Source organism: Panthera leo, chromosome D4 (assembly GCF_018350215.1).
Source record: "Panthera leo isolate Ple1 chromosome D4, P.leo_Ple1_pat1.1, whole genome shotgun sequence".
NCBI classification, from domain to species: Eukaryota; Metazoa; Chordata; class Mammalia; order Carnivora; family Felidae; genus Panthera; species Panthera leo.
In genome coordinates this window covers 67,185,104-67,257,192 of record NC_056691.1, presented here as the reverse complement: position 1 = coordinate 67,257,192, position 72,089 = coordinate 67,185,104, and the positions used below count along the sequence as shown (strand labels likewise).

The window sequence follows — 72,089 nt, the reverse complement described above, 5'->3', positions numbered from 1 at the left end:
CGTAAGAAAACAGCAATTAAATCCTAAGAAGTTCCATGGGGCGCCTGGGTGGCGCAGTCGGTTAAGCGTCCGACTTCAGCCAGGTCACGATCTCGCGGTCCGTGAGTTCGAGCCCCGCGTCAGGCTCTGGGCTGATGGCTCGGAGCCTGGAGCCTGTTTCAGATTCTGTGTCTCCCTCTCTCTCTGCCCCTCCCCCGTTCATGCTCTGTCTCTCTCTGTCCCAAAAATAAATAAAAAACGTTGAAAAAAATTTAAAAAAAAAATCCTAAGAAGTTCCTGTATTCAAACCCAGACATCCCTGTCTCCAGTACCTGCACTTTTCCCAATAGAATGTGTGGCCCAACAATAGCCAAAGCAGATGCAAAGGCAAGCATCTCTCCTTGAATAACAGTTCCTAGGGGCCTCTTGCTGATGGGCGGCTGCACCCACAGCACCAACCCCCAAATACTCCGAAACCAGATTCATAGGAGCTTGAAGTTGTTTTCTATGTCAGTGTACAAAGTGATGGGAATGGAAACCGCACTGAAACGATTTTGTCTTAAGATGACAGAAGCAGAGAGTGAGCTATGCACATCCTCCAGGTGTGGGCTATGATTCTCCAGCGACACATGGGACATAGCACCTACAATCTCTGGGTGCTCTTAACACCTTTGGGGACCAGTTCCTTACTCTCCTTCCCTGGAGAGTGTGCTCAGTTCTCCTTCTGTCTAAGTCTGAGGACTATAATTTCTAAGGATAAGTCTTCTTTTAGTGTCTTACTTTGTCCTAGGCAAGTGGCTCAGATTCTGGCAGTGAAGCAGAGTAGCGAAGCTGCTGATGGGGATCCTGAGGGATCAGAGGGAAAAAGGCTTGTAAGAGGCTACATCAGATGGCTTCATTCCAAATTCCTTAACTGCCCTATTTTCCTGTTTCCCTGTCTATGAAATAGGATCTATTTTACCTTAGCTGGAAGCAGTGCTAAGTACATCAATCAGAGTGGAGCCTAGTAAGTACTAAAGGAAGAAATTCTTTTTATCCAAACTTGGTTGTTTTATATTCTTTGTGTCAGAGGCACTGATTGCCCAAGACACTCACATCACTCTGAAAGGGAGTCATGCAAACTGCAGCTGGAACTCCCAACTCAGACAGTTCTGCAAGCTGGCACCAAATGCCCCTCTTGCACAACCACTAGTGTCAGTAAAAGCTTTATTAAAGAAAAAAATAGGTGTGTATTAGTTTCCTAGGGCTGCCATAACAAAATACCACAAACTGAGTGACTTAAAACAACAGAAATTTATTGTCTCAGCAGTCTGGAGGCTAGAAGTTTTAAAATCAAGGTGTCAGCAGGGGAATCCTTTATTGCATCTGGTGGTTTGCTGGCCGTCTTTGGTATTTGCTGGCTTGCAGCTACATCACTCCAAATTCTGCCTTTGGCATCTCATGATATTCTCCCTGTGTGTCTGTATCTTCACACGGCCCTCTTCTTATAAGGATGCCAGTCATACTGGATTAGGGATCCAACCTACCCTCGCGTGACCTCGTCTTCACTAATTACAACTGCAATGATCCTATTTCCAAATAAGGTCACATTCTGCCATACCAGGAGTTAGGACTTCAACATTATCTGTTTTGGAGGACACAGTTCAATTCATGACAGGATAGATTCCAAATACTATGCAACACAACAGTTAATGACTCCAAACTCCCTAACATCCCCAAAGTGCATTCCCTTTCATAGGGAGTCATAGTCCTCAGACTAGCTTGAGTTCACACAGACCAGTTACTCCCCAGCCTGGTGAAGAAAGGCAGGATGATGCAAGGAGTAGGAAGAGTCTGGATGTGGGAGTCACAACAACCTGCATTCTAATGCCAGCCAGATTCAACATTTTATATGCTAGGGAGCAGAGGCAAGTCAGTTGACTTCTTTGAGCCTCCACTTCCTCATCCTTAAAATGTAGACAGTAATGAACTATAGCATTCATTATAGGTCCTCACCCATATTCCCTTGAACCTCCCACCTGCCGGCATCTTCACTTACTTGTCTAAGGATTTCTCTGTCCACAAGAGCCCCCTCTGCTCACCCATGGCGGGCCACAAGGACTGAATAATTAACATGCTCAGAGTGCAGCCCTCAACCAATGAGCAAAAGGAACCAGTGCATTAAACACCTTCGCTTCCTCACACGGTAGCTGTGACAACGCTGAGGCACCTGTCCCACACTGGTTCCCAAGTTGCCCAGCAGGATTAGCCCCCGTTGCCCACATTGTTAACTTACTTCTCAACACACCCTTAACTGGCTACCTCCCCTTCCCTGCTCACTTCCTCACTCCTTCCCAGTATTTCCTGGGACCACTTCTCAAACTACTTGTACTTGAACCTTGTCTTACAGCCTATTTCTAGGAACACCACCTTGGGGCAATGTATTTTCCTTTGCAGAATTATTAGGAGAGTAAGAAATCATATAGGTGAAAAACATGATATGTGGTAGGGGCCCAGTAAATGGGGGCTATTAAAATAAGGCATTTCGGGGCGCCTGGGTGGCTCAGTCGGTTGAGCGTCCAACTTCGGCTCAGGTCATGATCTCACGGTCCGTGAGTTCGAGCCCCGCGTCGGGCTCTGTGCCGACAGTTCGGAGCCTGGAGCCTGCTTTGGATTCTGTGTCTCCCTCTCTCTCTGACCCTCTCCCATTCATGCTCTGTCTCTCTCTGTCTCAAAAATAGATAAATATTAAAAAAAATTTTTTTTAATTAAAAAAAAAATAAGGCATTTCCATTCAAGAGGGATTATAATATTTGTGAGGGGCAATGATACAACAAACTATTGGCTGCTACTAGAAACATACTCTCTTTTTCATATATGAATGTAACTAAACCCATTTCCAACAAGGGTTAAAGTGAATTTTCTTGCAGAAAAGAATAAGAAAAGGGGAGAAAGGGAAGGAAAGGGGGGGGAGAAAAAAGAAAAGAAAAAGAAGTTATTTTCTTTCATCTTGTTCAAATTCTGACTCCATCACTTACTAAGAGTGTGCCTTTGGAAAACTTTCTGAAGCTAATATTAACTATCATGAGAAGTTTTAAGTGGTAGAGCTGTGAATCCTCAAGAAAGATACATAATATCTCTAAGCCTCAATTTCTTCACCTGACTTGTTCAAGGTCACACAGGCATTATGGGATGGAGCCAGCAGTTGAACCCAGGCAGCCTGAATCTAAAGCCTACACATTTAGCCACAACATTATATTCCTTCCCTCATATGAAGCGCATTTAATCACCCAGCTGGGACCTGCATTTAAATCATTCAAACATGAAATTTTTAAGGAATAAGATGCCTTTGCATTGAAGTTAATGTACTTTCTAAGGTTTCTATAGCAACAAAAATCTAAAATCACCTCTGGTGGCATTACTTACAAAAGAAGAGAGAGGTTCCTGCTGACCCTTTATCAAAGAATTTGTTTCTTCAGGACAGGTCTAGCCACATGGAAGAGAATTGTGCGATGGATTCTCAAAGATGTGATTGCTCCACTTGACTGTGAGGGTTGTACATTAATATAATCAATAAATAGTTTTGAACACTTATGTGCTGGACCAAAGACGTTAAAATATTGTTTCTTTTCTCAAGGAACTCACAGTCCAGTAGAAAAGACAAATGTATTACAAGTGCCAAGACATCACATGACCTTATTAGTGATACAGGAGAGCCAAGTGCAAAATGCAATGGGAGTCGACAAAGGTAAAAACGTAATTGGCTGGAGAATCAAAGAAATCTTCCCAAAGAGGGAAAAATTGAGTGTCTATTCTCCAGATGAAAGGCAAACCAATCATTAACAAACGCCATCTTTTTTTTCCCTCTTTCTCTATCCTGCATTCCCCATTCCCGCATTTGAGCTTCCTGGGATCACCTCCCAAATAAACTACCTGCACACAAGGGCTTGTCTCTGAGTCTGCTTCTCCAGGGGAACCCAAACTAAGATGACATCAATCAGGTTGATTCATTCAATTTCCTGGATACATAATTTACAGTTAACTCAAGGTGATGGGCCCTTCAGGATTCATTAAAGCAAGTTCATGTGCATTACAGGATTCAGAGTAAAAATCCCCAGCAAAGTGAGTGGCCCAATACTGGTCCCTGATCACTTCCCTCTTTCTTGTAGGAGCTAAACTTGAGTTCATTTTCAGTTCTTAGTGACCAAGCCAAAGCAAGAGCTCAAGAGCACATCCCCTACATCCCTGAGCATCCTCCTGTCAGGAGCCATGGGAGGCAGTCCTTCACCTTCGCTGACTGAGTTACAGGTCACTGTGGTCCCTCCGCCACCATCCCAGGATGCTCCAGGGACAGCCATTAGGAATTGTCACAGGGAATGTTTGGAGGCATTGCTCACCACACCCTCTGTGCCCTTCACATGGGGTTCTACCAAAATAGTGCTCCAAAACAGTGTTTGGGAAAGTTTTGTTTGTTTCGAATGACTGAAATACTATTCTATGTGGGTCATAACATCCACAATGCTGATCGTATTTTCCTTCTCACTTCTGCCAACACAAGCTTGGCATCAAATCTGAAGTTCACCCACAGTCAAAATCCTTTGTCACAGTAAGTGAGCTTATGTTCTTTCTGTTACCAAACTTCATATTTCACTTCTTTCCATTCTTCTGTTCTCCTCATTCTGATTTCTAGTTTATAATGTTTTATTGAAAGTGACCTCATAATCATAATCAACTGTCTCAGATCTTTTGTGGAATTCAAAGACTGTTTTGAGTGTCTGTATATGTAAAAACTACATTCAGTAAGAGGAGCAGGACAGTGACCAAGGTAGCCAGGCTCCCCAGCACCACAGAGCTTACTTTCAGGGGGAAGAAGGTGGAATATAAATAGATTATGGGGTAAATTTCTGGCACAACAAAATTTGTCCATCAAATGGGCACTTTTTCTTTTCTGCCAAGAAAAAAGAAAAAGACTTACTATGTTTTCAATTTTGTCTTTATTATAAGGACCCTTGAACAGTGTTTAGTGCTTAATTCCTATAATTCATCTCGGGATCCTAATACAATTACCTCTTCACTTTTTCCAACTTATTGCTGATGTTTTTTCGGACTATCCTGTTTTGTATGATTTAATTTTGTAGCCCGTCATAAATTATTTTCTGCAAGAGTAAGAATACATACCTTAATAAATTGGTGCTTTCCCTTCAGCCCTGAATTGTCAGTGTCTATGTTATATGGCATTTTCCTTATAAAACAAACCAACTCAGTTCTGTAACAAGCTCCAATAACCTGCAAACCAGAGCCCAGGCTATCAGTGCTGACTTGAGGGGAGAGAGAATGGCACCCAGATAAGATAGCAGCATTCTTTCCTTGCTTACAACTGCAAGCATCTCTTCAGGGAGAGCAATTAATTCAAGTCTGGAACCCATACTCAGGTGATCAGAGAAAGAGTACCTGGAATGGTAAAAACCCTGAAAACAATGCCTTGGAAGGAGCTGATGAAATGACTGGGGAAATTTAACTTGGAGAAGAAAACATTCACTAGAGAAATCCAGTCTTCAAATATCTGAAGAGGCAGTAGATTTGTTATACATGGCTCAGCGGAGCAAAGGTGGAATCACATGTGGAAGCTTCAACTATGAACAAGGAAGAACTTTTTAATAGAGAAGTGTCATGCAACCACACAAGCCTGTGACTTCCTGCACCCTGTATGACTCAGACTGGCTCCTCTGCTGGCTTTTTGTTTCTTGCAACAAGATCTAGGAAACCACTCTGTGATACTTTCCTCTTTAATGCTGCTTCAAGAAGTAATGAGTTCCTCATCATCAAAAGTAATCAAGCAAAAGTTGGACAAGCACTTGGTGAGGATGTTGCTGACAAAAGTTAAGTATTTCTCAAGAATCTCTCAAAGCTCTGGGATCTGAAGGTATGAGCTTCAAGAGGAGGGAAGCAAACTTCTCCCAAGAGTCTCAGTCTTTGATTAGATCAAGATGTGTTGCCTCGCTTCTCACACTCTGCATAAGCCTTCTCAATTTTGTAAGTACATTCCTCTCACCCCCTATTCCAATACATTTCTCACATGAGGTGGAACAGATGCTGGGGTAATGCTGACTAAAAATAAAAGCAAGGGGAGGAAAAAAAACCCCTATTTTACAATAAATATCTCAGCAAAAATTTTATATCCTGAATGGATTTGGCAGCAAAAGAGCAGCTGCTGCCTGGTTTGTGGGTCTTCCTTCTCTCACTTTTATAACCTGATTAATATGCCAATCAGATTTTTGTAATCAGGAGCAGGGGACATTAACCTCATAAAGCACGTAAAATGAATCTTCTCTCAATAAAGAAGGATGTATTTCCTGAATTGGTCTCTTTGCTCTTTTTTTTACTTCCAACTGCATTGGGAATCCAGCCTGTTAGAGACGACCAAAAATCCTTGCCACCTGCCAGTGCTCTGGCCCTTGAAGTAGCATACTGGTATTCTCACCCTTGCTCTGATGGACCAGACAGCAGCACCACAAGGACCCTGACTGCACTAGGAGACAGTGGTACCCACTGAAGCTGTCCCAAGAGACTACAGGCCTGAAAAGGGTCTTAATACTCTCTAGATTTCTCTAGCCATCCAAACCAAATAAGGATACATTGGAAAGGTGGGTTCCAAGCGGCTACACTAATTTCTGAACCTTACTGAGTTAGGCCATCATTATGGGGCCTTCAGACCTTCACATAGAAGCAATAATTAAGCACTGTTAGGTACAAGGCACCAAGAGAACTCTAAGGATCAACAGATGTGCAGCTACTCTCAAGAAGCTTATAATCTATAGGAAAAGATATATTATACACACCACTAAGTTTAAAAAGGCAAAATCAAAAGTGGCAGGGGATACAGAAGCATTATGGATAAAATGAATAGGAGCTCAGAGCAGGGAAATAATAGTTCTGTATCGTGGGAGAGAAGAGAGAGACATTGAAAAAGGAGGTGCATTCTGGAATAAAGTGCCATTCAGTCAGGTCTTGGAAATGAGTAAGATTTGGGCAGTTGAAGAGAGGAAGAAGGTTGTGGTAAAGGATGAGAGAGAGAAGAACCAAATGAAGGAAAAATCATGAATAAAGACAAGGGTAGGGAAGCTCAGAACATGTGTTCTGATGGTGAAGTGAACCAATTTAAGTAAAGCATAGGGCAGAAGAGCGAAAAGAGAGGAAGGGGAACCTGGAGCCAGAGAATGGAATAGAACTTCCAGCATTTACTTTCTATAATTTTACGACAGGTCATTAATCTCTGTAGTTATCAGTCTACCCTGTTGGCCACTCAATACCGCTCATTCCTGAATATCTTCCAACTCTGCCAAAAAAAAAAAAAAAAAAAAGGCGGGGTGTACCTCAGGTCAGCTCCAGGACTGCAGACCTTGCAACATGCTGCCCCCCATTTGACCACTGGATACATGGGATCTATGGTTTCCTTTGAAATCATTCAGCAGTGAGTGAGTGAGTGTGTGTGTGTGTGTGTGTGTGTGTGTGTGTGTGTGTGTGTGTGTGGAGTATGTATGTGTAAAGTACATTTGGCAAAATGTGGACAGTTGCTGGATCCACGTGATGGGTATATGTGTGCTCATTATTCTAATCTCCCTGCACACATTTGTTAATTATGAAACGGTTTTAAAGACAGACCTTATAAAAGGTTAAAAAAATAAATAATTAAATCCCAATTTCCAGCCTAAGAATCCTCCAAGGACCTCATTCCCAGCAGTGTCCCGCCAGGTTGTCCCAATCCCTGAGTTTTGCGTATAACCAACCCCAAGTCCATGCTGTGCTCCAGCTGGGGGTGGCTGAGATCCTTGGTCACGTCTCTGTGATGCCTGCGGTACAACTGCAGAGTTAACAGGCAACAAAATATAATCATATGTGGGAGGCGAAAAGAGCAGAGCAGTTTGCCATTTGTTCATTTTCACAAGTTGTAGGCGCTTTCAATGGCAAAAATATTCATGGGGTTAAGAATCAGCTTGTTTGGTAAACTGCAATTAGCATGAACTGGGTCTCCTCAGCTTCTGGAAAAGGGATAAATATAGATGTCGATACTTTCTGTGGGAAGACAGAGCCCCAAGCTTCTATTTTAGAATCTCAGAAAAAATGTCTTTGTAAAGGGGCATCCCAGACAGGAAGGAAGGCCTTGGCTCCACATCCACTCTGAAGATGGTGGGGAAATGCCGTGTTTTGGTCTGCTGGCTCAAGAGCCCAGGGCCCAGAATGTGCCCTCGACAATCTCTGAAGGAAGCATGCTCGACAGACAGAAGGCACGGAGGTTATACATGGGCTCTGGGAGCCAGAGAGCCTGGGTGCGATCCCTGCTCTGCTGCTCATGAGCCGTGTAACTGTAGCTGAACACAAGTTAATCTGTCTGTGCCTCCGTTTCCTCATCTGTAAAATGGATACGGGATCTGGCGGCATAAAGTAAGTAGTATGTATGTATTAGCTGCCGTTATTCTTTCATCTTTCAAAAAGCAAAAAAGACATTCACATTGATCTACCAGCTAATGCACAGACTTTACTTGACTTTTGCCAGTTTTTTCACTATTGTTCTTTTTCCTGGTCCACGATCCAATCCAGGATCCCACACTGCATTAAGTCCTCATGTCTCCTTGGGGCCTCCTCCAGTCTGGGGAAGAGTTTCTCAGTCTTTGTCTTTCATAACCTGGGCACTTTTAAAGAGAACTGCACAGTTACTCTGTGGAATGTTCCTCAGTTTTGGCTTGTTCTATGTTTTTGATGATTAAATTGAGATTATGTTATTTGGGCAAGAATATTGCAGAAGTGATGCTGTGCCCTTCTCAGTGCATCATATCAGGAGGTAGAGGACGTCAATACATCTTATCCTTGCGGGGGGGCGGGGGGGGGTGTGGAGGAGGGGGGGGGGGGTGATTCTAGGTTATTGATAGGTTAACACGGTGTCTGCTAAGTTTCTCCATTTGGAAAGTGACTAGTCTCCCCTGTGTAATTAGTAAGTATTTTACGGGGGAATACTTTGAGACTATGCAAATGTCCTATTTCTCAGCATACTTTTTCCTACTACCTTTAACATCTATCAATGATTCTTTCCTTCCACAATTATCAATGTGGTGCTTCCCTAATGACGATCTATTTCTCATTTCTGTTACATTTATTAATTGGAATTCTACTTTAAAAGAGCTGTCCTTTCTCTTGCATTTATTTTTATTTTTATTTTTTTTCATGTTTTTATTCATTTTTGAGACAGAGAGCACGAGCAGGGGAGGGGCAGAGAGAGAGGGAGACACAGAAGCAGGCTCCAGTCTCTGAGCTGTCAGCACAGAGCCTGACGTGGGGCTTGAACTCATGAACCGCGAGATCATGACCTGAGCTGAAGTCAGACACTTAACCGACTGAGCCACCCAGGTGCCCCTCCTCTTGCATTTGTTGATGCAATTATTTATATACATATCACTCATGGATATTTATCCTTTAGGTTAAAATCCATTGCTTTGTTATTGTTATTGATGTTGCTTAAATCACCCATGTTTTTTGGGCATTAGGAGTTAGTTCAAGCTGGGTCCTGTGTCTCTTTAATTTCATTATAATTAAGTCAAATGTTAACATTAGGGAAAACAGTGAGGTGTATACAGGAACCCTATACTATTTTGCAACTGTTCTATAAGGCTAAAACTATTTTAAAATAAAAAGTTATTCAAAAGTTAAGAGGGACTTGAAGGAAGTATGAAGAAATCTTCTGGAGCACCGGTGATGTTCTATTTTTATCTTGTGTTGGCCCCATGGGTGTATTCAGTTAGTAAAAATTCATCAAGCTGTACTTTTATGATTTACATATTTTTCTGTGTTTGTTTTGCTTTAGCAAAAAGTTTTTAAAAGGAGATAATAGAGCTTTGTAAATATTGTTTGAAGATAATTTACCTATAAAGATATGGTAACAGAAGATAGGCAGGGATTCCTATAGAAGTAATCTTGTCAAGTTTCAAACCATCCTTGATAACCACTGGGGAAATCGTCAGTCAGGAGGAGCTAAGATCTGGGTTTCCATCTGGGTCTTCCTCAAACATCTTTTGCTGTCACTTTGTTCTCTGCTGTCTTCCGAGTCATTTGCATTTTTTAAGGTGATCCATGTTGGTTTCCATCCAGCTGGTCACCTCCTTGGACCAGAGCCAAATATTATCAGGTCTCAATTTCTCTATCTATAACTCCCTGCTGCTCCATCTGTAGGCTATAAAGACCGTCTGTTTTGCATTTTCAAAAAACTCACATTGATTTTTCCAGTTATAGATATTACTTATTGATAATTTCAATTAATTGCTCCTTCATCTCTGTTGCCACAGCCCTCTGTATACAGCTCTATTAAAACATGCATTATATTGTTTCTGTAGATTACAAACTCCTCAAAAGAAAGGATTTAGTCTCCCCCATACCCGTGTCTCCAGCAATGTATCAGGGCCTCCCCCCACAGCAACCGACTTCATCAGAGTGGGCAAAGAAGAGGACCAGGAGAGAGCGTTAACAAAATGAAATTCACAACAAAATGAAAGTCACAATCTTTTATAACCTAATATTGAAAGTAACACGCTCACATTCAAGAAGAGAGAATTACATAGGGGCAGGCGTACTAGGAAGCAAGGCTCATTGGGACCATGTCAGAAGATGCCTACCACGAATGAGATTAAAAGAAGGTAATAAAGTATTGGTAGCTTTAGAAATCTTTTATTGAAACTCTTGGTTGCTCTGCTTCTTCATTCATATTGACACCTATCTGCACCCAAATACAGCTTATTGCTTGTTTCTGTTACAAGCACATGAAAAGTGTTTTGATGGTTCAGGGTGATTGCAAACCATATAATACATTTCTCAAAAATTGTTTCCATGAATTCCCTTCTTGTTATATTACATTGTCTCTCAGCAACCCATGTTTCATCTATTCATTATTAATAATCATGTCATCAAAGATAATGATATAACAGGTTATAACTCAAAATCATAATCTATGTGTTTCAGCATATTTCTCAGTTCTTTTGCTCCCTCACTCTTAGCTGAGGGCATTTTCCCCCTACTCTGCCTTCACCAAAGAACAAATAAAGGTACAAAGAAACCCCTGATCTAAATACAAATTTTTGCATGCATGTATTTTTACTTCTGAAGACTATATTTGCCTGAGAAATAGAAATAGAAGGATGAGAAGGTAGAGGAGAGACTGAAAATGGAGAGGAAGGAGTGGAAGCAGTTAAATATGAATGAAGAAAGACCTGTCAACTTGAAAGCCAGGTTGAGACTCTGCACTGATTTCTTTTCAAGTATGGACACTCCAGTGCCCAACGTATTTGTAAGCTCCCTGAGTAGAGAGTACTCTGTATTTTACCTTTGACACCTTGTGAAGGAGCAGGGTTTGAAAGGAAAACCTTGCTCCCTGAACAAAGTAGAACCCTACTAAACCAGTTGAGGATTAACCTCTATGAGCTGAGGCAGCAGTGAAAGCAATACTTGTTATCATAATAACACCAGTAGTAGTAACTACCACTTTCAAGGCATTTTCTCATCTATATTATCTGGATAGGATTATTTCTTGCTAATGCAAAGGCAGATAAGTAACTCTCCTTGAACCTGTAGCTATGCCCTCTGAAACACCTAGCATCCAAGGTCAGCACAAGTAGGAGAAAAGACAGAGGAAGTATACTGGTTCTTATTGGCTTTGACCCAAATGGATTGACATTAGTTCTGCTCACATTTCATTGGCTGGCATTAGTCTCATGCTCAGAACTTACCTACAAAAAAGGAGATTGTAGATGAGAACACGATATTTGGTGAGCACTAACCCATCATCTTATATGATCACCTAAGCATCGGTGAAGCTCTGGGAATTTAAACAACATGTCCAAGGTCATGTATTAATGAGTGACTATATCCCTAATTATTTTTCTATGTTCTGCACTTACTTACATCTCAAAATCTCTTTGGCTCAGATCACATTCTTTCTGTCTTACTAATCTCTATGCTTCACAAAACCAAAATGCTGGTCAACACCACAGGTAATGTCATGCTTACCTAAGGTCACATATGCAGTTGTTAGAAACTATTCTTGTGAGCCACCAGAAAAGTCATATAATTGTCTAAATATGGTGCCATTCATTTGTGAATAGTAAAGGGCATCTGTAGCTAAAGACCCCAGTCTGTGAAAGAAATAAAAATATCCAAAGTTTCAAAGGGAAAGAAACATTTTTTTCATGAAAAAATGTTAAAACATTTTCCTGGCCCATCAATCACAATGACATAGGCTTTAATTATTCAAAAAGAAATTTTATTTCTGGAATCAAAGATTTGGATCTTTCTTCACAAGGTAAAAGTTTTGAGATATTCACTCTGCTGAGTGCTCTGTAAGATTTACTCTGACCTTATTAGAATTTAACACTCTGTAAGATAAATTGATGCCCATGCTTCAGAATAGGAAGGCTCTCTCAATCTATTTTCCAGAAAAACCATCATAAACCACAAATCAGATCATGTCACTCCTTCTGCTTAAAAAACTCCTTGGCTTCCTTGCTGGACACTTTTGGTTGACTACTCAATCTCCATTCTTTCCCCTTTTTCCTAGCTAACCAAACCTAGATTTTATTCAAGCATTAGGCAGATAATGTATTCAGGAAGAGCACATCCCTCCCAAATTCCAGGGTATGATTAAAAATACCTTATGTCAATCACTCCCCATTCAAATGCTTACTTTTTCAACCTCACTATGTAGCCAGCTAGGGACAAGCATGTGATATAGCTTTTTTCAGGGAGACATAAGGGGAAGTCATCCGGAAAATGTCCAGGAAAACTGATACAAACTCAAAAAGAGAGGTTTCCAGCACTATTTCTTCCCCTTTCTTCCTACCTTGAAAATAATTTTGTAAGAGGTGATGCAAGAGAAACAAGAGGAAGATCCTGAGCTATTGCAGATATTGTTCAGATGCTGCACCAATTGGAGTGATCTCTAGACTTCTTGCTCTATGAGAAAATTAAATGTCTGTATTACTTAAGCCATTGTCAGCTGGATAGTCTGTTACTTGTGACCTAAAACATTCCTAATTGATAAACTACAAGTACCTAAAGAAGAAAAAAATGGTCTTCAAGTTCTCTATCAATCTGGTCCCAGTCTACTCCTTCAGCCTCACCTTCAGCCACTGTCTTCATCTCATGAACCCATACTCCATAATGAACTAAAATCAGTTCCCTGGTTTACCATGGATCATTATGCTTCCTTGAGATTACATACATCCATCCCTCTCCCAGGACTTTTCTTCTTCCCTTCTCCATCGAAGTCTTCCTTAAAGATCTCAAGTCAAATGGCACCTCTTCCTGTATTCTCTCCTGACTCCAGCATGCAGAATTAACTTCTTCCTTCAATAATATTCCATAAAACCTTTTAAAAACCTCTAGCATGTTCTTAGTTGCTCATTTGCCTGATAGTTTACCTGCCTGCCTCTCTTACTAGACCAAAAGCTTCTTAAGGGCAGAGACTATAATTCTTTTACTTCTGCTTAGTCCACACCTAGCATAGTCCCCATGGAGGATTCTTGATAAATACTTACCAAATTAAAAAGAATCATCAGATGCCAAATTGTTGACTTTCCCCCCAGAATCGATAGGATCTTTTAAGATTAACCTGTCTATCCCCCTCATTTCACAGATGAAAAAAAAAAAGTGAAACCCTGCAATGACCCAGAATTTAGTGTCAGAACAGGTGTGGAACATAAACCTTCTGATGTTCAGGGCACTAAGATTTTTTTCCATTTCTCAGTTTCTAGGCTGAAGCTATTTTTTAGTTTGACCGCTTTATTCAACTCTGGTGACATGACCTTCCCCCAGCTTTAGCTTTACCAGTCATAGAAATAATTTTCCATAAATCCTAGTTTAAGCACAAGGAAGAAGAGAGAAATGTCAGAAAGTAAAAAAGAATACATCCTAGCTTGGAAATCAATCATCTTTAGGATCACACTAACCTAGCAAGCCCTCTGCCTTACCAGAGACTTTCTGGCTTGCAATCCACATTTCCTACACTGGGCCTGGAAGCCATCCCGGACCTTCAACCAGAATGGGTGGGGTTTGTTACCTTGCATATTTCTGAATAGTCAAACTCCTCTCCTGCAAGCAGCTGAACTAAGCCCTCTGGCCTACCAACCACTATCTGATTTCCTATTTCAGACTGAAAAGAAAACACAGAAACACAATAATGACACTTAATCTGACATATTGTGCCTGGAGACTCCTGCTACCCCACCCACCCCACATGAGAGCACTTGGACGCTGAGTTCAACCAGATATTCTTTTACCTCTGATACTAACTCCTAGCATGCTAAGCTCACCCAAGATGAGGCAGGAAGGAGTGGTGATGGCATTCTGGAAGGGCTTTGTCTAGGATCAGTATGTATTCGTGTATTCAACAAAAATTTATATCTCTCAACATCACTAGTCATTAGAGAAATGGAAGTCAAAACCACAATGATATCACCTCACACCCATCATGATGGCTACAATCAAAATAACAGAAAGCAAGTGTTGGCAGGGTTAAGAACATAAAATGGTGTAACCATTATGGAAAATGGTACAGTGGTTCCTTAAAAGATTAAAAACAGAATTACTACATGATCCCACAATTCCACTTATAGATATATATCCAAAAAAGTTAAAGCAGGATCCCAAAGAGATATTTGTACATCCATATTCAAGGGAGCACTATTCACAATAGCAAGAGTAGGAAGCAATCCAAAAGTCCACCAACGGGTGAATGTACTTAAAAAAAAAAATGGTATATACATATAATGTAATATTACATAGCCTTTAAAAAGAAGGAAATCACACCACATGCTGTAATATGGATGAACATCAAGGCATTATGCTAAGCAAAATAAACCAGTTACAAAAGGACACATATTGTATGATTCCACTCACATGAAGGATCTAAGGTAGTCAAATTCTCAAAAACAGAAAACACAAAGGCAGTACCAAGGATTGTTTTTTACCTACTGCTTCCTCTCCATCTATACTTTCCTTCTGCAATATCATATATTTGTATGTTGGGTCTCTTGAATGTCTGCCCCTGTCACTTTTTCTTTCAAGCTTTCCTTATTTTTATCTTTTTGATTAAGTATTTGTAACACGAATGACTGGTGCCCTGCTTCACATCCACTTGGCCAATCTCTGATGCCAACTGCAGCTGCAATGGACAGTGCCATGTGTGCTCAAACTTGCCTTGTGCTGACAAGCTGTCCACTTCAACCACTGCTCACATCTTGAAATACAGAGGAATTAACGTTCCCAGGGGCACCCCTCAATTAATGGGGAATGGAAGACAGTAGTTAAATGCTCTAGACTCCTTTCCTTCAGGGGCTCAATTCCAGGAAGAATTCTGTATAGTTCTCAAGAGGTCTCAGTGGAATTGAGTCTCGTTGCCCACAGCAGAGACTTCAACAATGCATCCTCATATTGGATTTTACTCGTCCCCTGTTTTATTCTCTGTCCTATCTCACTCCGGCTGTCAGGAATCATCTCCAAAACACACTGCCTGCACCCAAGTCCTTGTCTCTGTTTCTTATTTGGAATGACTAGGTTGGAGGGGAGGGAGAAGGAGAGCCGAACCAAAGAAATGTTTTAAGATAATTCTTTTATTTATCTCTCCAGATCATTAATCTGGACCTCAACATTAATCATCCTCTCCTTTAACTCAAATAGTCTAATTTTTACCTCAAAAATTAAGTTATAGGGGCGTCTGGGTGGCTCAGTCGGTTAAGCGTCCGACTTCGGCTCAGGTCATCATGACGGCTCAGTTCGTGGGTTTGAGCCCTGCGTCAAGCTCTGTGCTGACAGCTCAGAGCCTGGAGCCTGTTTCAGATTCTTTGTCTCCCTCTCTCTCTGCCCCTCCCCTGTTCACGCTCTCTGTCTCAAGAATAAACAAACATTAAAAAAAAATTAAGTTATAAAGAAGGTTATATCTTTCCCCCTCTGTCATTCCCTCTGTCTCATTCAATGATCATCCATCTCCTCTCGTAGATTTATTTCACCATGTTTGTGTCCTAATTGTTCATCTGATTTCTTCTCTCCTTTACTGATTGCTGGGGCTCATCAACCCTAAATGTTAGGATATCCTCAATTAGGGGAATCTGAAAGAAGGTAAAAGCTCAAGGTATATCTTATCCTATGGACTTGTGGTTTAAGAGCAGGCTATCAGCCTCCACAGAGGCTGCTAGCAGAAGCCTCTCTACTCTCAGTTCTACCAAAACTCCTTCAACATGGAGAAAAGGAAAGAGAGCCCACTCCTTTCAACTTCCTCCTGCCCTTTTGTAGGTTAAGGAAATGCGCACACTGCCATGAATTGCTACTAGCTTTTTTCAAATGTCCAAAGATCTCTGAAAAACAGCCTCTTCCCAGAACCAACAATCTCCTTTCCTCATCTTCGATCTCTGATTATTTCTCTGGGTGACTTCCCAAAAAACAGGAGAAATCCCATCAATTTCTTTCAAAGTACCTCAGCAGAGCCTAAGGCCTTATCCATACCCAGTCACTGAAAGATCCTGGCACCCGGTTAACTCAGAAGAAATAAACGTACTTGTGGTTGGAGTGGAAGAACTAGAGATATTTTCAGGTCTCAATGTTACTAATCCCCTACTCTCAGTTATGGATGATAAGTAAGCCTTTGGACTTGATGAAGTCATCTACAGAGTGAATACAAATAAAAAGAAGCCTGGGGGCAGGGGGTTCTGGAGCATGAAAACATTTAGAGGACAAAGAGAGGGGAAAACTTGTCAAAAATAATAAATATTTATTTAAAACTGTATTTTATTAATACAGTATAATACGTATTTAAATAAGATATTTATTAAAAACTGTATTTTATTAATAAAAATATAGAGAGGTAGCCATCACATCAACAGGCTAAAAAATAAAAATCATATGATCATATAAATAAATATAGAGAAAGTATTTGACAAAATCTAACACCCATCCATGATTTAAGGTTTTTTTTTTTTTTTAAATAAACTAGAAATTAAAGGGAACTTATTCAACTTGATAAAGAATATCTACAAAAACCCTATACCTAATATCACACTCACTGATGAGACTCTAAGCTTTCCCACTAAGATCAGGTACAAGGCAAGGGATTCTCCTACCACTCCTTTTCAATACTGTACTAAAAGTCCTTGTTAGGGTAATAAGGCCAGAAAAGGAAAAGGCGTGTCTGGGTGGCTCAGTTGGTTGAGCGCCCGACTTCGGCTCAGGTCATGATCTCGCAGTTTGTGAGTTCAAGTCCTGTGTCGGGCTCTGCGCTGACAGCTCAGAGCCTGAAGCCTGCTTCGAATTCTGTGTCTCTTTCTCTCTCTGCCCCTCCCCTGCTCATACTCTGTCTTTCTCTGTCTCTCAAGAATAAAAATGTTAAAAATTTAAAAAAATAATTAAAAAAAATAAAGTTTAAGAAAAGGAAAAGATACATAGATTGGAAAGAAAAACATAAAACTTTGTTTGCAGATGATATCATCTGTGTAGAAAATATAAAAGAATCTACCAAAAAAAAATACCCTCTTGGAACAAATTAGTGCAGCATAGAAGGTTAATACACAAAAGTCAACTGCTTTCTTATATACCAGCAATGAACAAATAGCATTTAAAATAAAAAACACACAACACCATTTACATTGGTAACCCCCAAAAAAGAAATACTAAGGTATAAATTTAACAAAATATGTATGAGATCTATATGAAGAAAACTACAAAACTCTGATGAATGAAATAAAAGAAGAATTAAATAAGTGGAGAGGTATTCCATGTTCATGGATAGAAAAGCTCAATATTGTCAAGATGCCAATTCTTCCCAATTTTATGGATTCAACTCAATCTCAATCAAAATCCTAGCCAGTTATTCTTTTTCAGATATTGACAAACTAATTCTAAAGTTTATAGGGAAATGCAAAAGACCCAGAATAGTTAACACAATATCAAAGGAGAACAAAGTTGGAAGACTGACACTACTTGATGTCAAGACTTACTATAAAGCTACAGGAATCACGACAGCATGGTATCGGCAAAAGAATAGGCAAATAGATCAAGGAAATAGAATAGGGAATCCAGAAATAAACCTACATAAATGTAGCCAACTGACCTTTGACGAAGTAGCAAAGGCAATAAAATGGAGCAAAGATAATCTTTTTAATAAATGGTGCTGAAACAACTAGGTATCCACATGCAAAAAGTAAATTTAGGCACAGACCTTATACCCTACACAAAAATTAACTCAAGATGGATCACAGACTTAAATGTAAAATGCAAATGTATAAAACTCCTAGAAGATAGCATAGATTAAAACATAGATTACTATTGGGTATAGTGACAACTTTTGAGATACAACATGAAAGGCATGATCCAAGCAAAAAATAATTAATAAGCTAGACTTCATTAAAATAAAAAATGCCTGCTCTGCAAAGGATAATACCTAGATAATGAGAAGACAACCCACAGTCTAGGAGAAAATATTTGCAAAGGATCCATCTGATAAAGGACTGTTATCCAAAATATATGAAAAACTTTTAAATTTCAACAATAAGAATAATCCAATTTTAAAAAGAGCCAAAGAGTTTCACAGGCACCTCACCAAAGAATATATACAGAAGAAAGAAAGAAAGAAAGAAAGAAAGAAAGAAAGAAAGAAAGAAAGAAAGAAAGAAAGAAAAGATGCTCAATATCATGTCTCATCAGGGAAATGCAAATTATAACAACGAGATACCACTACACATCTATCGGAATATGCAAAATTCAAAACACTGACACCACCAAATACTGGTGAAGATGTGGAGCAACAAGAACTCTCATTCACTGCTGGTGGGAATGTGAAATGGTCCAGCCACTTTGGAAGACAGTTGACAGTTTCTTATAAAACTAAACATATTCTTACCATACAATCCTACAATTGTGCTCCTTGATATTTACCCAAAAGAGGTGAAATCTTATGTCCACACAAAAAATGAGCATGGATATTTATAGCAACTTTATTCCTAACTGCCAAAACTTAGAAGCAGCCAAGATGTCCTTCAGTAGGTGAATGAATAAATAAACTGTACTATATCCAGACAATGGAATATTGTTCAATGCCAAAAAAGAAATGAGCTATCCAGTCATGAAAAGACATAAAAAAGCTTTAAATGTATATTACTATGTAGAAGAAATCAATCTGAAAATGCTACATACATGACTCCAATTAGATGACATTCTGAAAAAGGTAAAACTATGGCAACAAGAAAAAAGATAAGTAGTTGCCAGGGGTAGAGGGAGAGATGAATAGGTGGAACACAGATGATTTTTAAGGCAATGAGAATACTCTATATGATACCATAATGGTGGATACATGTCATTACACATTTGTCCAAACCCATAGAATGTATAACACCAATAGTTAGCCTTAAGGTAAACTACAGACTTTGGGTAATTATGATGTGTCATCATCAATTAGAACAAATGTCCCAACCCTAGTGGGAGATGTTGATAATGGGGGAGGTTACACACATGGAGAGGGAGGGGGAATGTGGGAAATCTCTGTACTTTCCTCTCAAGTTTGCTATGAACCTAAAACTACTCTAAGAAATAAAATCTTAAAAAAAAAAAAATAGAGAGGGATAGGTAGCACTGAGAATTGTGTCAGCAAAGAGGTCCTCAGAGGACTCAATTAATACAATAAGTGACTCTTCAACCTTAGATAGTACAAGACAGAAAAGAGGAGAAACAAAACTGCAACCATCAGTGAAATTAATTCAGCTACCTTCCCTTGGCAGAAAAAGCAAGCTGCAAAGGAAATAGCTCATGCATTTAATGAATGAAGAGCACATCAGCCAAGCAACCTAGGGGACAGCACCCGTGTCCACACAGACAAGAGAATAGTCCAGGTCCTGGACGGGGAATCCAGTCATTTGCAAGACTCAGTGAATACAGGGAAACCCCGATAAAATTGGGAGTCCAAAGATAGGAATAAAGATATCACCAAGGCCCCCTTTACCAAGGTAAAAAACACAGTACTTGTTTGAAGAGTGGGAAAATAATGAGTTTATATGGAATTCCAACTTCTATACTTCTTAGCACTACATATATAAGGTATAGCATATTTAATGTTTATTAAACTGAAGAGTCTGGTAAAGGTACTTTCTTTATATTTCAGATAATCACAGGAGAACTAGGAAAGGCAAAGATGCTACCCAAAAATATTCCATGAAAATATTTACTTGAATGAATTCATAAAAACTGTGAATGATCAGGCATGCTACAAAATAATTTTTAAAAATAGAACTTCCCAGTTAAAATCACCTTTGCTTACCTAATTTAAAGCAATCCTTAAAACAGTCCTGTGTGAAAAGTAGTCAGATATCATAAATATCCCCCATTTTATAAATGAGGAAATTAAGGTTTAGAGAAGTTCAATGACTGACTCTAGGTTACTTGCTAAGTGACAGAGCTGGGACCAAAACCCAGGGCTGGCACTGCCTCTGCCGAGGAAAGCATGGAAGGAAGGGTAATGACTTCTAATTGAAATGTCTACCAAGAGTGTGATGAGCTAGTGTGGGTAACGGCTGCCCCGACTCAGGCTGGGCCGGCATCAGGCCAAGAGCAGCCTGCTTCCCAAGCATTCCTTCACTTGTTCAAGAGATCATGAAAATTAAATTGGGCTATAACCAGGCCTTAATTCCCCACCCTTGATGTGAGGAGCCATATTTGTCTCATTAGCCTAGGTCATAAACTCCAGCAGGAGGGAGAAAAGGAGGCAGCAGATGAAAGTGAGGGAGGGAAAGGGAGACAACTGTATGAAGAGAAGGCAAGGTGGAGGAAAGCAAGAGGTTCGTGAAGGACAAGTACACCTCCTTCCATTAGGGGTGCTCTCCTCCCTGGCATAATCATAATTGTATTTTAAGTACACGTAGCTGTTTGTAGTTTTCTAAACAATTGTGTGTGCTCTCTCATTTGATCCTCATTATCTTCCTGGGAGTCAGGGCTGAGAGGACCAATTCCACTTTAGCAGGAAAGGGATGAGGCTCTGAGAAACTGACAGGCTTGTCCAACTAGCAGACCCAAGGCCAGTAAAGCCTGTTTTTTTCCTCCTACTCTGTAAACAGCAGGCCACAGTCTAAATCCCCTTGAGCTACACAAGGGCAAAAGGTAGAGCTCCAGTATTCTTTTGAACATACCATGCTGCCTCTCTTGTACCTTTCAAATCACAGAAACATACTGAATGAGGATTTTTATTTCTACAGAGCAATAGGAGTTTGGGTATAATCGTTCTATTACTGAATAGTTAAAAACCCAATGGATTGTCCCTCTTCTTTGATCTATGTTGGAACATGAACAAATTGCCTTATTGATTAAGCTAATGTGGGTCAAGAGTAGGAACTTAGAATTATTTTTGTTTAGTTTACAGATATCTCTGCCATAATGGTATGAATTAGAGAAACTTGATCTAAATCAAGCATGAAAGTCTTGGCTTCAAATTACATCTTTTGGATGTTTGCCTTCCACATAAAAGAAATATAATGATTGACTATCTCCAAAGAATAAAGCTCTTCAGAGAAACAGAACAAATACACTTCTAGAAAGATAATGAAGTGCTATACAATGATATGGGCTGTCAAATACAAGAATTCAAATTTGGTCTCTACCATTTAGTGGACAGTATATCATGATAAGACAGTAATAAAGAGCATAGATTGGGATTCAAATAGATCTAGGTCCAAATACTGGCCCTATCATCTCAGGAAAGTGATACTGGACCTCTCAAAACTTTCAATCCCACCATCTATACAGTGGGGATAATCATGCCTGTTTTACTTGATTATGCTGAACAAATGGTAACTATCACTATTAAGGCACATATATTCTTCAATGGAAATAGGTTTTATTATATCCTTTGCCTAAATGGCAAACCTTGGGACTTAAATAGCTCAGCTATACCACATAAGGTTTTTTCCAATAAAAATAATGATTGGACATCACCCCTTTTTTATTTTTTGCATTGGTACCAATTTGGTGAGTGCTTCTAAATTTACCTACCCTAGATAATAAACATAGATTATATTTCTGCTTCAAGTAGATAGAGTTCACACTATACATATGATACTAGTAAACTTCTATTGGATTGTGTTGGAAAACGATAGGACTTAGTCTATTGAAACAGGTTTCAAAGGTTTGGAAGAAAAATAAAATATTCAATAAATGTCTTTTAAAAGGAATTGTTAAGAATTTAGTTGGAAGTTTTAGTTTATGGCAAAGCATAAGCTTCCCATACCTAAGTAGTTCCACTGTAGTCTCTGAGGTTAATGCAGCATTTTATGGGATTTTTATTTGTTTTTTGTTTGTTTGTTGGTAATGAAGAGATTGGCCCATATTCATTAGGCTAAATCTTCAAAGAAAAATCAGTTTGTCAACACGCATTCAAATACAATTTTGGAATCTCCTCAAAAAAATCTTCCAATAACCAGAGGTAGTATACAACAACCTTCATGGCTGGCAGAATTTCCATGTACTTCTAAGGAAATAATTTAAATGACCTCTACACAAAGGAAATCCAAAGATGCTCAGGCCCCAAAGCTCTGATTCTTGGGAGAATTACAAAGGTATAAAAAAAGCCCCCTCTACCTACTGATCACTCAGTTATTGCATGTTGTTCTCCATTCACTGAGCTAGAACAAGATTGCTAGAACTTGTTCTAGCTGACTGTGTGTCCTCTGGAAATTCAGTTCAAATGTTACTGTTTCTTCTCTTAAAAAGAATTACTTTTTGAAGCAAAATAGTATAAAATTCCAGAGTCAGAATGCCTGGATTTGGATCTCAGATACCCACAGCTAACAAATGCAAGTCAGAATTCTAAGATAGGAAGGGAGGGAGGGAGGGAGAGAGATACAAACATATGCGCGCACACACACATATTTATGTATAAAATGGTATTTGACACATATAACAACTCTATAAAGTAGATACTTGTATTATTCCTATTTTACAAATGAAAAAAATGAGGCATTGAAAATTTAAGAGACTTGCCCAGGATCACATAGCAACTATTAGAACTAGAATCCAACACTGGCAACCTGGGTCCATCCTGCTCTTCTCCCTCTCAAAGTCAGTTACTTACCAGATGAGTGGCTTCACATGGGCAAGGTACTCAACCTCTCTATGCCTCATCTGGTATGTGGAGATGACTATAGATCACTAACATATAGCAGACGTGTAGGATTGTTAAATGGATTAACAAAGATATTTCCTATCTTTTTCTTAGCATAGTCCTTGGCACCTAGTAAATGCTCAACAAAGACTATGCATTATTTGTAATACTATCTTCTGGGTGAGGTCAGGAACATTTTATTCATTCACTCATATATGCTGCCGAGCAAGTCATTAAACCTCTCTGAGACTTCATTTCTTCATCTGTAAAATGGGATCATATAATATCAACATCACAGAATTATCCTGGCACACAAAAGACATTCATCAAAATACTTGATGAATTAGTGGAATCTCTTCATGCAGTATCTAACACAGTGTCACATGGAAATAAGCACTGCAATAAAAACTTCTTGATCATAGCAATCCATAATGTAAAAATGATAATATTGCCTCCTCCTCTTCCCTGGAGATCTGTGAGGATAAATGAGACAAGCTCTAGGATAGAGATTGTTAGGAGAAAGGTGCTTTATAAATCTAAGAGGTTGCTATTAATGATCATCATCATAATAATAAATTTGGTATTGGAGAAATCATAACTCATCATGCATTACTCCTCAAGGGAAGCCTATCAAGGCCTCCTTCAATGACACAGTGGCAGCTGGTGCCTGAGGCTTTGAATCTACGGAAATATGAGAGGGAAGACAGTGATGTTACAGAGAGAAATCAGAGAGGAATTTGAGCTGGCTATGTAAAGAGGACCTTCTCTTCCATGCCCTCCTGCCTCCCTATCCTCCACACTTCTCATACCAGGTCTCCAACCAGGTCTCTGGGAACACCAGAGCTTAGGTTCTGATCTTCAATTTCACAGGCCCCAGAACTCAAACACGTCCATACATCTGAGCCTATCAGAGTCTTAAAGGCACTACCCTACAGGGAAGTCTCAGAGAACCAGGCAAGCTGGGCAGGGAGTTTCCTCATGGTAGCCTGATACAAAACTCTCTATTCAGCAAGCCACTGTTTCAGCTCCAAAGCCAAAAGATGGCCCATATTGGAGAGATGAAGACAAAACTAGTATCACATCATAAAGGCAAGAGCATACAGATCTGAACAAGAATCCAGCTACCCTGCTTAGACTCGTGTGGTAGGCTCTGTTCCCAGTAAAACAGAAGGCTCTCAGAAGGGACACGTAAGGGTTAAAGAAGATAGAGTCCATGATGTGTCTAGCAGAGCAACTGACCCAAAAGCCCTCGGGTAATGATAGCAATCATCACTGGGGTTTCTGTGCTGCTAGTATTTTTATTTTGATTATTCAAAAAAAAGAATGTGTAGCAAAGCGAGGCTAAAATGAGAAAAAAGGAATAGTCTAGTCAGCTGATCAGATGAAGTTACCCCCATATGTTCCATAATTTGGTCAACAGTGTCCTTAAAGGAATTGCATCAGGCTGGACAAACTTCCCCAACTCAAGAGACACTGATACAGAGACCGGACACAAATATATTCATTATAGATTCAGATGTCCATTTCCAGTAACCAAGCTGTATCAAGTACACGAGAAACCAAATTAGCTATTGAAAGATGACTTGGTGAGCATGAGATCATAGAAAATTGGAGGGTCCAGTGGGATATTTATCCAGGTATGTCAAAGCTAAATAGATTCTCTCCTACAACAGACTCCACCTCCTAAATGATCTGAATATTGGTCACTCATGTCAAGTATGTGACATTCAGATACTTCTGTTTTACAGAAAACAGAGGCTTGGAGAGGTTGCCACACAAGCCTAAGCAGGGCAGCTACATTTCTGTTCATATCTGTATACTCTTGGCCATTATGATGTGATGCTACCTAATATGTCTCCTTCCAGTGTTCAGAGCTGAAGCCTTAACTCCCCTCTCCCCCAAATCCACATAGAAACTTCTCTCTATAAAGTTTTGAAGTCAACGAAACCTGGATTTGATTCCCTGATTCACCAGTGACAAGCTGTGTGACCTTGGAAACATCACTCAACTTATCTGAACTTCAGTTTGCTGATCCATAAAATAGTGGTAATAGCCTACCTCATAGGCTACTGTGATGCTTAGCAAGAATGTATATAAATACTTAGCACAGTGTCTGTGTGATTATTGTTATAGTAGCTACTACTTAATTCTATTAAACCCACTCTTTCTTCAATTTCTGTGATTCTAGTCCTAAACACAAATTCTAAACACAGTGATTTACAACTGTTCTGCATCCACTCCCATGTCCACTCAATCACACAAGTATAAACACATCTCTGGGGCTGGCCATGTCCAAAGATAGTTCAATTCATTGATTCTTTAATGATTTTGAGATACTTTACCTTCAGAGGGTGACCTCATTACCTAATTCTGAGGACATCTCACTATAACTGATGTGTGCAGGGAAAAGAAGAGGCATTCTGAAGACCCAGAGGAATGCAAAGGACTGAATATTCTGCCAACACCATGCAGCTTTCGCTCCATAAACTGTAGCCATTTCTATTTTTCTGCCCAGAGCATTTTCTTCTTCCCTAAGACCAGCCCCAGTTTGAAAGGACGATTGTTTTCCCTTGCTACTCTTAGTCAAGCAGCCAGTACTAACAGGAGCGTTAGAAGGATCATCTACAGTGATGTCACATTTTACTTTGGATAAAATGTCCCAGATAGCACTTTTCCCAGTGTCTTTGAACAGTCACTCTCTATTTCCAAATGCATGTGAGCTCTCTTCAATGAAGAAACACATTAACAGCAACCTCTCTATTCCCTCTAGGTTGCTTGTAAGCCTTCCTGTGTTTTCAATCTTCATAGAGCTCCAAAATCAACTGTGTTGAATGATGCGAATACCAGGCTTCTCATTTCAGTAAGGAGATGGCTGGATTGGAGACTGTGAAGATTAATAAAAAGAAAAAAATCTACACCTAGAAAAACCACTGGTTTGAGAAAAAAGTAGAGCATGATAAAGATGATGATTCAAAAAAAAAAAAAAGAGGATGATATAAAATATTCCCTTCTTATCTAGAGTGGTGAAAAACTAGTGTAGGAGCAGGGCGATGCTGACCTGCTCTTTCATAACACTGGTGATAAGCAACAGGGATTCGGAATGGGGAGCGTGTTACAGCAAAGCACAAGGTTGGAGGTTTGGGATTCAGATCACAGAGAAAGGGGTTGTTGATTTAAGTGATGTGGAGAAAATGGAGAAGGTATTGCTTAAAGCAGTAACCAATGTTGTTTATTTGGGATACGAGCTAGAGAATATTATTATGGCAGAGAAAAGAAGTTATCTCTTGTGAATTGTCTTGAATTATGGGGGGAACGAGAGAGGCTCACTGAGTATGACATTTAGAATTGCAATTTCTAAGCAGAGCGCCATGTCTGATATATCATTTATTGTCTCTGCCTCTATCTTTCCAAAGCTGCATTAAGGACAGATGTGAACCTCACTTCCCTAGGTCTCCATTTTCACATTGATTTGGAGGACATTTATTTTCCCTTCTCAACAGAATCATATATTTTCCCCTCTCTGAAGGTTTAGTTCATCACTAAATATTCAGGTCTAGGAAGAGATTTTCTTTCCTCTTTGTGCATGATTTGTCTCTCTCTGGAGCTGAGCGCCCCTTTGGTTGAAAACAAGAATCTATACAAATAAAGGGTACAGGTGAAGAGATAGTGTGGGTGGATGAGCAGAGGGAAGGTTTCTCCAGTTGTGATGGAAATTTGCGCTTGAGTCTTCCCATTTTAGCTGATTTTACAGGAAGGAAGAAACAATGCTCATCCGATCAGATATCAGATCCTGCTGGCTTAGAAGATTCAAAAGGCAGTTTCAATTACCATGCAGTGTACTCCTACTTCCCACTGAAAAAGCAGTATGCATATTGCAGATTCTCTTGGTTGCTCTTTGAAGATGAAGTTTCCACACCATCCCCCCTGCATTTCAGGTAGAAATGAACTGATTCCAGAGACAGACATTCAAATTTCAGAGAATCAATGAATTTTTTAACTGGAAAGAATCAATATACCCATTTTTTGGTAGCTGGACAAACTGAGATATCAGAAGGTACTTGACCCAGTCAAGGCAATATATTTTTACAAGTGGTTGTATGTGTATATTTATGTGTTTTCTGTAGCACTTTGGAATTCTGTTTTCAGGATGTGTTGGGAACCTCACACTTAGCACAGGGTCTTTGCACTAGAAGTAGCACACAACCCTTTCTTGCATGGTCTTCCCACCTTCCCACCTGGGGAACCCACCTAGGGCCCCTGTGAAGGGGTACAGGTACAGCTGCCTTCATATACCTAAATGGAAAAAGACTTTCCCTCTGTTCTCATTATTCTGCATCCCACACAAACACACTAGCCGCTCCCTCCCCACTTCTTTTAATTCCTTCTGTACACTGAGCCTTCTGAAACAAAAGCCTGCAAAGTCTGTTGTCTTCTAGCAACTTCTGCTTTTAGCCCTACAGCTAAAGCTCTGGAGAAAAGAGATCATAAGACACAAATTAATATCTCAACAAATTATTCTACTACACTTGTCTTCTAGACTCCTGCCCCTGGGGCTTTGTTCATGCTGTGCCTTCTACCAGGAAAGTTCTTTCCTCTTCTCCCCTAGCTCTCCAAGTTTTGCTATCCCTCTATTGTCCAGGAAGCCCTCCTTGACCTCTTCACACAATTCCTAAGGCCTTCCGTCTTTATTATTTCATGTCTCAAACCCATGTGACTTTTTTCCAATCAGATTGTTAGTTCCCGAGGGGCTCTTTTGTGTCCCCCAGATTACCTAACATACCAGTCTAGCCAGTCACATGACTTCAGGTGAGGTTGGGTTTGTATCCTAAACAAATTATTTTTCCTCCCAAGACATCATAATAACCTCAGACTGCGGCCGGTAATATTTTTCCTCAAAAGCTTTATTAAAGCTTAATTGGTTTTTTTTTCTGATTATATAGATGACATTCTCATTGTAAAAAAGAATTCAAAACTACATAGTACGGTAACAATGGGATGGAAAAGGTTACATGAATTCTACCTTCTTTACGTAAGGACCATTAACATGTTCTTCACCATCTTTCATATACCTGTTGATGACTCTATATGTGTATTTTTATATATACAGGATTTTACATTTTATATAAATGGGGTTATTTCATAAATACTGTTTTTAAGTGGAGAATATTAAAGATCATGTGCAAAAGCATCAAGCAACATTAGTAAGTAAAAATACTAGTTTAATTGGAACTTCAATAAATAGTTTAAAATGAACAAAAAGTGTTTCCCATAAAATGTGAGGAAGAAAGGAAAGCAGAAGATGTCCCCAAGACCATTTTCCTGTCTTTAGGCACAACTTCACTGAAATATTCCACTTAAATTGGCCCAGGGCCCAAAGTAAGTGGCACAAAGAACAAATGAACATTCTAATTGGAAATTCTATACCCGACAGATTTCTTCAGCCTAAAGTGGCTTTCAGACATTGCACATATTCTCAGTTCACCAGCTGGAAGCACTGAATGGGATGGACAGAGCTATACAACTTGGGTAAAATATTTACCAAAGTCAAGACAAAGTGACCAGACTGATGTGTATCTTCTCTGGATATCTTATAGAGGAGACCCCAGCTGCTAAAACCCAGTAAAGAACTGGGGTGCTTTCGGGGTGCCTGGGTGGCTCAGTGGGTTAAGTGTCCGACTCTTCACTTCGGCTCAGGTCATGATCTCATGGAGGGTTGATGAGATCAAGCCCCATGTCGGGGCTGTCAGCACAGAGGCTGCTTGGGATTCTCTCTCTCCCTCTGTACCTCCCCCCACTTGCCTGCACGCTCTCTCTCAAAATAAATAAACGTTTATTTAAAAGAAAGAACCTTAGCTTTCTTATCATGAGAAATAAACATATCTCATCTATCAGCAATGACATTAAAATCCACGTTAGAAAACTGGGAGCTATCTCCTTTTAATAGTCCTCAGTTAAAGATCAAATCCAGACCTAAAAGAAATTCTGTTTCCATGAAGAATAAATGTGATAATGGAATTCTCCCCGCGACAACACCCCACTGTCTTGGTGGTAGTGAGCTTCACATAGTCTCTCCTCCTGTCCCTTGCAGAGAGGCTAGAGTCTGTGTGCCACTCAGACAATCCATCACCACCCATTCCTGCCACCGGAAGTATGACTAATACATTATAAATGGTTCTTCTTCTGTCGACTAATCGGCTGGAACGTGATGCCTGCCATGACACGTAACAGTCCCGCTGTCCTGCTAACAGACACACAGGATGTGACCACCTCCACACAGGTGTGTATTCCTGACAGAGACTGAACAGCCGGGTGGCGGAGCCTGGCAGCAGCCTGAGCCTCTCTCATAAAAGAGTACAGACATCCAGGGCTAGGACCATGAATTTCTCATGCTATCCTATTTCCTTCAAGGCATTTGTCACTATTTAAAATTAAATTACTTACTTATTTACTTATGTCTGTCGCTCCCATTAGATGGTAAAAGAAGGGCTATGCTTTTTTCATCACTAAAATTAACTCCCTCATCTCCTTCTAGTTTCTTCTCACATCTCACTTTCTCAATAACCAATACACCAAACTTAACAGTCTTCTACACACAGTGACCTCACTTTCTCAGGAAAGTGTTTCTGGAATTCCTGACCTCACTTTATCTTGTTTTTTACTTTTCATGTTTTTTTTTTTAAATAGCTTCTATCATCTTCTAACATTATGTATGATGAATATCACTTATTGCTTGTCTTCCTCTATGAGAATGAAAGGTATATGGAGGCTGAAATCCTGGTCTGTTTCGTTCACAGATGAATCCCAAGAACCTGGAAGAATGACTGGAACATAATAGGTATTTAACAAATATTTATTGAATAAATGAAAAGAAATTATTCGCTTTATCCTTAACTCCCTAAGAATGCCTGGAATGGAGAATCTATTGCTTTCCTATGGAAGCCTCTGAGTTTACAAATATTTCCTCCAGGGTCCAAGTACTTGCCCACCGAAATGTCTTTCACTCATCGTCCTATGTCCCTAGTTAATAGCATATAATAGGAAACAAATGTTTGATAAACTAACCAATTAATAAGTAACTGAATTCGCTGTACTCAATGCTCAAATGATTGATAATGACTGATACTCCATGTCTGACACTCTTTTCTGACAGCCTGTTCCCCTAACATAATTAACACCAACCTATCCCATTATAGCTCAATTAAACTAACATTTCCTGAATACCTATTATAGTCACTATACTAGATACTGAGGGGGACAGTCAACAATACTAACAAGTGTTTACTGAGCACTTATTTCATGCCAGAAACCATGCTAAGCACTTCACATATATAACTCATTTAATCTTAATAACCGTATGAGGCAAGGATTACTATTATGCCCATTTTACAGAGAAACTTAAACCTTAAGAGGTAACTTGTCCAAAGTCAGGCACACAGTGACCAAAACAGTAAACAGGCAAAGCCCAGATCCTCACTCAGACAGCCCTTACTCCAGAGCTCATACTCCTAAGCTCAGTGATGATCTAAAGATGAAGAGCAATCTGAAGTAATTTCTCAAGAAGTTGTATACATTGAGGAAGGAAAAAACCATCTTCAAAAGTTATAAATCTCCATTTTTTTTTTTGGTCCCCAATGCCTAGTATGGAATATAGCTCGCAGTGAGTAACGAATACATTTTGGCTAAAAGAATAAAGGATATTAAACAGTAAAAAGAGGCAAAACTACAAGAGAGAAACATTAATTCTAATTGGAGGAAACCTGCAAACAATCTAGGACAATGGATTTAAACCAGACCTGAAAAAATATGTAGGATTCTAAAGGATCTAGAAGGAAGTCATACTTAAAAGAGAATATATTAGTTATCTATTGCTGTGTAACAAATTACTTCAAACTTTAGTAGATCAAAACAAAAACAAACATTTATTATCCTTATAGTTTCTCTGGGTCTGGTATTCAGGAACAACCTTGCTAGGTGATTTCAACTTGGGATCTCTTGTGAGGTTGCCATTATGATGTCGGCTGGGGCTACAGTCATTTGAAGACTTGGCTGGCAAGAAGATTCTCTTTGAAGGTGACTCACTCACATGGCTAGAAAGTTGAGGCCAGTTGTTGGTGGAAGCCTCAGTCTCTCCCTACAAAGGCCTACTCCATAGGATGTATGTCTTCAACAGTGGCAACTGGCTTCACCCAGAGTGAGTGATCCAACAGGGAAAGACAAAGAGCCAGGCAGAAACTATCTTTTTAAGGAACTAGCATCGGAAATCATATAGCATCTCTTGTGCCACATTCTATTAGAGGCAAATCACTAAGTCTGACTCACATTCAAGGAAGGGGAATTAGGCTCCACCTTTTGAAGAGATGAGTGTCAAGACTTTGAAGACATATTTTAAAACCACCACAGAGGCAGCCCATAGGAGAGTACTGGGCAGGTTCCGGAATGACAAGTTATCCAATGTCCCAGTAAATGGACTTCTATAACCTGGTGACCTCTCTTATTTTTGCAATTTTCACATCACTCCATCTATTTCTTATATTTTGATCCTCTGGTCTTTTTCATTTTGCAGGGAGAATCTTTCAACATTTCTTATTCAGTTAATCCATTCCTCCATTTAATTTAAATATAGCTCTACTCGGTGTGTTTAGCACTAGAAATATAAAAGTAAAAAAGACATGACCCTACCATTCAAGGAGTTTGTTATCCATTTGATAATCCCAAATGCAGCCCACAGAATAATCACAAACAATATGTCAAAGGCCATAACAGAATTATATATGAAGTGCAAGGTAATACAGAGGAGACTATTTTTCTCATTAGAGGGACCTCATTACCCTATTAAGAGTTTGGACTTCATCTTCTATGCAACAAATGTTTTAAAGCAAGTGTGTGCCAAGATTCAGATCTGTATTTTAAAAAGACAATTTTGATGGCAACAGAGAGGATGCAATTGGTAGAGGGTATGTGACCAATGGCATGTGAAATGGAGAGTTTGAAATATACTTGAGAGTTGTTTATTAGGAAGAATCGACAGGGCCTGGTGATTAATTACATAGACAGAAAAAGGTTGAGAATAACTTCTAGATTTCTAAAGAACATAGGATGGCCTCATTAACTAAGACAGGAAGAGGGTCCAGATGTGGGGAAGAAAATGAAATAAGTTCAGTTTTAAATATACTGAGTTTGCTTTGCGTTTAGTTACCTTGTGGAAGGATGTGTCACATCGGTGGTAAGAAATATGCAACTGAAGTTCCAAGAGAGAAGTCCCAGCTGGAAATATAAATTTTGGAAATACTAGCATTCCTGTGCTAGTTAAACTCATAGTATTGAAGGAGATCATCAAAAGAGCTTGTAAAGTAGAAAAGGCAGCCAAGAATGGGACCTTGGGGGATACCAACACATAAAGGGTGTTGAAGAAACAGAAGGCATAAAAAACAGTGAGAAGGAGAATCCAAGAGAAAAGATATTCAAGAGAGACTTCAGGGTCATGAAACCTACAGAAAAGATTTCCAAGGAGAGAGAATCAACGGAAGCAAAGAGAGAGGCAGAGAGAGAGAAGGAAGGAGAGAGGGAGGGAGATGCAGAGATATCAAATTAGAGGCAGACTAAAAATTATACTTCACGTTTGTCAACTAGGAGATTATTAATCACCTAAGCATTTGAGTAAGGTGACATGGAATGGGATCCAGCTGCAGTATGTCGAGGGGTGAAAGAGGTGAGGGAGTGAACACGAGGGTAGACTACAAAAGTCTGAAAGTGAAGAACAGCAAAAAAGATTGACTGCTATTAGTATGAGGTGGGAAAGCGATCCATATAATTCCATCTCATTAGATGGCGTTTTCAGGATTCTGTTTTATTCTCAACCTAGTCTCAAAAAAAAAAAAAAAATCATTCCCTCTTTGGTTCTTGCAGCTGTTTCTACAAAAGCATGTCATAAAAGGGAAGCTGCTTTAAGGGCCAAGGAGAAGACTTAGAACACACAAGATGTCAACTTCAAGACACAATGCCAGTGATTCAAGAGATCTGAACTTACCAGCCTGCTCATTACATTCAATGGACCAAATCCCTTCTCAATTTTCAACGGGATTAGCTGGTCAATAATTTATGACATTTTCAAGGTAAGAGAAGGTCACCTAATTATTAATGAAGGTAACCAAAAAAGAGGGAAGTATGTGTTTATTTGATTTATGGAAACCTTCCCTTTACTCTAGGGAGCATGAGCCTATGAATATAAAAATCTTAGATTCATGATATTTTTCATCAGGGTAATATTTTCATCATTTATCAAGACATTCACAAGAATAATTAGAATTGAACATAAATTTCCACATTAGTAGATGAATGGACAAAACCTGAAGGTCCAAAAAATAAAGGAGTACCATTGAATGACATAAATTAGCTCTCTGATGGGTAAAGCTGGGCATTTTAGGAGACTTTCACCAATCTGTTATGAGAACCAATGCAGAAACAGAGGCAAACTGTAAAGAATACAAGACCCAGGTAAAGAGGTCTTACCAAGAGTCCATTCTTTTTTTCTACCTTAGTAAAAACAATATAAAAAGTATATAGGAAATATGAAAAATAGAAGGGAATACTGCTCACAATATCATAACAACTGTTATCTTTGGGTGCTTCTTTTTAGTAACAACAGATATAACAACAGTTGATTACATTCATTTATTTCACAAATGTTTGCCAGGCATTTATCTTGTGCCAAAGACTGTTAGGGGCTGGCAAACAAAGCAAACCTGTTCCTGGCTTTATGTATCTCATATTCTAAAAGGAAAGCAGACACTGGTTCACTAAACATACACTTATTTGACCACAACTGATATGGATGACAGGAAAAAGAAGCATGGGGTATTGAGAAAGCAGTGTTGGCCAAATATCCCCAAGTTCTTTCACTTTTTGAGGACCTCTGTCCTTTACCACCTGAATAAAACAACTCAAGCTCCTTCCTGCATTTGACTGTAAAGCCTGTCCCTGCATTGAACCCTCCTGAGAAGTCCCAGGACAGGTGATTACTAGTCATGGTTGTCTCCTATCAGCCCAAATTTCCTCTAAACCACCCCCTGGGCCTATTCTTCAGTGCATCTCATGTGCTCCAGCTCCCTCTGATTGATCTCACCATAACCATAAGAGGTTCACTCTTCAAGGCAGCATTTATAATACAAGAATAACTCTAAATGAGCCACTAATATAGCTCTACTAAAATTTTAATGAGTGGAGAGGGGGGAGGAAAAAGAAGAAAATTAAAACAAAAAGTACTGTATGCCAGACATCTTTGCATCCATTATGCACCCACACAAATTGTCACAGGGTATCTCCTGTTGGAACCTTCCCTTCTCATTAGTCTCTTACCTCTTGCCATTTCTCTAAGACCTGTGTTTGTTCAGAACCAAGTCCTTCCTTCCATTTCCTCTTCTCCTCCCAATGTCAAGGCTCCTTACAAAGTACTGATCAGAGATGCACTCTAATGAAGCCAAAAATTATTATACAGCAAAAACAAAAACACTTCTAACATTCATTTTATTATTCAGCAGAAAAGTTTACTTTTCTTAACCTACAATTCTTCATAACACTTCACATCATATTGACTTTCCTAGCAAAAGTTCCATTGCTGTGTCTTCCTAACAAAATATTAGGTTTCTCCTTGAGAATAATTCCTCAACATAGAATGTAGAAGTGGTTTTAGTTGTTTAATAGTTTTTCTTTCAGCTACAATAATTTATCAGTGGGGAAAAATGAGCTCTTTGTACACTGGAGAGTGGTGTGGTCTTGTAAATTTTAAAAGTTCATTCTGATCAGAACTTTGAGCAAAGATTTAGCCATAAAAATTTTCAACCCAGACATATTTCGTTACGAAAAAAAGCGGAAGTAATCTAAATGCCCAACAAGAGAGAATGCTTAATTATGATAAAATCATTGGATGGAATATTATGTAGCCATTCAAATTATGTTCATTTAGACTTTGGGCAATAAAGGAAAATGTGCATTGTAATAAGTTAAAAATGCAGGATTCTGAGTTTAATACAGGACTTAATATCAAATATTCAAAATGTATTTCTCTAGGCTGTGAAAAAATGGAAATTTGACTACTATGACTAGTTCTCTCTCTCCCAGTCCCGAAAGATCAACTGCATGGACACTAAATAAGAGAGAGGAAAGCAAACATTTGGGGGAACTATCTAAATACCCTGAGAGCCCCATAAAAGCCTAAAGGATGTAACAGTCTTAGGAAGGAAGGGGCTGAGGGGATGGAGAAATACTAGATCAGATACTCCAAGTATAGCAGAGAATAAATTGGAAGATAAGTGTACATTCTGCTCCTGACTTTCCTTAAGTTGTCTTGAAAGGACTATAGTTGCCTGTTACCCTGTGAGATAAAAATCATAGTGTCAACGGGAGAGTCACAGGTAAGAACCAAAGCCGTGGTAGGGTAAAGGGCCAGGGGGAAAAGGCAGAGGTAGATCAGCAGCCTTCCCCACTCCAACCTAGGGACTGGTGGATTATAATCCAATTCAGTGGCTTTCAAAAATCTGATCTCAATCCACAGTTAAGGAATATATCCCCTGGCATATATCTTTTTATGTGTAAAGATACAGATACAGAGCTAAAACAAAAATTTCACTAAACAGTACTTAACATTTATCAACGATGACGTACTCTGATATTTTCCTCTATATTCAATTCTACTTCATTTTTAAAACAGTGGTTGTATTCCACTGTTTGAAAACCACTGATCTATTGAGATTATTATCTCTACTCAGTACTATTTCTAGCAAATAGTTTAAGGAAGAATCCCTAATCATAAAGGTTACCTGTCCATAAAGGATAGTCAACCGTTTATCTCTCCTCCTTCCTATATTCACATGAAGGAATATAACAGAGCCTAAGAACTAACCTCTTCTCCAATATACATTAGCAGGCTGGGTAGTTAATATTCCTAGGAAAATATGAGCTCATAAACCAAAATAATTAGTCATTTAAGATGGGCAATGATTATTTTTAAAAAATAAGCAAACTGAGCATGATATGTCACATGAAGTACAATTACAGAAACATATTCATAAATATTTTAAATTAAGCATAATAAACAATCTCAAAAATAAGACAAGATATTGATTAAATGAAACAAATAAGAATTCATTAAAATAACGAAATGAAACATTAACTATGAAAAATATAGTAGTAAAGGAGTATAAAAAAATAAAATAAATTATGGAGTGGATAGTGCTGATGAACAAATTAGAAGGTGTAAGATATAATCGAGGTGATCTTCCAGAAGGCAGCGAAAGTGATAATGACATAAAAATGATAGGAAAGCAAGCAATATAGAGATGAGAACTGGAAATACTAACGCTCAGATAATAGTAATTCCAGGAAGATATGGAAAAAAACAAGGGAATATGGAAAGAAATAAAGAAAATAAAAACCTCCAGATTAAAAAAAAAAAAAAAAAGATGAAAAAGGAACTATGTTCAACTTCAAGGCTCAACACAGTGCCAAACAGAATACATGTAGAAAAACACACACTGAACTTCAGATCATCAAAGAGAAAGAAAACGTTACGATAGAAAGTTGTTGTTGTTGTTGTTTTTAAGATTCCAAAAAGAAGCTGGTTACAAACAAAAGAGAAAGAATCATAATGACATCACACTCTTCAAGAGCAAACACTGGATATAAGAAGACAATGGTTCATAATTTTCTTATCATGGCAGGAGAAAAAACTTTGACCAGGTTTTGTCCAGCGAAATTATCATGTAAAGGTGAGGGTGCAACAATTAATTTCTGGTCATGACAGAGTAGCAGGAATCAGATTTACCCTCCCAACTCAAACAACTGGAAAACTGGAAAACATATATGAAACATGAGTTTTCAGACACTGGACAATAGACATACTTCCAGTCAGACAGGAGAGAAATTATCACTAACGGGAATGATGTGGGTGCATCACTTACTACAAATCCTACAGAGAATAAAAGGATAATAAGCAATTACTGGGAACAAATTTATGCCAACAAATATGATGTCTTAGAAAAAACAGTCAAATACCTTAAAAGACACAAACTACCAAAATTCACTCTACCTAAAAAAAGGTTTTATTTTTGAATCATATTTTCATTGGGTTTAAGTAATCAAAGTTGACAACTTTTCTTTCATCAACAGTATATGTTGAATCCCCCCCCAAAATATATGTTGAAGTCCTATCTTTCAGCACCTGTGAATGTGACCTTATTTGGAAACAGGGTCTTTGTAAATGTACTCAACCATTACAGTGGATGGTAATCCATCATGACAGGTGTCCTCATAAGAAGTAGAATATGCCATGTGAAAACAAAGGCAAAGAGGGGGGAAATGCTGTCATAATGGAGGCAGAAACTCAAGTGCTGCAGCTTAAATCTGAAGACTGCCAGCAAACTAGAAGCTACGGAAGAGGCAAGCGAGGATTCTTCCCTAAAAGTTTTAGAGGGAATATTGCCCTGCCAATACCTTGATTTTGGAATTTTAGCCTACAGAACTGTAAGACGGCAAATTTCTGTTATTTTAAACCACCTCGTTTGTAGTACCTTATAACACCAGCCCTAGGAAATGAATACAAATATATTAAGAGGTTGCTCCAAAGTCTTCTTATTTGCATTCAATCCAAAGAGAAATCTGCTGTCATTCTTGGGGGTTTTTTGTTCTCTCTACATAGTGTGTCCTTTTTTTCTTGCTGCTAAGATTTTCTTTTTATCACTGATTTTAGACTGATTATGATGTTCATTGGTGTCATTATCTTCATTTCTTGTGCTTTGGGTATATTGAACTTCTTGGATATGAAATTCTTATCTTAGATCAAGACAAAATCTGGTCTTGCTTTTGCAATTTTTTGGGCAGGCCAGAACCAATGCTTAGTCTAGAGATACTTATGTCCGACTAATCAGCCAAGAGCCTTCTGTGGAGTCTACTCAATGCCCCGTGAATCTTGAGGCTTTCCCACCTGGCTGGTTGGAATGGGCAGTATTCCTGGCCCGGTGTGAACATCACGCACTTTTGTTACCTCTAATTCTCTAAGTACTTCTTAATCTGGACTCACACAGTTTCCTCACAGGACATGCTTGTCAGTTTTTCTGCTGAATATTCAAAAAAGACCCTCTGTAGACCTCCAGAGTTCGCTCTGTGTGCCGCTTTCTTCTAGTACTCTATCCTACAAATTCTAGCTGCCTTGGTCTCTAAAATCGGGGAATTGGTCAGACTGCCTGGTTTCTTCCTCCCTTTGACACAGCCTGGAAACTCTCTTCTGTAGTAAGCTCAGGAAAACATAGCTCATCTTGTTTGTTCTCCATTTCATAATCACTATCCTTTGTTGTCTCGTGTTCAGTGTCTTGAAAACTGTTGGTTCATACATTTTCTTCATTTTTTGTTTTAGATGGAGAGCATGTTCTGTCCCTGTTCACTCTATCTTAGACAAACATGGAAGTGCTGATCTGAATCTTTTAAAATCTTTGAGGTCATCACATACTATACTGAATTTTACCTTTACTTTCTTGAACATATGACATAGTTATAACAACTCTTTTCATGCTCTTATGTACTAATTCTATCATCTGTGTCATTTCTGAGTTGCTTTCCTATGGACTGTTTTTGCTCTTCTTTATGAATAGTACTTTTCTGCTTCTTTGCATACTTGGTAACTTTTTAATTGAATACCATACATTTTGAATTTTATCTTACTGAGTCCTGGATATTTTTGTATTCTTACAAATATTCTCGAAATTTTCTCTGGGATGCAACTAAGTTCTTTCAAAACTGTGGGATACTTTTGAGGTTTTATTCTAAGCTTTGATAAGCAAGAGCAGAGCAACATTTAGTTGAGGGCTAATCATACCCCATTTTTGAGGCAATACCCCTCTTAGTTCTTTACTTCCTATCCCATGAATTTTGAAATTTTCTTCCACTGGGCTAGTGGGAACACAAAAATATTGTTGTTCTAAGCCTGAGCTCTAAAAGATTGTTCTAATTAGCCATTTTCAACTGAAGGCAATCCCATCACAGGGAACATCTAGCAATATCCACAGTTTTGTTTTCCACAGCCAGGGGAAGGTGCTACTGGAATCTAGTGATTAGAGACAAGGGATACTGCTAAACATCCTACAACACACAGGGAAACTCCCCCCACCCCACCCCACCACAACACACACACACATACACACACACACCCCAAATGATCTGCACCAAAACGTTAACAGTACAAATTGAGAAATCCTTTCAGATGATTTTACCCCAATTTGGGGACAGGAAAATCTCTAAACAGACAAAATCAAAAGAAGCCAAAAAAACCTAGAATGAAGAAAAATCTCTCAAAATATAATTAAAGACAAAACCATAAATAACAAAAAGATATTATATTCTTGTAAAACAAAAAGAAGAGCAGTAAGATGTAACAATTGTTAACCTATATGCACCTGATGATATCATACAACAACTAACAGACCTACTAAGAAAAGTAAAATTCACAACTTCCCCCTTTTAGGGGAAGAGTTGGGAGATTTTAAAATACTGCCCTCAAAAGCTGATAGATCAAAAAAAATCAGATATACAGAATATATAAATAATGTATTTTGAAGACATATTATTAGATGTATAGAGAGCTTTTCACATTATAAAGAATATTCTTTCTTTTCAGGCACAAATTCAAACTTTACATAGATTAACCATGCACTGGACTAAAAAAAAAAAAAAAAAAAAAAAAGGTCAATGAATCCCAAATAATTAGTATCATACATACCAAGAGGAAAAAAATTTAAAATCAATAATAAAGATACAATATACAAAATTCCTTGTCACCACAATCACCACAGCCTCTAGTTCTTTCAGGATCCATAGACTAAAGGGAGAAAGGATTTTCAAAAATTGAGAAACAAAGAATTGCAATTTCTCTTTGAGAACAGTCAGGGAATGCACATCCTTCCCTCTTGAGTTGCCACTGTAGTTTATCTGAGGGGGAGCTGTTCATGCTCACCTGTTTTCTGTCTGCACATAAGTGTTTTGTGCCCAGAGAACTTCTTTCATCATTCAACATATTTCCATTGGAATCACATGCACTCTCGTCCTCTAACTTCACATGCTGCATGGCAGACTCTTTCTCTCTCTGACCGCACTCCTTTTGTAGATGCCTGCATCTAGAATCTCACATGTTCCAATATATCTAGTCTGTCCATTCTCCCACATGCTGATTTTCCTCAGTGCACTCTTAGAGCCTGGCATTTGAGGTCCTAGCTCAGGGACCACCTGTGGGTCTACAGAAGAGTAACCAACTAATACTCAAACTGCCAAGGACCTGAAACCTATAGTTGTAGATATGATGATTATACAGTCTATCAGCCAAACCAAGACACTTTCAGATGACAATCCAGAATGTTTCCAAGAAACTGGAAACCTTCTTAATCACTCTAGTTAGAGACTAGTGGTAGCTGGAAAGCCTCTGTGGGTAGCATTTGATTACTCCTCAAAGATATTTTGCAAATGAAGGAAATTTCCTGGTTGGTTTTTTTTCATAATTTGATAATTTAAGCAAGAATGGACTAAAACTACAAATCTCCAAGCCAGACTAGATTATTGAGATTTTGTCAGAAGATTTCAATTAAATGGAGGTGTGATCTCTCTGAATCTGATTTCCACAGCCTTTAGACATCTGCTAAGAAACAGGATGATGTTACTTATGAGGAAAATTTAAGCAAAGAATTTTTTTGTTTGGATCAATAACTAGTGCCAAGATGATGCAGGAGGATGACAGAATCAAAAAATGTGTCTCCTCTTCCAAAGAGCCCCTCAAACCATGATTGAAATGAACTGATACACTGTGGGTTCAAATATTTCTTTGGCCCAAAGGAAAGAAGAAAGAAAGGATTGCCTCTTAATATATCCAAAGGTGGCAGGAATGAGACAGCTGCCTTGAAAGCAGTTCCACAGGCTCAGGGAAGACCTCCATAATCAACTAGCTCATGTGAGACCTAAACTCTGATGGTAAAACCGAGGAGACTTCAAGACTTCTAGAAAATGTTAATGCAATATATTAGTTTCAGTGATGCCACCCAACCCTGTGCTCCTTGGATCCAGCTGGCAATGTTCCAGTCTCCGGACATCTCTATAACCCCTCAAAGTGTCAAGGCTCTCACCATGTACTTCACTTTGCAGCTCATTCCCCCATAGTCTCTCTTACATCTGAAGTTCTTCCCTCATACAAAGATGCATTGAAAGTGGGGAGCCCATATCCCACCATTCAGCATCTTTGGCCACCTCCATCTGAAGTTCATGTTCAGGGACACAAGTCCCTGACAGCCTCAGTGCTAAGGACATTGTCTCCATAAGAGCTGTAGGAAATGAAAAAATATTTCTCCCACTTATCCAAATGTTACCCTCAAACATGGCTTAGAAATTCACAAGAATGTAGCTGGTTATTGACAGTTCTGACCCTCCAACCAGACTGGAGTCTCTCCCTCCAAAATGGGTGAGGTTGGGGCAAGAGATACAACTTCATACCTCTAAGAAGGAAGTTCTCAAGAAGGTGGTGATTTTATTTTATTATATTTTTTTGCAGTTTTATACCTAGCAATTAGTTCTCATCCACATTAACAGTCTGTAGATTTTTGAAAATGGTGACAAGTATATAGGTAACCAACATAAAGAGCTTGTTTGGTGAATCTTCATCCTCATTGTTTTCCAGACAACCACATATGGATATGGCATGGAATATTCCTTATTCCTTTGGCCCAGACTCCTTTGTTGAGCCTGGTGTCAATGTGCACATCTGGTGTGCCCACATTCTTCACAGCAAATTTCTGGATTTGAGTGTCCAAGGGGCACACTTCTTGAATCCCACTCCATGGATGTGCTTATGAATGCTGATGAATGATGCTTATGAACCAACTACCTCGTTGATGGCAGAACGGCCCTTCTTCTCGCCACCCTTCTTTGTGGGAGCCATTCTACTAGGCCAGGTTGGAAAGGAAAAGCGGGAGATATTGTGGGAGAGGGAAAGCAGCATGACACCAAGAAGATGGTGATTTTTGCCACTACCTGTTAGACCAGAAAAAAATAGATTCATGGATTCATTCTTGGATTATTAGCTCATGGCTTGAAAAGTTCCTGTCTTACAGTTATAAATACCAAAACCACAAGTTTATTTTATAAATATTTCTTTAATAATATCAAGAGGTTACTTATTTTAAAAACCTGGAATTTAACAATTATCAGATTATGTATCCAATCTACATACTACATGGTCTAAGTGTGAAAACTTTCTCAATTATAAAATAAAGCCTTCATTAAAAAAAAAAAATCCTGGGAGGAGTTAAGATGGTGAGTAGTATGGGGACCCTGAGGTTGTCTCATCCCTGAAACATAGCTAAATCAACATCAAACCATTTTGAACACCTAGGAAATTGTTTTGAGGATTAATGCAACAATCTGCATAACTTGAGTGACAGATCTTCACAGGTATGTGATGAAGAGAGGTGAAGTGGGGGATAGAACAGCCACAGGACCATGGAGGGTAGGGAGCCATTTTCAGAGAGAGGACAGAGAGAGAAAAAGGGGGAGAGAGTGCAGCGCATGTGGATTCTGCAAGAAAAGCACCCTACCCCCCTCCCCCCAGTACCTGAAGAGAAAGAAAGCAAAAAAGAGTAAGGAGAGGGTTTCAATTCCACCAGTTTCTTATAAGCAGTGGAGCACAGCATCTGAAGTTCTGGAGTTCATTGCCTGGCAGTGCTCCAATGAGGAAGCATGGTGAATCCAGTTTGTTTGTTTGTTTGTTTATTGGTGAATCCAGTTTACAAATATCTTAGTAAGTTACAAGAAAAAGGCAATCTTATTAACAGCTTAATCTCCAGAAACCTGTGGACTCACTTTCCTGGACCCCCAACATCACCCCTCCATAGTGATATGGGGAACAAAGGCAAGAAGGAAATGGCAGGCAAAATTAAATTTCTGTATAACCTGCAGCCCACTGACAAATACTTGAGGCTGTCAGAGTAGATATTTCTCCAGGAACTCCCTACTTTCTTCATGTTAATGCTTTGCTAGAAGGAAAAGCAAGCTTAGCTTGATAATAGCTAGGCCTCCAGTATCCTGTGAATCTTCTTTAGCTTATGAAAATCTCTTTGAAAACTTCCCCTTGACTTTACCTCCTTCAACTGCATAATATATAACCAGTCACTCTTCACAACCCCAGTGCAGCTCTTTCTGCCCATGGGTCCTGTGCCCGTGCTTTAATAAAATCACCTTTTTGCACCAAAGATGTCTTCAAGAATTGTTTCTTGGCCGTCAGGTCTGAACCACCCCCACCACCCCAAAACCTCATCATTAACACACTAGTATGGATCAACCCCAGTGAGCAAAGTAGTGCCACCAAGTAGAGAATGGAGCCATTATACCAAGCCCCACCCACCTACATCCTCCAGGCGCATCTCCAGGAGGCCAAGTCAGCCTGACAACAAGAGCAACAGGCCTCTCTCCCTCAGAAGACCAGCACAAATCCCTCCCACCCACTTAGTCTATGGATCAGTGTGTGCTACAAAGATTCAGTTCTAGGGGAAACTGGATCTAGCTTCATTTGGGTTTCATTTTGTTTGTTCACTTTTTCTTTACTTCTGTTTTTATTTATGTGGGGTTTTTTTCCCTTTCTTTTTTCTTTTTCTTTTGTAGATACAGAAAGAGCCAATTTTTTATTCTATTTTATTCTCTTTATTTTATTGTTTAAATAAAAAAAATTTTTTCATTTTAATTTTTGTCTCTTTTTTATCAAGCTTCTCATAATAAGCAGATCAAAACACACTTAGGATCTAGCTTCCTTTATTAGATTATGTATTGTTTACTTTTTAATTTTTTACTTTACTTTATTAATTTTTTTATCTTCCTCCAAAATGACAAGAGGAAGGAATTCACCCCAAAAGAAAGAACAGGAAGAAATGATGGCCAGAGATTTAATCAACACAGATATAAGTAAGAGATCTGAAATACAATTTAAAACTACAATTATAAGAATACTAGCTTGGGTTGAAAAAAGCATAGAAGACATCAGAGAATCTCTTTCTGCAGAGATAAAAGAACTAAAATCTAGTCAGGCCAAAATTAAAAATGCTATAACTGAAATGTGATCTTGAATGGATGCCATGATGGCAAGGATGGATGAACGAGAGGAGCAAATCAGTGATATAGAAGATAAAATTATGGAAAATAATGAGGCTAAAAAGAAAAGGGATACAAAGGCCAAAGATCACAATATAACACTCAGAGAACTCAGCAACTTATTAAAGAGGATTAACATTCACACTTGTTGGGATAAGCAGTGAGTGTTATATGTAAGTGATGAATCACTAAATTCTATTCCTGAAATCATTATTATACTATATGTTAACTAATTTGAATTTAAATTTTAAAAAACTAAAATAAAAATTAAAAATTAAATTAAATTAAATTAAATTAAAAAGAGGAATAACATTCGAATCATAAGAGTCCCAGAAAATGGAGTGAAAAAGGGGCAGAAGATTTATGTCAGCAAATTATAGTTGAAAACTTGCCTAATCAGGAGAAGGGCACAGATATTGAAATCCAAGCAGCACAGAGAACTCCCATTAAATTCAACGAAAGCTGACCACCACCAAGGCATACCATAGTCAAATTCACAAAATACTCAAAGAAAGAAAGAATCCTGAAAGTAGCAAGGGGGAAAAAAAACGTCCTTAACCTACAAGGGAAGACAGATCAGGTTCACAGCAGATCTGTCAGCAGAAACTTGGAAGGCCAGAAAGGAGTGGCAGGATATTTTCAACATGCTAAGTAAGAAAACTATGCAGCCAAGAATTCTTTATCCAGCAAGGCTGTCATTCAGAATAAGAGGAGAGATAAAGAGTTTCCTAGACAAACAAAAACTAAAGGAGTTTGTGACCACTAAACCAGCCCTGCAAGAAATCTTAAGGAGGACTCTCTGAGTGGAGAAAACACAAAACAAATAAAGAACAAAAGCAACAAAGACTAGAAATGACCAGAGAACATCACCAGAAATACCAATTCTACAGGTAACACAGTGGCACTAAATTCTTACCTTTCAATAATCATTCTGAATGTAAAAGGACTAAAAGACACAGGGTATCAGAATGGATTAAAAACAATAACAACAACAACAACAACAACAAGATGCATCTATATGCTGCCTACAAGAAACTCGTTTTAGACCTAAAGAAACCTGCAGATTCAAAGTGAGGGAATAAAGAACCATCTATCATGCTAATGGATGTCAAAAGAAAGCCAGAGTAGCCATACTTATATCAGACACACTACACCTTAAAACAAAGACCGTAACAAGAGATGAAGGGCATTCTATCATAATTAAGGGGTCTATCCACCAAGATCTAACAACTGTAAATATGTATGCCCCAAACTTGAGACACCCATATACATAAACCAATTAATCACAAAAATAAAGAAATTCATTGATAATAATACCATAATAGTAGGGGACTTTAACACCCCACTTACAACAATAGACAGATCATCTAAGCAGAAAATCAGTAAGGAAACAATGGCTTTGAATGAGATACTGAACCAGATGGACTTAACAGATATATTCAGAACATTCATCCTAAAGCAACAGAATACACATTCTTTTCAAGTGCACATGGAACATTCTCCAGAATAGATCACATACTTGGTCACAAATCAGTGCTCAACAAGTACAAAAAGATTGAGACCATACCATGCATATTGTCAGACCACAATGCTATGCAACTTGAAATCAACCACAAGAAAAAATTTAGAAAGACCACAAATCTGTGGAGATTAAATAATATCCTACTAAAGAATGAGTGGGTCAACCAAGATATTAAAGAGGACATTAAAAAGTTCATAAAAGTCAATGAAAAAGACCCAAAACCTTCAGAATGCAGCAAAGGCAGTCATAAGAGGGAAGTATATAGCAATTCAGCCCTTCATAAATAAGGAAAAAAGGTCTCAAATATACAGCTTAACCTTACACCTAAAGGAGCTGGAAAAAGAACAGCAAATAAAACCCCAAACCAGCAGAAGAAGGGAAATAATAAAGATCAGAGCAGAAATCAAGGATATTGAAATTAAAACAAAACAAAAACAGTAGAACAGATCAATACTAAGAGCTTCTTTGAAAGAATTCTTTGAAAGAATTAATAAAATTGATAAGCCCCTGGCCAGACTTATCAAAAAGAAAAAGGAAAGGCCCCCAGTAAAATTATGAATGAAAGAGGAGAGCTCACAACCAACACTGCAGGAAAACAAACAATTATAAGAGCATATTAGGAGCAATTATATGCCAACAAATTGGACAATCTAGAAGAAATAGATATGCTCCTAGAAACATATAAAGTACCAAAACTGAAACAGGAAGAAATAGAAAATCTGAACATACCCATAACCAGTAAAGAAACTGAATCAGTAATTAATGATCTCCCCACAAACAAGAGTCCAGGGCCGGATGGCTTCCCAGAGGAATTCTACCAAGCATTTAAACAAGAGCTAATACCTACTCTTTTGAAATTGTTCCAAAAAATAGAAATGGAGAGAAAACTCCCAAACTCAAACTCAAATGCTGGTAAGGCCAGCATTACCTTGATTACAAAACCAAAGGACCCACTGAAAAGAAGAATTAGAAACCAATTTCCCTGATGAACATGGATGCAAAAATTCTCAACAAGATACTAGCATATCTATTCCAACAATACATTAAACAAATCATTCACCACAATCAAGTGGAATTTATTCCTGCACTGCAGGGGTAGTTCAATATCCACAAATCAATCAAAGTGATTCACCACATTAATAAAAGAAAGGATAGGAACCACATAATCTTCTCAATAGACACAGAAAAAGCATTTGACAAAATATAGCAAACTTCTTGTAAAAACCCTCAAGAAAGTAGGGATAGAAGGAACATACCTCAACATCATAGAGGCCACATAAAGATTCACAACTAATTATCATCCTCAATGGGGAAAAACTGACAGCTTTCCCTCTAAGGTCAAGAACACGTCAGGGATGTCCACTCTCACCAAAACAAAAAGAAATAAAGGGCATCCAGATCAATAAGGAAGAAGTCAAACTTCTACTCTTTGCAGACAACATGATATTCTATGTAGAAAACCCAAAAGACTCCACAAAAAAGTTTCTAGCACTGATACATAAATTGAACAAAGTCTCAGGATATAAAATCAACCTACAAACAGAAGACCATGGCGGGGGGGGGGGGGGGGGGGGGGGGGGGGAAAGGGAAAAAAAAAGTTAGAGAGGGAGGGAGCCAAACCATAAGAGACTCTTAAAAACTGAGAATAAACTGAGGGTTGATGGGGGTTGGGAGGGAGGAGAAAGTGGGTGATGGGCATTGAGGAGGGCACCTGTTGGGATGAGCACTGGGTGTTGTATGGAAACCAATTTGACAATAAATTTCATATTTTAAAAAATCAACCTACAGAAATCTGTCACATTTCTATACACCAATAACGAAGTAGCAGAAAGAGAAATCAAGGAATCTATCTCATTTACACGATCACCAAAAATCCAAAGATACTGAGGAATAAACCTAACCAAAGAGGTAAAAGATCTGTAGGCTGAAACTACAGAAAGCTTATGAAAGAAATTGAAGAAAACACAAAAAAAATGGAAAACATCCCATGCTCATGGATCGGAAGAACAAATATTGTTAAAATGTCTATACTACCTACAGCAATCTACATACTCAATGCAGTCCCTATCAAAGTAACATCAGCATTCTTCATAAAGCTAGAACAAACAATTCGAAAGTTTGTATGGAACCAGAAAAGACCCCAAATAGCCAAAGTAATGTTGAAACAGAAAACCAAAGCTGGAGGCATCACAATTCCAGACTTTAAGCTGTATTACAAAACTGTAATCATTAAGACATATGGCACAGGCACAAAAACAGACACATAGATGAATGGAATAAAATAGAGAACCCAGAAATGGAGCCACCAATGTATGGTCAACTAACCTTCCACAAAGCAGGGAAGATTATCCAATGGAAAAAAGACAGTCTCTTCAACAAATGGTGCTGGGAAAACTGGACAGTGACATGCAGAAGAATGAACCTGGACCACTTTCTTACACCATACACAAAAACAGACTCAAAATGGATGAAAGACCTCAATGTAAGACAGAAAACCATCAAAATCCTAGAAGAGAAAACAGGCAGCAACCTCTTGAACCTTGGTCACAGCAACTTCTTACTAGACATGTCTCCACAGGCAAGGGAAACAAAAGCAAAAATGAACTATTGGGACCTCATCAAGATAAAAGCTTCTGCACAGCAAAGGAAATAATCGACAAAACTAAAAGGCAACGAATGGAATGGGAGAAGATATTTGCAAATGATACCAGATAAAGAGTTAGTATCCAAAATCTATAAAGAACTTACCAAACTCAACAACAACCCCCAAACAAACGGCCCAGTGAAGAAATGGGCAAAAGTCATGAATAGATACATTACCAAAGAATACATACAAATGGCTAACAGACACATGAAAAGATGCTCAACATCACTCATCATCAGGGAAATACAAATCAAAACCACGATGAGATACCACTTCACACCTGTCGGAATGACTAAAATGAACAACTCAGGAAACAACAGAGGATGTGAGGTGAGGATGTTGGTGGGGAGGTGGAGAGAGGGGGATCCTTTTGCACTGTTGGTGGGAATGCAAACTAGTGCAGACACTCTGGAAAACAGTATGGAGGTTCCTCAAAAAACTAAAAATAGAACTACCCTATGACCCACCAATTACACTACTAGGTATTTATTCAAAGGATACAAAAATGCTGATTTGAAGGGGTATATGTTCCCCAATATTTGTAGCAGCATTAACAATAGCCAAATTACAGAAAGAGCCCAAGGTCCATCGACTAGTGAATGAATAAAGAATATATGGTATATATAAACAATGAATTATTACTCAGCAATCAAAAAGAATGAAATCTTGCCATCTGCAACAATGTAGATAGAACTAGAGTATATTATGCTAAGTGAAGTAAGTCAATCAGAGAAAGACAGGTATCATATGGTTTTACTCATATGTAATTTAAGAAACAAAACAGATGAATTAGGGGAAGGGAAAAAATAAAATAAGATTAAAAACAGACAGGGAGGTAAACCATAAGAGACTCTTAAATACAGAAAACAAACTGAGGACTGCTGGAGAGGAGGTAGGTGGGGGAGATAGGTTAAATAGGTGATAGGCATTAAGGAGGGCACTTGTTGAGATGAGCACTGGGTGTTATATAGAAGTGATGAATCACTAAATTCTACTGAAACCAATACTACACTGCATGCTAACTAACTTAAATTTAAATAAATAATAAAATAATAAACAATAAAAATCCCATATATTGGAAAACTAAACAAAATGGCATTAAATAGCCCTTGAGTTTAAAGAATATTAGAAATTAAGAAATACTTAGAATTTAATGGAAATGAAATATAATATGCCCAATATGTCAATATTTATGAACACAACTAGAGAAATATCTAGAAATATACAGGCTGAGTGAGATACATTTTGTCAGTAAAAACATAATGATTTAAGGGGGAAAAAAAAGCTAAGCTTTTAACTTAAGAAGTTAGGAAAAAAGCCCCAAAAGAACACGTATTCAAAGAAACACAAATGTAGTAAATAATAAAAGGTAAGTGCAGGGGCGCCTGGGTGGCTCAGTCGGTTAGGCATCCTGCTTCGGCTCAGGTCAGGATCTCGCGGTCCCTGAGTTCAACACCCCCCCCCCCCCCCCCCCCCCCCCCGTCGGGCTCTGTGCTGACAGCTCAGAGCCTGGAGCCTGTTTCAGATTCTGTGTCTCTCTCTCTGACCCTCCGCTGTTCATGCTCAGTCTCTCCCAGTCTCAAAATATAAATAAACATTAAAAAAAAATTTTTTAAAAAAAAGGTAAGTGCATAAATCAATAAAATAGATAAGAAATAGGGGAAAGATGAGCTTAACAAAACTAAATCTGCTTCTTAGAAAAATTTTAGGAAGATAGTCCTTTAGCAAGATTGAGCAAGGCAAGAAGGGGAGGATACACATAACCAAATATAAAAGTAAAAAGAAATAAATAACTATAGATACAATTTTTAAAAACTAGTAAAAATGTAAAATAATATTATGAACAACTACCCATTAAGTAATTCGAAATCTAAACAAATGAATACATTCCTGCAAAAAATAAAGTCATAAAATGCCAAAACTGGTGCAAGAAAAAAAAACAGAATACTTGGCCAGACTAATAAACATAAAGAAGTTAAAATAACAAGGAAGTTAAACAGACCTCTCTACTGAAAAAACTCTAGTCTCACAAAGCCTTATTGGTGATCTACCAAATTTTCAAGAAATTGATAATTCAAGTCTTATACAAACTGTTCCCGTGATAAAAATGTCGAGATTATTTTATAAGACTAGCATCATGTTGATTCCCAAATAAAACAAATTTGTTGCCATAATCATAGTTAGCATTTAGGTATAACTTACTATGTGCTAGGTATTTTTCTAAGTGTTTTCCATATTTTAACTCATTATTTACAAATACCATTTATAAGTTAGGTATCGTAAACATTAACCCCATTTTCTAGATGAAAAAAAATAATAATAATGCCAGAAAGGTTTACTGCTTCCTCAGATCACACAGCTAGTAAGTGGCCAAACTAGAAGTGGAAGCTAGGTAGTTTGTTTCCAAAGTCTATACTCTTAAGCACTATGTCATATTTTTCCTAAAGAAAGAAATCAGTGGCCAAATTAATTTCATAGAAGCAAAAACATTAGCTAGCAATACCTAATAGCATATGTAAAACAAAATATATCAGGGGCAGGTAAGCTTATCCCAAGAATGCAAAAATGGTTCAGTATCAAAAAACATCTCAAGGTAATTTAACACATTAATAGACTAGATGAGAAAAAATTTTGATACAGCGAAAAACAAAGTTTCTCACCTATTTATGACAAAAACTCTTAGCAAACTAGAAATTACAGGGAACTTCATTACTATGGAAACATATCTGTAAACTCATCATCTATGTTTTTCTTATTAGATAAAATATAAGAACATAAACAAAACAAAAATTGGTTTTCACCATTTGCCATCATCTTAGGTCATACCCAACACAATAGTAAAATAAGAGGGAAAAAATAACAGATGTCAGGGCTGCAAAGAAATAAAGTCAACAATACTTGAAAATAGTGTAATCATCTACATAGAAGAGAAATACAAGGAAATAATCAAGCTATTAATATAATTATAAGAGTTCAATGAGGTCAGTAAATATAAGGTAAATAAATATAAATAGGATATTTCTTTCCCAGTAATTGCTAAACAGAAAATGTTATCAAATATAAAATGCCATTTAAAATAGCAAGAAAAGTTATAATTATCTAAGAATTTACTTAAGTATATAAAAATATCAATTTCTCCCAAAATAGCCTAAAAATTAAATTCCAAACTGTATTTCAGTTAGGTCTTTAAAGAACTCAATTTATTCTAAAATTTATATGAGAGAAAAAATGCCAATGATTAGTTAAGCTAAGTTTGAAAAAGCTAAATAAAGAGTAGAAATTTGCTTTTCAGATATTAAGATCTACACAAAGCCTCTGTAACAAAATTAATACCTAACAAGAACAAATAAACCAGTGGAAGATAGTAGACAGTTCTGAAACAGATCTATGAATTTATGGTAACCTGATACATAATAAAGGTAGCGCTACAAAGCAGTATTAAAAGGCCTAATTATAGATGGTATTTAGAAATAACGAGCCTAGTATATGAAAAAAACATTAAAAACTAGACACCTAACTTTACACCATATACAACACTATTTGCAGATGGATTAAAGATGTAGATGAAAAACATATAACAATGTGATTGATACAAATAATGTAGAATACTTGTCTACCCACAGTAGGAAAGAACATCGAAAACAAAACTGAAAGTTTAATCCATAAGGCAGAAAAAAATTATAGATTTTATTACAAAAAAAAATGTGGACATCCATTTAATGAAGAATACCCGTAATAATGTTAACAGACATAGGACAGATGGAAGAAAATATTTTTATTGGCTAAAAACAGGATACTAGTATCTGGAATTCATAGGATTCAGAAGGAATTTCAAAAATCAATAATGAAAGAATAGGAAATCTAGCCACAATATGGGACAAAGATATTAACTGGAAATATGCAGAAGAGGAATTCTAACAGGCTAACAAACATATGAAAATATACTCAAACTCATTTGTATTTATGGAAATGCATATTAAAACAATGAGGGATATTAAAGAGGGGACATCACTACAGATCACATGGGCATTAAAAGGATAACAAAGAAATACCATGAACTCAAGACCCACTAATTTGATAACCTAGATGAAATGGACCAATTTCTTGAAAGATAAAATTTACTGAAACTCACACAAGATTATGTCATTATACATTTGTCCAAACCCATAGAATGCATAACACCAATAGTTAACCTTAAGGTTAACTATAAACTTTGGGTGATTATGATGTGCCATCGTAGGTTCATGAATTGTAACAAATATACTACTCTCATGGGGGATACTGTTATTGAGGAGGCTATGCATGTGAGGGGTCAGGGAGAATATGGGAACATTCTGTAGCTTCACTTCATTTAAGGTTCACTTCACTGTGAACCTTAAATCGTTCTGAAAGTCTTAATATGTTTTTAAAAAGCTAATCAATAAAAGGACCCAAAAACTAAAAATTAGAAAGGTTGCTAATATTAGAATGAATGTAGTAATACAGGTCACCTCCTACAATGGTGTAAGGAAGGTTGGCCAGGTACAACCATTCTCGTGTGCAAGCTATCAGTCCTTCAATTAAATGCACGTATATCCTTTGGCTCAGAAATCCCACTCCTGAGTTCATATCTCAGAAAAAGAATCACACAGATTGACATGAGAACATGTTCAAGTTATTTCACTGAGTTATTCTTAACAGTGGTGAATTGGAAACAATCTAGCTAGCTGTCCCTCACACCTCAAGAAGAAATGAGTAAAATGTATTCGTTGCATATTATGGAATACTAAGCATTATTTAGAAGCTACAAACCATATACACACAAAACAACATGGAGAGATCTAAAAACACAATTCTGAGTGAAAAGTAAGAGAAAACCTTGCAAGGACCATCGTTGATGATTGATCATCCATGAGTTTAGGAGTACAATTAATTCAACACTGCACAACACAAAGCCTAAATAGTCAAGTGCAGATTTTTAAACACGTTTTTGTATTTATATATGGTTGATATATATTTTTATATATGAAACATCTATATTGTATATGTATTTTAATATATATATAATTGAATATTACACAGCCAATTAAAAAAGCTGTTGTTTTTTATGTGTTGATGAATGATCTCCAAAATATACTAAGTATAATATGTAAGATATTAAATGAAGTATATAGCATGATACTTGTATGTTATATATGTTTATACTTATGTATACATATGTACACATGTATATTATAAACATGTGTGTACTTATATACATATGAATATATATAGTATACACATATACTTTATACACCCAGAAGAAAAGAAAAATAAGAAACTGGTACCTGTGTTTGCCTCTGGGATGGAAAACTGGGGCGGCTAAAGGGCAGGGATAGGAAAAAGACTACTTTTACTCTATGCCCTTTTGTAACTTTTGAATTTTGTACTGTTTGCATCTATTTCTTAAATGAATACTCAAAATCATTACAAAAACGAAACTAAAATATGTGCATATACTGAGAGAAAACACTACAATCATTTGTCTATATGTCTTTCCTTCCAGGCTGAGCCAAGGGGTCAGTCAAACTCATCTTTACATCTCCTAAACAGCTCCTGCCACATAACAGGTTCTCAACAAATGTTGAAAGAAACGAAGGGAACGACAAAAGGAAGAAGGAAATTAAAATGTGATGGGTGAGATGTAGATGGTTATTAGTTCCTTTTTAACACTTTTCTATAATTCTCGCTTTCAAAATTAATATTGTTTTAATCAAAACCATGACTGGTGTCAGTGTGGAGTACAGAAGTGCAAATGGAGGCTAATAGTTGAGAGACTATTCTAATAGTTAAGACAGGAGATTCTGCATGGCCTAACGTGGGTGCTGCCAATGAACCAAAGGCTCTTGCCAGACTCTTTCCTCTGACACTTACTTGATGGTGCCTTCTCCACCACTATGATTCAGGTACCCTTAGGCAGAGTGAATAGAGAGAGCGGACCCGATGCCATCAGAATCAATAGTACACTAAATGATAAGCTGAACCCACCAGAGTGGTTTCTTGCTCTTTTTTAGCCAAAGCTTGAGGTTGTTGCTGGGCATAAGGAAGTAGGAAAGGAAAGGTAAATTGAATATAGCTCAGGATCACCAGGTGCCCAACATCCACGTACTCTAACACTGGGCTCTCCCATCTGTCCCTATGGTGGTCCTGGGTCTGTTCTTAATGGATCCCAGTCTTTAAACATTCATTTGACCTCCCTCTCCTCCAGGTCTTTTTCTTTCCAATTTCTTAACCCTCAGTCCCATCTTCACTTTCTAGCTGTTCTCCAAGGCTTCACCTTTTTAAGTACCTTTTATGTGTTAAATATTGGACTCTGTTGCTGGGCTCCAGTGAATGTTGCTTAAAACACAAAAGGTTAAGCAGAGAGCAACTGTATTGATTAAACATCCATTTTCTCTCCTTTTGTTTTTGTAAGAGCCCTTGATGTTGTCTCTGATTGACAGCCCCACCTGCACACCTCTGGCCCCAGATTCCCCTTGGTAATGTCACTGAGAGCTACAGAGCACCTCACCCACTCCACACAAGCCACAGATCCTTCATGTACAGCTTTCAAAGTAAAAAATGAAAAAGAAAGAAAGAGAAAGGTAGCTTTTCTCTTTTTTCCTTTCTTTCTCCATTCCTTAGACATATTTTATTTCCAGAAGTCCCTGTTGAATGAAGAAAAGTAAAACGGGGAGAAGAGAAAGCTTTCAGCACTGACCCCTCCCTTTTATTCGAATTTCTTCAGCTAGCAAGCCTTTGAATATGCTTTCAAGAAGGTGACAACCTTGTTAAATTAGCTTTTCCTTCTTGCCTCTCACAGTGTGAATGACCTAAAGAATCCTTCCTGCAAGACTAACAAAATTACACCCATTAGCAAACTCGGCATGAGAGGCTTGGTATGATGGTGGCTTTGCCCTGTTGTCGGTTCATGATAATGACTACATCAGCTGGCTTTGACTCTCCTCTGCTCTTCCCTAAAAGTGTAATATTGCAAATAATAGGGCATCACATTGCCATTAGAGAAGAGGATAAGCCTCCCAAGTATAGAAGCCAAATGTCCAGTTACTAATATGTACCCAACAATAAATGAGGTCAACCAACTATAAAAATTCATCTCCTTCCCCAAAAAGCTCTATTTACACAACCAAGTGAAGCCTATTCATAAGAACAGGGTCATTCATAAGGATGATCACTACAGTTGGCAGGACTAACTAGAGTGACCAATGGTATAGGGCACTGTCTTAGTAACTTGAACCCCTATATGGTTCCTTCACCAGGTTTTACTCCCATCCTCACCTCTGAGAGTTCAGTTTATACCTTTGCAGAGAGAAAGTCTAACTTGGATCAGATTCTGAATTACTGTCAGTAGTAGAATTTATCTAGACAAAAGCTGTGGGACAAAGAAATGAGGTGCAAAGCTCGATGGCTGCCTCTCTCCTCCTATATTTAGCAAGACCCAAACCTCAAACAGGAACCAACCCAATGGCCCAGGAATGTGATGGAACCAGTTTTATCAATTTGCAAAAGCTGACAACTTAATTTTCAGGAATTTTGCAAGCCAGTTGTTAATCACGCTATTATTAGAAATTAAATTATATAAAATTATCATTAAGTTATATTAGAAACAAGGGTAATAAATATTCAAAACTCATCCCTCCCTAATTACTTTACTACATTTTGTGTTTCTGCACTTGCTGTGCCGATAATTTTACTATTATCTATACTCTTGCCATTATTTACATCTATTCACTCTGTATGGTTGAAATACTATTGTGCATCTACTCCATGTTCAGTGATATCACACTGATAGCTTGAAATCGGCCATGGTGGGAGTATTTATAGCACAGAAATTGGCAATGCTACAAATCAGAGCTTGATTTATTGTTCTACTGATTGTCCAGACCAGGCCTCAGTGATCGGTGGCTCAACAGACAAATCCAGTCCTTACTTTTGTATTGCCCACAAGCTAAAAGTGATCTTTACATTTTTAAAGGTTATAAAGGTCTCATCATAAAAGAACAAGAAAGAAGAGGAAGAGGAGGGAAAAAAAGAAGGGGAGGAAGGGGAGGAAGGGGAGGAAGGGGAGAAGGGGAGAAGATGCAGAGATTCAAAAGGGTCTGATAGTAAATATACTAGGATTTGTGAGCTTTACACTCTGTTACAGTTACTCAATTCTGCCACGGTAGTGCAATGGTAGTCACTGGGTGTGGCTATGCCTCAGTAAAATGTTATTTTCAAAAGTAGGTGGTGGATTAGATTTGATTCACAGGCCAACCTCTGATCCCCACTCAGGAAAGCATTCTTAAAGAATCAATTGCCTATATAAATTGACAACAAAGGGTGCCGTATACTTTCTGATTTGTAAATTTGTGTTATACACAAATCTTTATGTTAGTAAAATTTATAATAAACATAACACACACATACATTTTTATTGGCAAGCTGGTTGTTAAACACTTAACCACCATACCACTGCTCACTGCCCACTTCCTTCACAGAAAGATGAAGTCCATGTTCTTCAGGAGCTCACAATCCAGTGTGAAAGGCCAATAAACAAAAGATGAATGGCACAAGGCAGAGAAATAGGTGCAGAAAACACAAAGGACCCAAGTGTTCTGGGGCAAAGAGAATGAAGAAACCAATGTTCACTATTCCAGGTAAATCCACAGAGAGAAGCTGACTAAATCCATACAGCAACCCCATGAAGTACATGTTAATTGTGTCTATATCATATATGGGCAACTGAGATGCAGAAATTTAGTTAATATGCCCCCGTCATAAAGCTGATAGAGGCAGAACTAAAATTCAAAGCCAGGGCTGGTTTGATGCCAAAGTCCTTGTTCTTTCACTCCACTCCCGATTAATCCCTTGTTTATAAAAATAGTGTAATCATATTCATACCTTGATTCACTGCAAAATGTCTCTCCCATACTCTTTCCTAATAGGTTCTCCTCTCTCCAGTACCTCTGCCATATGAGTTTATTATTGCCCCCAAAGTCAAAAAGTAAATGTCAATTAAAAGTTTTAAAAGAACATGCGTCAACGCAGCTCTAGGGTGGTAACAGTAGTAAGTTGAACTGTGACCAAACTAAAAACACCGGCATTAATTAACATTAACATGTGCAAGTGTTTTTTTCTTTAAGGTAACAGTGAGCTCTTTGAGAATAGCAATCCACCATTCTTTCCACAGTGTCTCACAGAGGGCTGGTCATTCAGGAGAATCTATATCAAAGCACTTGAGTGACTAGGGAACCTGAGATAGGAACTACCGAGTCATAGCCTTAGCACACTCAACATGCATATTACCCACTGGTCTTTGGGCAGGACAGTTCTTATCTCTAGAGGGACAGGGAAACTAAAAAAGCTAAACTACCTGAATCCCCATCTTAGCTCTAGCAGGAGCCTGTTGGAGGCAAAGTCAATACATTTATCAGTTCACAGAGATCTAAAGAAAATCAACACTTTCTTAAATGTATAGGGAAGAAGATTTCACAATCTCCCTTCAAAATTTCTTCTTGAGCAGAGATTCTTAAATTTTGATGTGAATCAGAGTCATCTAGGGAGCTTGTTAAAAGTATCTTTTCCTGGTCCACTCCCACATGGTCTGATTTAGTAGATCTCCAACCAGAAATGCACACTCCTGGTTAAGAATCTTCTAGAGTTTTTCAATCACTATAGTGAGTAATTTTTTCCATCACGCCTAACAAATTGATATGCTACAGGTCCACACTCTTTAATTCGCAATTCTGAAATTCAAAAGCTCTGAAATCTAAACACCTTCACATAATTCATCTAGCCTCAAAACCTGTTGTGAACTTAATTCATTGGGGGCAAAATCTGACCTGAACTCACTAGAAACTTTTTAAAATCTTGGTTATCTAGCTCTGTGTAGACATGTATACATTATGCTACAGAAACATTAATGTGATGATTACAAGGCGCCACTCTAGAACCTCTAGGCATATCACAAAATCTAAAGTGCATGCTCCATGTTACTTTCCACAAATCATAAACATCTGATGTATGAAATATATTTGGCTCCAAGCATTTCAGACAGATAGAAGGCTATGGACCAAAATGAAATACCTTGTAATTTGGTTACTTCTAAAAGATGGGGGATATAGGGGGATGAAGGAAGCAAATTTACCAACATTTATCTTTGAGCTGCCTCAGTTTTCCCCAGGTGCTTGATCTTCAGAAAGCAAGAGGCTGAAACGCAACAAATCGAGGTGAACACAAGCTTCCTGGCCACCTGTCTTTGGAAGTCCCATCATCTCTAGGACTACACTCCAATATCCTATTACTCTAATTCAGACAAGACCAATTCATTCTTTTTGATGTTCATGAAAACATTCAAGACATTATAAGTCCATGGATATTTTAAAAGTTTCCATTAGTCTAAACCCCTATTATCCAGTCTCTTTTCCCAGGGCAGACCCTGGGAAGAATACTGGGAAACAGGACAGATAATAAAGTTAGGTTCCAGGGACTGAAGTATAATCAAGCCAGCAGAATTCTCAAAAAAAAAAAAAAAAAAAAAAAAAAAAAAAAAAAAAAAAAACCATAAAATAAAACAAGAAGGGTGTGAGGGTCAAACCAAAAGAAGATGTCCAGACATTGGAGGCTGAGTAAATGCAAACTAATTAGCATGACCGTCAAAATCTTGCATTACTTTGTCGGTGCCGCCCTCTCCAATGTTCTGTCTCTTCACATCTTCACTCCATTGCTCTTAACTGATACACTTCACTGGAAAACCATCCCTCCAGTCCACCCCCACCAAAAATAAAACCAGTTGTACATGTTTATGGTTGATGTAAACTGAAGATTAATTTGGACAAAAGGAGCCATCCCAATATGAGGAAATCTAGAGGCTGATTAATCAAGAACTTATTACCTGAAGATGTTTCCAGCACCCAGACAGTAAAAATCTCAATGAAGAAAAATACAGGAAAAAGTCAAGGGAAGAGAAACATGCAGGAAGAATTAGGTAGAGAGGAAAAGGAAAAGGTAAGCAAAATGAAATCAATCTAGAAATATTTTATGAGTGCCCATTTTTTGGTAAGCATACAAAAAGTAAGAGCTGGACCTTTGGAAAACTTAGAATTATAATAACAATCCCCTACTTTTTTCTATAGATTTTTTCAGGGACTATAGAGACCAAAGAATTTGCACACAAATTACAATGCCAATTATTCAGAGTGATAAATTTTATAGTTATGTATGTATGTTTATTAATAAATATCACATGGCCAACTAACATGCTGGAGAAAATTATAAACAATGATCTGTTTTAAATACTGAAAATATTCTAAATATATGAGCAGACTTAATTCCAGGTGAATATCCCCATCATCTTCAGTTGCTTAGTCAGCCAAGCAAAGACACATTAGGCAGCAAAGGGCTTATATTTAAGACCTAGCTACTCTCCTATTATCTCTGTGACTTTTGGCATGATGCCCAACTTCTCTGGTCCTGAATTTCTACAATTGTAAAATGGGGACGATAATAACACTTACCTCACAGTGTTGCTGTGAATGCCAAATGAAGCAATATAATAGCTCCAAGATGCCAGAGTGTGAAAAATATTTCAGTTTGTAGCAAAATGGGAGAATGATGCACGGGTTTTTGATGAAGCTATTTATTCAATTAACATGACTACCCTTTATTTGGATATTATACTTTTCCTACTTTCCTAGTGTTAAAATCATCGTTGTGTTATTAAACCAAAGAGCTAGCAAAGGTCCGGCTCTTTCTGTAAGGTTTCAATAAATGGCTATTGTTTTTGTTTTGCTGTTTGGTTGTTTTCCTCAGTTGGCAAAATAAACAGTAGGCAATTCAATGTTACTTCTGCAAATGGTTTCTCAACTATTGCAGATCTTTGAAACTCAAAAGCCAGAGTACCACTAACATAATACATGGATGACAGAGGTCCCTATATTGGCCTAAGCTACAGTCACAGAAAGAATCAGTTGTGTTTGAAGTAGGGACAACCAGAATACCTTCTTATTTGCTTTAAGAACTAAGAAATTCAGAGGGGGGAAAAATTAATAAGAGATGAGAAATAGTCCCCTCAGGCACATTGGTTAATGATCAATGGTTGAAGTCAGAGAGTGATTCCAAGGTCAGCATGCTATCTGTCCCTTGAATGTATCTTTTCTTCAATAATGTCTGTGATGGTTAATTGTATGTATACATTTCACTGGGCTAAGGGATGCCCAGATTGCTGCTAAAACATTATTTCTAGATGCATCTGTGAGGGTGTCTCCAGAAAAGATTTGAATCCATAGACTGAGCAAAGAAGATCACCCTCACCAGTGCAGGTGGGCAACATTCGGTATGCTGAGAACCCAAACAGAACAAAAAGACAGAGGAAGGGAAAATTCACTCACTTTGCTAGAGTTGGAACATTTCATCTTCCCTCAGACATCAGAGCTCTTGGCTCTTGGACATTATGACTGGGGCTGGGGTTTATAACATTGGATCCCTTGGTTCCTAGTCCTTTGGGTTTGAGACTGGAACTAGACTACTTGTTTTCCTGGGTCTCCAGCTTGTAGATGGCATATGGTGAGACTTCTTAGCCTCCATAATCACATAAGCCAATCTCTCATAATCAATCTATCTATCTTTCCTCCTTCCTTCCTTCCTTTCCATCTATCCATCCATCCTATTAGTTCTGACTCTCTGGAGAACCTCAACTAATATAAGGTCTCACTGCAACTTTCAGGAGGGCTATTAAAACTGTTTTCACTAAACTTTGTAAGCCACTGGGGAAGGGGGAAGGTAGTACTGCCTTAGGGCTTGATGAATGGAGTTCGCACAAAATAAGGAGTTTCCCCCTACTTGGGTGGCCTTACCACAAAGATACCAGACAGCAGGGTCACTATGCTTAGGCAGTGTCAGTAGTGACCAGAAACACTGGTAACTCTGGGAGCATAATGAGACTGGGCCCTCAATATAAGCTCCTTTAGTGGCAGGCACCAGTAGCCATGGCAACAGAGAGGCACCTTAACAATGCATCTTTTCAGGTGGCAAACCCCAAACTTCACCAAAATAAATGAAACCTGGAGAGGAGGAAAATGGACAACACCAAACAGTAGCTAAGAGATTTGTGAGGACCTATGTAGGACCCCACAAAGGATCCCAGAAATACAAAGGGACCAGGGAACAGTGGCAGCAAGCAGGTAGGGGACACAGAAAAGAGAGGTAGGGTCAGTACCTGGAAAGTACTATTTGTTACTGTTAGGTGCACTGGGGGAAACCATGCTTACTCTGTCTCCAGCTGTGTGACCATGGCTGAATCCCTAAACATTTCAGAGCCCTAATTTCCTCACCTGGAAAATGGAGTGACAACAGATACTAATAACTAGCTCACAAAATAATTTTAAGAATTAAACAGGAGAGCATATTTGAAAGTGTTTCTTAAATGCTAACGTGCTATGTAAATATTAGTGTCAACATATAACAGTGGACTATTATGTAACATTTGGTGCTGGGATCCCCTCAGGATTTAACCTGTAGTATATCCACTCCAGAAATCATAGCTGAAAGCATGTCTTCCAGGAGAAAGAATGAGGAAAGAATGATCTAACTTAATTATAAAATGGGATGGAGGTGAAAACCCAACCAGTTACACCTGGAGGGCCAATAAGCCATCAAAGTAGGGCAGAATTTTTCAGGAAGGGGAGAAATATATTATGCATATCATGGTTACATAGATATCATTTATTCCCTGTAAAACTCTAAGGAAGAGATTGTCACTCCTATATCTGCAGATAAGGCAAATGAGACTCAGGTTAAATAGCATACTGAAGACCACATAGCAAATAGAAGGCAAGGCATGACATTTTCAATCCAGACATTTCTGGATCTAAATCAGATAGCATTTCCTTCTTTTGCTTTTGCTATTCTTTCTTTTTCTTTTTCTTTTTCTTCTTTGAGTAAACAGAGAATCCATAATCATAGCAATCATGACCAAAATAAGATGACAAATAAGTCACTAAATATGTTGCATCAAGCCCCATGCCTTCCCCATTTTTCAAGACCAATTCAAATATTTTTGCATATCCAGTAGCCAGCTTTGGCTCCCCATAAAAGTTTCTTCCAGATATGCTTATACTTGAACACTTTCTAAAAATCTTATTTTGGGTGGTAAATCATTTTATTTGTTTTGCAGTATCCTGAAAGTACTATAGCAAGATTACTCAGATAAAAAATAAAATCCCTTCATTATGTGTAAATGCAACACATGTACCTTACATAAGGAAAAAATTTAAATTCAAAGCACATGAGCTGAGAATGAAGTAGGAAGTAAGGATGGCAACCCAGCACAAGGAAAACCAGGAGCTTGTGGCTTTCTGCTCTAGAACATCATCATGCCAATGGGATGATGCAGGACACCATCATGCCAATGGGATGATGTGACAGTATACCATTGTTCAGCTCTTTGTGAAATGGGGTATCCAGGGAAGCACATGTGGTAGTAATAGAAAAGATGCAATTCTCTTTGGCTGCTTTTCAAGCTTCACTATTCAGATAATTTGGGGACTTTTTTTTTTTTTACTTTGAGAAATTCTCCCAGGACTGGACTGATTATAAGATGAGGATATGTCTTGAATTCTGCCAACAGAGAAAACTTGGCTGAACTAGATGTTTTATTTTTTAAGTTGTGTGCACTTTTGCTAAGGACAGATCTGTTTCCTCCCAATCAACCTTCTCTTTTCAGAAAACAAACTCAGATGCTGCCTTGAAAGACTTTAAATCTTCCTTTCACAGGATGAAGGACCTTCAATGTTCTTCCCAAATAAACCCCCCAGTGCTCATTGTCAAGATGCCAAGCCAAATGTTGAAGACAATCTCATTTCTGTAGCCTATAGTGCCCTAAATTAATGGGATAAATTTCTTCCAATGAGTTAAAAACCCTAAGCAGTTCATTTATTGTTTGCAGTTCATTAAATTGTGTCTGTCTGCTGTGGTCCCTGGGTTCATGCTCAAGGACAAATAGTAACCAAAATGAAGAACCTACAACTTGTTCTTACCAAAGCCAAAAAGGCTTTAGAGAAGAAGCAAAATTATGATAAGACTTACATGAAACTAAGCCCACACAAAGACGCTTTGGGAGCAAGGAAGATGAGCAAAACAATTAGGTATGAGTGAAGCAGGTTACCACATCCTGATCCACATCTGTAAAATAGGGATAAAGATAGCTCCATCCTAGGATTGATGCAAAATAACTATTGTGAAATTTCCTGGCTCTATTGGAGGCACCAAGTGATGCTCAATTATTGCTGATTTCTTTCTTTCTTTTTCTTTCTTTTTTTTTAAATCTGTCTCACAGGGTTAATGTGAAGAGTGAATGAGATCACTGGGTGGGAGTTTTATTTACATGTGAGATATAAGAAAAAAGGAATTTAAAGAACAAGAGTCCACCCCAGAGAACTCTCCAGGGTCCAGATCTGAGTATTTCCCAGATCTTTGTAGACAGATTCAAATTGCTGGCAGTCTCCTCAAGGACAGAAAAAAGCCAGAGCCATGCCCTTACATATAGCCTTATCAGAGAACTTGAGGGAAATCAATGGAAAGAATCCCAAAATCATAGGCTTTGCCACCCACTCATCTAACAAATATTTATTGAATACCTACCATTTGTCAGATGCTGTTCTAGAAGCTATGAATAAAAGCAGTGAACAAATGATTCAAGCTTATTTTTCAGTAAAGAAAGACAAAATATTTAAATGAGCACAAAAAATACTATGATGGAGCAAAAACAAGGTAGAAAAGGATTGGCAAAGTTTGAGTTTTGTGGCTTTCCAATAGGGAGATTAGGGAACCTCTCACAGATGTAAAGATCTGAAAGGAATTGAGCCAAAGGATATTGGAGAGAGATCCAGGAGGGGCCTATAAACTCCCTAAGGCAAGAGACTTCCTGTTAAGTCCAAGGACTTGCAAGGCACCAAGTCTGCCTGGAGTAGAGGGATCAAAGAAAAAAGTTCAGAGGAAGTAAGGTCAGACACGGGGCCAGATCATGGATGAGGATGACCTCATAAGGAGTTTGGCTTTTATTGATAAGGAGTGGGAAGTCACTGGAGGGTTCTGTGCAGAGGAGTGAGTTTCTAACCTCCACTTTAACAGAATAACTCTGGTTGTTGTTTTTAAGAGGAAGTTAAAGGCAAAAGCAAGAAGATAAATTGGAGAAGCTTCACACAGTGGCTGCACAAGTTTGCATTCCCACCAACAGTTCACAAGGTTTCATTTCCTTTTTCTCCACATCCTCACCAATACTTGCTATTTCTTGTGTTTTTCTTTTAACTATTCTGACAGATGTAAAGCAATACCTCATTATGGTTTTGATTTGCACTTCCCTAATGATTAGTGTTGAGCATCTTTTCATGTGTCTGTTGGCCATTTGTATTTCTTTTTTGGAAAAAAATTTATTCAGGTCCTCTGCCCATTTTTTAATTGGATTATCTGGTGGTTTTTTGGTGTGTTGAGTTGTAAAATTTTTTATATATATACTTTGGGATATCAACCCCCTAATCGAATATGTCATTTGCAAATATCTTCTTCCATTCAGTAGGTTGCCTTTTTGTTTTGTTGATGGTTTCCTTCACCGTGTAAAATCGAAGTGTCCATCGATAGATGAATGGATAAAAAAGATATGGTATGTGTATACACACATGCGCGCGCACACACACACACACACACACACACACACACTGGAATATTACTTGTCCATAAAAAAAAGAATGAAATCTTGCCATTTGCAACAACATGGATAGACCTACAAGATATAATGTTAAGTGAAATAAGTCAGGGAAAGACAAATACCAAATTATTTCACTCATATGTGAAATTTAAGAAACAAAATGAACAAACAAAAGAGAGAAAAAAAATCAGGGATTGAAATATTGACAACTGGTGGTTGCCGGGGGGGGGTGAGTGGGGGATGGATTAAATAAAGGGGGTTAGGAGTACACTTGATAAGCACTGAGAAATGTAAAGGATTGTTAAATCATTATATTGTACACCTGAAAATAATATAACACTGTATGTTATTTATACTTGAATAAAGAGTCAATTAGAGTAATTAATTAATTTTAAAAAGAAGATAAATTGGGAGTCTATTGCCATTTGCCACTGATAGAAAAGCTAGAGCATAAAGGAATGATTTATTTGCTTAACATTACAACAGAATCTCTGGAAGAATTGGTGAAAAAGACATGCCTATGGTAGAATTCTAAACTGATTTCATCAACTAAAAATCCACCATCATTCCAAAAATGGTGAGGAGAGGGAGGAAACTCTGCACAAAAGTCCATCATTTAATTCTAGGTTACTGTTTGCTCCTGAGATAGCACATATTTGTTTTCTATGTGTAGGTAATCTATTTAACCTACTAGATCTTTTGAAACAGATACACCTTTGTAAGAGTGGAAATTTACCCTCAAGTTTTTGGTATTAAACGCTGTATAATGTTTTTCACACATCAAAGTATCCTGACTAAAAAGAAAACACAAATCTCCTCCAATGGTGGGTGATCTGATCTGTTTCCAATTGACTAAGTTCTCAAAGATGTAAAAACTGAGAATGGAGGAGCCAAATTCATCATTGGTAGAAACAAAGCTTGGACAGCCTGAATAGTTGAACTATTCTGCCGTGCAGATGGAATACAGTGTGCACGGAATCCTAGTTTAGAGAAAGGCAGTCTCAGAGACCGAATAACTTTTTTCCAGTTTGAAAGGCCTCAGAAACAATCAAAATGCAGATGTATTAGGTAACTCACTTAAAAGTTAAAACTTGGGAGCACAAGACAGTCACGGTTGGGAAATTGTTTAGGCAAGAAGTGCAGGAAACAGAAAGGTTCAATAATGAGGATTTCACTATATGGGAAACCAAGAGAGTTTCACCTCTCAGGAGAATGGGGACTACTTTGAAGAGAGTCCAATCTGAACCTGATGGTAGTGCTAGAGAAACTAGTAGGAAAAGGCCTCTTGTTTCCTCCATGACTAGGAATGCCTTCAGGGAGAGCTCGCTTTTGTGGCTGAGGTTATACCATGCTAAAGAGGAGTGTGAAGCTTAAGAGAGCTGACAGTTAAAGTCTGATATTTTTATCAAGCTGAAGTGATACCTGAACTCCCTGCTCATACCCAGAATTCCTTTATCTGGTCACAAAAGTATTTTTAGACCACCAATGACTGACAAAACAGATACAATGGTTTTCTTTCTGTGGAAGAAAGATACCAGTAACAAGTAACGCATAAGTCTCAATGACCTGAGGGCACTGACGGCTAAATCATAAAATATTTGATGGGTTTGGAGGTAAAGATGATGGTGCAGGTTACCAACAATGGAAAGAGGTAAGTATAATATAGAAAAGTAAAAAGAGTAGATGCAGTTGACCCTTGAACAACACGGGTTTGTTTAGAATGAGCAGGTCCACTTACACACCGATTTTTTTCAAAAAATACAGTATTTACTTTTAACATTTATTTTCAATAAATACAGTATAAATACACGTACAGCACAGTACTATAAATGTACTTTCTCATCCTTATGATTTTCTTAACATTTCTGTAGCTTATTGTATTGTAAGAATATAGTATATAATATACATATAACATACAAAGTATGTTTTAATTGACTCCTTATGTTATTGATAAGGCTTCTGGTCAACAGTAGACTATTAGTTAAGTTTTAGGAGAGTCAAAAGTTATATGCAGATTTCCCACTGCGGCGTGGGGAGTCTGTGCCCCTAACCTCAGTGTTGTGCAAGATTCAACTGTACTTCAGTCTACAGTTTGGCTCTATGGATTAGAAACATAGATCTGCTACTCATTAGTTTTATGACCTTAAATAAATTACTAAACTACTCTGAATCAATTTGTTCAACCGTATAATGGTAATAATAACAGCGGACAGTAATTGTGATGCATAGAGCACATAGATCGTACTAAGTCTAATTCCTTCTTTCACCTTAGTACATATAGAGATTTGATCATAATATAGTCAAAGATTAAAATTACAGAATTTCAAATGACTATGCAACTGGGTTAACTGCCATAGCTGATTTTATTATAAATAACTTCACCTTGGGTCCCCTATTAATCCAATATTAAGTTAACCATAAAATTTCCCACAATTCATTAATTCAATAAACATTTATTGAAATTACACTACAGACCACATATCACATGAAACACTGTAAGAGATTAAAAGAACAATGTTGTTGTTTCTGGCTTCTTTTTATAAACCCACAGCCTACAGGCATATGAACAAATAATCAGTACACTGTGATAGTCATGACCACAGAAGAATGAAGTATGAGAGTTCAGAAGAAGGAGCAAGTAGTTCTACCCAGGGAAATACTTACTGCCTACGTTTATTGACTATTTACTACCCACCAAACAATATTTTAAATACTCTACATGTGCCAACTCAATAAGCATCACAATAAGACAATGAAATAGTTACTATAATTATTTCCATTTTGCATGTCAGGAAACTGAGGCATAGGGAGGTCAAATCTCTTGTCAATGGTCACATCTAACAAGATCAGACCCATAATTTGAATCAAGCATGGTAGCCCCAAGACCACACTTCAAACCCTACAGTGTACCTAGGACATTGATGGATGCCTCATAGAAAAGGTGGCACTGCCTTTTGCCAAGGCCACAGTCCATGGAGACAATGCTAGAGAAGAATGTTGTGGGTCAGCTGGAACTCTTCGAGATAGCACTTTTGTAGTAGAAGCAGTGTTTAAGGCTGGATGAAAAATGTGCCATCTGGATTACATTCTGAGATTGATTTAGATGAGTCAAAAGTTATAGTAGATGACCTACTGACACTCCTATGATATTCCCTAAATCTCTGTAAAAAATCCTGGCTATGACTGAAAAAAAAAAATTCCAACTACAATGTACTTCCCATGCTGCTATTTCAAGTAATCATTCGCTTTTATACATACATTTTTGTGGGAACTAAAAGGCTTGAAGATGTGGGGTTGTCATTCTTTCACTCACATTCTACTACTGATTTTAAGAAATAAAAAGATGTGTTATTTTAACTTAAAAAAAAAAAGAAAAAGAAAAAGAAAAGGTGGCACTGGAAACAGATCTTGTAGAATAAGCAGTTTGCAAGCCAGAGAAGGGAGGATCGGGAAGGTTAATGTACAACCAGGATACAGAAGCTCAGTGTTTGAAGATAACTGGGCAGTATATATAGCCAAACGAGGAAAACATACCAAAAATTGGCAGAAGCCAAGGCTAATAAAGCTGCGTATTAAATTAGCCTCCCTAACATTCCCTCCCAGCTATTCGATTAAACTGGGTTCCTGTCAATGGCCCTTCTCGGGGCTCCAAAGCCAATCTTCTATCTTCCTCTTTGGTCCCCTTTAATTCTACAGCTAGCCTTGTTGCTCATCAGAACAAATATACCATGAGGAATAATCATGGAACTATCCACCTTGGATAAACAATGTGCTTACACCACCTCACATCTGTCAGAATGGCTAAAATTAGTGACTCACAAAACAACAAATGTTGGCAAGGATGAGGAGAAAAGGGAACCCTTTTGCACTGTTGGTGGGAATGCAAACTGGTGCAGCCACTCTGGAAAATAGTATGAAGGTTCCTCAAAAAATTAAAAACAGAACAACCCTACAACCCAGCAAATGCATTACTAGGTATTTATCCCAAGGATACAAAAATGTTGATTTGAAGGGGCACATGCACCCCAATGTTTATAGCAGCCTTATGAACAAAGCCAAATTATGGAAAGAGCCCAAATGTCCATCGACTGATAAATCGATGAAGAAGATGTAGTGTACGTACATACAATGGAATACTACTCAGCAATGCAAAGAATGAAATCTTGCACTGAGATGAGCACTGAGTATCTGTCATATGTAAGACATCAATCACTGGGTTCTACTCCTGAAGCCATCACTGCACTGTATGTTAATTAACTTGAATTTAAATCAATCAATCACCAACCGTTAGGTGTTATTTGGATAACTACCTAACACTGAGTATTTAAAAACGATCCCAAGTATTTGGCCATATGTTTATAAAGGCCATATTTTTGCCGTATCAGAAGAGGCTACACCATAATTTATTTATTATCTAAATGGAAAACCATTACCCAATTTTCCATGGACTTTGTGAGGGGTGAAAAGGAGAAGCAAATAAGGGAAATACTCTGCTTAATGAACTTTGGAAGCCCAAGATTGTAGGAGATTCCTAGAGAGGAAACCCCAAGGAAATAAGCATCAGTTTCTTCCCAATGTATCTGCATCAGGTACTGTTTGCCCTTTACTAAATCTCTGCCAACAAAGATAATGGGAATGCAAGGAAACAAGAACTATGTGAGGCAAAATGTTCAGGACTGTTGGCTAAATCACATGCCTGGAAAACACCCAACATGGCCCAATATCACTCTTTGCTCATATGACATCGTGGTGAGAACATCTATTCTGGGAAGCCCTGAAAAATACAGACTACTTACTAAAACAACTTGCTCTCAAAGAAAGATAGGGAACTGAGGGAGCAACTCAAAAGATCACTGAGATGGGCTAGATGGGTGATGAGTATTAAGGAGGGTACTTGTTGTGATGGGCACTGGGTGTTGTTGTATCTAAGTGATGAATCACTGCATTCTACTTCTGAAACCAATATTGCACTCTATATTAACTAAAATTTAAATTTTAAAAAGATAATTGACATTGAAAGAAGTGTTTTTAATTCATAGTAGATAATGCTCAAATTGGTTTTATATGCTGAGGAGGATTCAGGGGGCAGGGGAGGGGGGGCGGTGCAGGGAATGGGAGTTAAAGACACAAGACAAAATGAGGCTAAGAGATCTATGAATGCCATGGGAATGCAAGCTGGTGCAGCCACTCTGGAAAACAGTATGGAGCTTCCTCAAAAAACTAAAACTAGAACTGTCCTACGACCCAGCAATTGTGCTACTAGGCATTTATCCAAGGGATACAGGTGTGCTGTTTCCAAGGGACACCTGCACCCCCATGTTTATAGCAGCACTACCAACAATAGCCAAAGTATGGAAAGAGTCCAAATGGCCATCGATGGATGAATGGATAAAGATGTGGTATATATACACAATGGAGTATTACTCAGCAATCAAAAACAATGAAATTTTGCCATTTGCAATTATGTGGATGGAACTGGAGGGTATTATGCTAAGTAAAATTAGAGAAAGACAAAAATCCTATGACTTCACTCATATGAGGACTTTAAGAGACAAAACAGATGAACATAAGGGAAGGGAAACAAAAATAATATGAAAACAGGGAGGGGGACAAAACAGAAGAGATTCATAAATATGGAGAATAAACAGAGTTACTGGAGGGGTTGTGGGAGGGGGGATGGGCTAAATGGGTAAGGGGCACTAAGGAATCTACTCCTGAAATCTTTGTTGCACTATATGCTAATTAATTTGGATGTAAATTTTAAAAAATAAAAAATAAAACAAGTTAAAAAAAAAAAAAAAGAGATCTAGCAACGCCATAGAAAGAATGGCTTAAAACTGGTGATTGAAGACGTTATACGGAAATGGAGTGAGAAAACTTCCCCTGATATGGTAAAAAAGAGAAAAAGATGCACCTTCAGAAGGTGAAGGAAAGACTACTGAGAGCTGTTTCCTTATGGTCTTGTCTGCTCAGTACACATCCTTGCTTTTGCCCCTTGTCTCACTCCCAATGTCCACCCCCACCTAGTCCTGTTGATCCTGCCTCCAAAGTGTATCTATAATAAAGCCACATCTCCATTTCCAGTGCCACCGCTGAATTCCAAGCCACAATGATCCCTAGCCTAGATCCCTGCAAGAGCTTTCCAGGTGTTTACCTACTTCCTCTATTCTCCATGCAGCTGCCAGAGAGGGATTGCATAAGTGAGAATTGATTCCAGCTCCCCCATGGCTCCATGAATACAATAAAAATCCCTTTTCTGCCAAGCACTCTTAGATCCTCTGTCCGAGCTCTCCTGTCTAGCTCAATTTTATGTCATTCTCTCCCCCTTTTTGTGATCCAATAATTTTGATCTTCTCTCCATTTTTCAAATAAACCATGCTCCTTATTACTCAGGTCATTCTGAATGCTACTTGCTCTCACCTAAACGCTCTTTCCTGGCCCTTTCATTTATTTCTGTCTGTGTGGAGGGTTCCTTCTCTTTCCTGAAGCCTCATGCCAAATGCCTTCTTTTCAAAAAAAGTCCTCAATGATCAGCTTGTCCAAGGAAATACCCATCACTACTCTAAAGCAGGGATCTGACAGTTAAGATGGTAGACCAAGGAAACTGCCTAATTTCAAGTCTCTGCTTCATCACTTGTATGACCCCAAGCAAGTAACTTCATTGTTCTCCACTATGTGGGAATAATATGTAACAGTTATTCAGAGGCTGATTGTGACAATTAAATGAATCAACAAGCATAAGAAAATTACAGTGCCTGGTCCTTTAAGTGTTCAATAATGACTTACTTCCCTCAAACATTTTAATTTGTACTTCAGTGTTTCATGTTTACTTACTATGTTCACACATCAAACATTTGTTTCATGTTTACTGTGTGTCATACTTACTGTTCACCTACTATTTCATAAGGCAGAGAACTGATTCATCCACTAT

The 72,089-nt window shown here is 38.2% G+C and overlaps 1 long non-coding RNA gene across 2 annotated transcripts; it reads left to right on the top strand.

The window, feature by feature from the left end:
* Positions 1–31,155: 31,155 nt before the first annotated feature.
* Positions 31,156–57,126, top strand: LOC122205440. Of its 2 annotated transcripts, XR_006196052.1 has the most exons (4): positions 31,156–31,316; positions 33,032–33,237; positions 53,981–54,111; positions 56,955–57,126. It is a non-coding gene; the product is annotated as an uncharacterized LOC122205440 (long non-coding RNA). The 2 variants fall into 2 exon arrangements; XR_006196053.1 differs by lacking the exons at positions 53,981–54,111; positions 56,955–57,126 and adding an exon at positions 41,829–42,263.
* Positions 57,127–72,089: the final 14,963 nt, after the last annotated feature.